This window comes from Sminthopsis crassicaudata, chromosome 1 (assembly GCF_048593235.1).
Source record: "Sminthopsis crassicaudata isolate SCR6 chromosome 1, ASM4859323v1, whole genome shotgun sequence".
Taxonomy (NCBI): Eukaryota; Metazoa; Chordata; class Mammalia; order Dasyuromorphia; family Dasyuridae; genus Sminthopsis; species Sminthopsis crassicaudata.
Genome location: NC_133617.1, coordinates 171,283,139 through 171,355,227, shown reverse-complemented (window position 1 = coordinate 171,355,227; position 72,089 = coordinate 171,283,139).

Genomic DNA, 72,089 nt, shown 5'->3' with positions numbered 1-72,089 from the left:
AGTATTCAACATGGTTTCTCTGGCAGACTTTAAGTTATGATAAGTTACCACAAATCCCAATTTACTATAAAACCCTATCCTTGAGAAAAGTTTACATAGAGGACTTTGGGAAATGAATTTTGGCTTCTGGCAAATCATAGGCAGCAGTACAGGGAACAAAGGTTCAGAGCTGTCTCTGCACAACTACAAGCAGGTAAGGGCTTATATTTTTCTCTATTAATAGGAGGATATAATATCAAAGAAGACATTCCTATATAGGGAATATTTTTACTCTAAGTGACAGGAGTATGAAACTGTGTTCCCTTTAATCTGTAAAATTAATCACTCTTAAAATGTGTCCCCTTTTGATCTGCAAAAGAAGAGAGATTGGGGTCTTCCAGACTCCAAAGAGTCTATGAGAGAGAGCATATCCTTCTGGCTGGGTTTTCTAAGGCAAATCACCCCATTGATCTTTTGGGGATGCAGACCATTTTTAGGAAATTCCAAATTCCAGGAACCTTCAAAGTTATTTCCATTCAATTGGAGATTTAGACCTGGGGGCTTTGACTTTCTTTTCAACCTTAAACCTGAGCCTCAAGATTGCCTATTAAAGGGAAATTTTAAACTCACTTTTTTTGCAGAATGTCCAAAGTAGTGTGCTTTGCTTCTTTGGCATAGCTGCCAGGACCCTGCCTGCTATGAAGACATCCTCTTCTCAGTGCCAGCCTCCATTTCCCTAATAGGACTTTGCCACTAGAAAGTCAGTCTCCTAGCAAAGCTGACTTCTCATCCAACAACAAACTTCCATTTTTGCAACTTAAAACTCTTCAGGTTTGTGAATTCTTTAATGAAGGACCTGCACTGACAAAAAGGGGATTCCCACAACTCTCTGACTGCCACTAGAACTCCATCACGAGGAGATGGAATAATCCATCAAGTGATCCTCCTTATTCTCTTTCCTTACCAATTATCATATATTAACTAAGTACTATGTTCCTTTTGGTTAGTGCCACAGAAGAAAACCTTACAAATTCTTATGGTCTGTAGCATTTTAATGCTTGAGATTAGCTGCAAAGGTAGCTGTTACTCTTGATGGAAGAAGCTACTAGGTGAATGATGGGAATTTTGAAAGGCACATTTAAAGAAACCACAAAGAAGTTTGCAAAGAATAAGGATGTAGCTGTGCAAATAGATTTTGATACCTGGGAGACTGTCATAAGTTAAAAAACTTTTTGATCATAGGTCCTCTTTACATTCTTAAGGAGCATTTGCCTCCCATACATACCCCAAAGAGTTTTTGTTTACATAGATAATACATACCAATATTTATCACATTAAAACATTTTAATATTATTTTGAAAATAGTTTTGACATCACATATCCTAGAACGTATTGGTTAGAATCCCTGTGGTCTTTAGAGAGAGAACTTTTATGACTATTGAATACATATTAATTGGGCAATAGCTATACATTAAACCTCTTAAAAGGATTTATTAATGCCTTTTGTTTTTAGATGATAGTCATTTCTGGATATATCTGTTCTCATTCTGCCCCTCCAGGCAGGTAACCTTTCCTTGTAACAAAGTAAAAAAAGCAATTGGAAAAACAAACAAAAAAACAGAAGTAGTATGTCTGACAGTGGGTGCTAGGTTTTTTCTTTTTTTAATTAATTAATTATTTTTGATTAAAGCTTTTTATTTACAATACATATGCATGGGTAATTTTTCAACACAGACCCTTAAAAAACCTTTTGTTCCAAATTTTCCCCTCCTTTCCCCCACCCCCTCCCCTAGATGACAGGTAGTCCAATACATGTTAGATATGTTAAAATATATGTTAAACCCAATATGTGTATACATATTAATACAGTTATCTTGATGCACAAGGAAAATCAGATCAAGAAGGTGTTATGCCACCATTTCTTTGATTGTTCTCCCTAAGTTTCCCTGAATTGTTCTGCCTCAATTTCCCTGGTTGCAATCCCACCACTCTTGATCATTAGGACTGATATAACTTAGGGCTGGCTACTCTAGGTCTTAAACTGTAAATGTTCAGTCTTAGATAAGGGGGAGGTCTTCTGTTTTAGATATCCTGGCTCCTGGCCTTCCAAATTTATCAGAATTTCCAGTGCTCAATCTGCCTCCCTCCCTTCTGCCTTTGTTTTCCCTTATCACTAAAGTGCTGTAAAGAATCTCTGGATTCCATTCCTGGAAATTCACATTCCATACTGGAAACTTTGAGACATGAGTCTGCTCCAGTCAATTAATAAATAAATACAATATTAAAAACTCTCTAATCTCTATCTTGCCTCACTTTAGTGATAAGGGAAAACAAAGGCAGAAGGGAGGGGGGCAGATTGAGCACTGGAAATTCTGATAAATTTTTTTCTGCATCTATTGAGATAATCATATGGTTTTTGTTAATTTGTTTATTGATGTAGTCAATTATGCTAATAGTTTTCCTAATATTGAACCAGCCTTGTATTCCTGGTATAAATCCTAGTTAGTTGTGGTGTTTTATCCTAGGGATGATTTTTTTTTGTAATCTCTTTGTTAATGTTTTAAGATTTTTGCATCAATATTCATTACAGAAATTGGTCTATAATTTTCTTCCTCTGTTTTCATGCTACCTGGCTTAAGTATCAATACCATGCTATATCGTAAAAGGAATTTGGTAGGAGTCCTTTATTCCCTATTTTTAAAAATAATTTATATAGTATTGGAGTAAATTGCTCTTTAAATGTTTGGTAGAATTCACATGTAAATCCATCTGGTCCTGGGAATTTTTTCTTAGGGAGTTGATTAATAGCTTGTTCCTTTTTTTTTTTTTTTTTTTTTTTTTTTAAATGGGACTATTTAACTAAGTTATTTCCTTTTCTGTTAATCTGGACAATCTATATTTTTTTTAGATATTCCTTCCTTTCACTTAGGTTGTCAAATTTAGTCCCATAAAGTTGGCCAAAATAACTGCTAATTATTGCTCAGATTTCCTTTTCATTGGTGAAAAGTTCTCCCTCTTTCCTTTTTCTAATCAAATTTACTAAAGTTTTATCTATTTTGTTGTTTTTTTTCATAAAATCAACTCTTAGTTTTATTTATTAATTCAATAGTTTTTTTTTTTTTTTTTACTTTCAATTTTATTGGTCTCCCCTTTTATTTTTAGAATTTCACATTTGTTTTTTGATTGGGGGGTTTAATTTGTTCTTTTTCTATGTTTCTTAGTTGCAAACCCAAGTCATTGATCTTCTCTTGATCTATTTTATATAAGTAAGCATCTAGAATTATACAATTTCCCCTTATTACCACTTTGGCTGCATCCCACAAATTTGGATATTATGTCTCATTGTTGTCATTCTCTTGGATGAAATTATTAATTGTGTTTATGATTTGCTATTTCACCCATTCATTCTTTAGGATCTGATTATTTAGTTTTCAATTACTTTTTGGTTTATTTACCCCTAGCTTTTTGTTTTTATTTCATCATGATCTGAAAAGAATGCATTTACCATTTCTGCCTTTCTGCATTTAATTATGAGGTCTTTATGTCATAATATATAGTCAGTTTTTGTATAGGTTCCATGAACTGTTGAGAAGAAAGTGTACTCCTTTTGTCTCCATTCATTTTTCTCCAAAGATTTATCATGCCTAAATATCCTAGCCTTCTATTTACCTCTTTAATTTCTTTATTTATTTTATGATTTGATTTATCTAGTTCTGAGAGTGCAAGGTTGAAATCTCCCACTATTATAGTTTTGCTGTCTTCTTGCAACACTCTTAACTTCTATTATAGGAATTTAGATGTTATGCCACTTGGTGCATCTATGCTTAATAGTGATATTGCTCCATTATCTATGGTACCCTGTAGCAAGATATAGTTTCTTCCTTTTCTCTTTCAATTAGATCAATTTTTGCTTTTGCTTGATCTGAGATCAAGCTTTTTTTTTTTTTTTTTACTTTACCTGAAGCATAATAGATTCTGCTCCAGCCTTTTACCTTTATTCTGTATGTATCACATTTGCTTTAAATGTGTTTCTTGTCAACAAGATATTGTAGGATTCTCGCTTTTAATCCAGTTTCTTATCTGCTTATGCTTTATGGGAGAGTTTACCCCATTCACATTTATGGTTAAAACTACTAATTCTGTATTACCTGCCTTCTTATTATACTTTTATCTTTTCTTTCCTCTTTCCCCCCTCCCCAGTATTTTACTTATGAGAACTATTTGCCTCTAGCAGCCCTTCCCCTTTATAATTCCTCCCTCTTTAGAGACCCTCCACTTTTCTTATACCTTCCCCATATTTCTATTTTCCTTTCTATTTAGCTTATACCTTCCCTTTTCCCCTTTCCCCTCCCCCTTTTCTATAAGGTGAGAGAAGTTCCTCAGTGAAACCAAATATGTCTAATATTTTTTCTTTGAGCCATATCTGATGAGAGTAAGATTCACACAATGTTCATCACCCTCCCTTTTTTCCCTCAGTTGTAATAGGTTTTCTTTGCTTCTTCCTGAGATATAATTTCCTTCATTTTACCTCCACTTTCCCCTTTTTTCCAGTACGTTTGGTGTTCTACCTCTAGGTCCTTTTTTATATTGTTACAGTAAAATCAGATTATACATGCACTCTCGATGTATACCTAGAACAGAATTACAGTTCTCAAAAGTTCTTTTTTTTTTTTTTTTACTTTTTTATGCTTCTCTTAATTTCTCTTTTTGGGGATCAATTTTTGTTGTTGTTGTTGTTGTTGTTGTTTAGCTCTAGTCTTTTCATCAGAAATAAATGGAAATCACCTGTTTCATTGAATGTTCAATCAATCTTCTTCCATGAAAGAAAATGCTCAGTTCAGCATAGTAATTTATTTGTGTCTTGTAAGAGCCCTTTAAATGGGCGCCACAGTGCATCGGGAGATTGAGTGGTCCGGAAGTAATTTCTATGGTTATTAGGACTGCCTTGTAGGTGGGATCCTGTCCATTTTGAGATAGCTTCATAATGGGTGAGTCTCTTGCTGATTGGCTGTGTGTGTGACCTCACAGGCCCTATGTAAGCCCACTGCAGGCAGCAGTCGCCCTCTTTAACCTGGCGCTCTTCACCCTGGCTCCCTAGCCTGGGTGGCCAAGCCAAGAAGGATAACCAAAAGAGGTAAGGGTTTTGGTAGTGAACACGTGGGTCTTCTGACCAGGTGTTCACTCGGGACCAACAACTCAGGGCATCAGTTAGGGCATTATGTGAGTAGGTATAATAAAGGCTTTTAAGATTACACATGGCTGTTCTTGAGTGCGCTACCGGTTATTAAGCTATAGATTCAAGAGATTGTGGCCAGAGACCTTTGAAGGCCTCAGAGGAGGCGAGCCAGGTAGAGTTCACACTGCAAAGGACAGTGGTCAAAGGTACTCTGGTGGGTCTAGGACAGACTAGTAATTGTAACTGCCAGGATAGCATGTTACAGTGTCTTCATTCCAAATTCCTTTGCCTTTCACAATATCAGATTCCAAGCCTTTTGATCCTTTAAAGTGGAAGCTGTTAGGTCCTGAGTAATCTTTGTTGTGACTTCTCGGTATTTTTATTGTTTCTTTTTGGATGCTTGTAATACATGTTCCTTGATCTGATAGTTCTGAAATTTAACCATGATATTCCTTTGAGTTTTAATTTTGGGATCTCTTTCAGGAGGCTGTCAGTGAATTCTTTCAATGGCTGTTTTACCTTCTGATTCTGTTATATCCAGGGAGTTCTCTTCGATGATTTCCTGAAAAGTAGTATCTAAATTCTTTTCTTCATCATAGTTTTCAGGAAGTCTGAAAATCCTTAGATTAGCTCTCCTATATCTATTTTCCAGGTCAGTTGTATTCCTAATTAGGTATATTACCTGTTTTTTTCCCTAATTTTTTTTTGTTTTGTTTGTTTTGCCTGACTGATTCTTGTTGTCTCACGAAATCATTCATTTCCTTTTGTTCAGTTCTCAATTTTAGTGAATGATTTTCTTCACTGACTTTTTTGAACTTCTTTTTATATTTGTCCAATTGAATTTCCACAAATTGTTTTTAAGGAGTTATTTTCTTTTTCTGTTACATAGATTCCATTTTTCTGGGAGTTGTTTTCTTTTTCCATTTTATCAAATCTATCTTTTAATGAGTTATATGCCTTTTCCTAACTCTTGCAAAGTTTTCATTTCCTTCACCATTTTTCTTCTAGCTCTCTTTTAAGATACTTTTAAATTTCTTCTAGGAGAGCTTGTGTGGGGACCAATTTGTATCACCCTTTGGGGCTTTATATGGAGACAATCTGCTTTTATCCTCTTCAGGGTTTGAAATCTGTTCTCTCTTATTGTAAAAACTGTCTATTGTCAGAGTTCTCTTTACTTTTTTTACTCATTTAAAAAAAATGTCAAGGTCTGCTTTTAGGGCAGGGGAGGTTTTCCAAGCTTCCTCTACAAATGGTGACTTTCTTTATAAGCAGCAGCGATTGTGCTGGGATAGTGCTAATTCACCCCCAGTGCTGTGTTGATGTGGCCAGGTCCCGTTGATATTATGGTGTTTCAGGAGGTTCACTATTTACCTTTTGTGTTTGTGTTGGATATTTTATAATTTCCTCTGCTGATCTACAGGCTTGAAACTAGGGCAGAGTAGTCAAGATGACTGCTATAGATTCCTCTACGTATTTCTCTGCCAGGCAAAGACTGCACTACCCCTGGGACTCTGCACTGTCTGCATTGGTGTCTGTGCTCAGCCTTGCTTGCATTTGTCCTACTTCTCTCCATTTCCAATCAAAACAGACCTTTTATGGCGATCTTTGAAATTATCTTCTGCTAGTAATTTGTTGCATTCCCGATATTCATTAATTCTGCCAGTCCAGAGCTAATTCAGAAGCTAGATTAGTCTGAGGGTTGTAGCAGGTCACAAAGAAATGTGTGTTCTCTCCACCATCTTGGTTTTGCCTGGGGTGCTACATTTTTCAACAATATTTCCCTAGATGAATAGATGTTTTTGATAAATAGAGAATAAACTGGTAAATTATAGCTAGTATTTATGTACTTTATGGATTGCAAAGTACTTTAAATAAATTAATTCATTTGATTCTCACAAGAACTTTGAGTAATAGGTGCTATTGTTATTCTCATTTTACTGATAACAACTAATGCAAGGAAAGCTTTCATGATTTTCCCAGGGCCAGTTGGATTTAGTACTTATAATTAGTAAATATCTCAGTCAAGATTTGAACTCAGTTACATCTTAAGGACTGGCCTTTATCCATGGTACAACCCACTTGCCTATAGACCCACTGAGGGTTTATATAGAATGCTAATTTCATTTAAAAGAAAATGAGTATAACTAAAATGTTTTCCAGGTTATAAGGAATTAAATAAAACCTAAAAGATCACCCACAATTAATGATATTTTTAAAAAAGTGAACATCTGTTACCATGCCTTACATAGCATGTCTCAGTAACATACCAAATTTTAACACAGTATGTTACAACAAAAGGACCATTTAAGATTCTCTCAATGTAATTTCAAATAAGAATAAGTATACATATTTTCTTATTCCTTTGACCATTACAGAGAAGTGTTGTGTGGTTTCAAATTTTTATTTTTTCATTTATGGAAGTGGATGTGAAATATCAGTGAAATTCAGGGAAATGGGTTTCATTTGCCAGCTGAATACAGGCTGACTTAATATTCTTCCAATACTCTGGCAGAGCAGTAGAGAACTATTTCTGAGTTTCATAGTAGCTTCTGGACTCATACTGATTTTGCAATGAACTGTGTGCACTCTGCTTTTCTTCATAACCCACAAATCAATTCCCGCTATATGTATTACACACCCCAGTGGCAGAGGCCATTTATTATTCTTTGATGGTCATACTCTTAATATATAACCAAGAAAGATCACAGATGTAGAGAAGAGCGGTTGGAATATGTTTGAGGATGTTTCACAAGGTGATGACATTTTAAAAAATGGTCTTTGGCTAGAGACAAGAAGAGGGAGACACAAGCTGCTCCAAAGGCTTGAGAGTAGAATGTGCAAACAGAGTTTTATTTTTTTTAACAAGATATATCAATAATAAATTACACTACAGAGAGAAAAACATAAATATAGTGTAAACCTACATTTCCATTTCATATGCAAATATTCCTACAGATAAAATGATAGGTATAAGAAATAATTCTACACATTTTTTTTATCATCCTGCTTTAAAAAAAAAGACAAAAACAAAACAAAAAAAAAAACTAGTACACTACCTTGTTATCCTTTTTTGAAAAGTATTGGCCTTTTGATTTTATTCATTTCCTTTGGCCCCTGTAAGATGAATAAATAATTTAATCTTTTTTAAAATCCCTAAAATACTTTGATCATTTTTTCTTTCTTTTTTAAATTCCAAAATCTTTCTGATGACTTGCCTCTTAGAAAAAATATTTTTTTCGTATTTGAACAATAAGAAAGAATTGAAGTGATTACATTGGTAAAATAAAGTTTTACATGGTTTCAAGACAAGCATGTACAAATATATCTGTGTACCATGTACTATGGTAGTGGTTGGGGTAGAGCAAACAGGAAATCAATATTTTCTGAAAAAAGGAGGCTTCAAAACCAGGAAGATATGGATTCAGTTCCCCCTCTGATACACATACAATCCCTAAATGTTTCTGAATCAGATTAAAAGCTAATTGATAAATATTTAATAAAATAAATAAAAATATAATGAAATGCAGATAATATTAAAATTTTAAATAAATCAATATGTGACCTGCTAAGATTCTTATGTATGGTGATCTAAATCAGTATTTTAAAATAGTAAATTGAAGAGAATATATTAATTTATTCTTGAGAAGTAAGCTTCCTTATTTGGAAAATTCTCATTTATCTGTGTCTAAACCTTTAAAATATTTTCTAGTATAGAAACTTATGATGGCAACATGACACAGTAATAGCTGCTAGACTTAAATATTTAAACTGCTTAGTCATTCAGGTCAATGGATAGGAGAAGAGAGATGGACAAATCAAAGGTTAAAGACGCTACTGTCTTTTCTGTTTTGGATCATCCATGATTTTCCAGTTTCTTTCAAACAACAACTTGCTAAGTCTGCATTTAATTTTCCTTGGCCTTTGAAGAGGGCTAGCAGTGCTGAAATAATTAACTGAAGAGAAGATCACACGTAGAATGGAATACTTCACTTCAGCAGTGTAAGAAGTTCTGGGTTTTATTTGACATGATGGTAAATGCTGTTAACTTTTTGGTGACTGTTGTATAAGAGATGTTAGACCTTTGAATGTATTAACATGTATAAACCAAAGCCTCATGAATGCCTGTTTCCAGTTTAACCAGTACTCATTTGTTTAATTGAAAAACATGTGGATAACAGCAATGGATTCTGACATACAGCAAGATACTGCTATACACCTTTGGGAAAGAATAGTTACAACCTAGATGGAGCCAATGATGGCATACCCTGCACCTAGTTCAGTTCTATCCAATCAGAATTGAGAGTGACTCACTGATTTTGACCAGTTTTGACTGATCTGTGTGCATGGTGGGTTTTTGTTGTTGTTGTCAGTCATTTATTTGTTTTTATTTCTTTTTTTTTTTTTTTTTTTGCTTATTTCCTTCTAGCGGGAAAATCTAAACAAGAACTGTTTTCAATTTGTCTTTGTATCTTCAACATCTAACGTGGTGCCTGAAATATAGGAAGTACTTAAAAATGCTTCTTTCCTGACTGGAAGTATGGGTGGACATGGCTGCTCATTTATACTGAAGGCTTTCAGTTACTGGGGCATCTTCCCCTTTCTGCACAGCAGTTACCATAGTTCATGATGTTTGGTGGTTTAAAGGAGTCAGGGGAAGAATAATCCTTTTGAGTTATTTGGCATCTTTTGATATATTTATAAATTATATCTAAATTATTTTGGTTCCTCTCAATGCAAGAGATCTAGTTTATTTATTGGTAAATCCCTTAATCCTTCTATGCATCAATTATCCCACTAGTAATATATTGGGCATAAAGCATTGCCCTTTTCATTTTTTAAAGGGGCTGTTTATTTGCTGTGATACATTAAGAAATATTTTATCTACATAAATAAAGAATATTATAAAAAATTAATTAAATAATGAAAGAGGATTTTAAATAATACATTAAATATATCTACAAATTAAATAATTACAATAATTTAACCAATATAATTTTCCAAAAATGTAGGGTACTATGAATGTTTAACATTTCATATTATATTCTGTGGATTTATTGCTGGCTTTGTGTAAAGTGCCTGACCCTCTATTTCTTTTAAAAAGTGGTTTATTAGATAGAGTAGAAGAAAGGGAAAAGGACACTGTGTCCAAATATTTCTATAGCTACTGTTGGTTCTATGTTGTGTACAGCAATTTACTGAAGTTGCTTCTTTGTACATTTTTCAGTTCCTCTTCTGTTTCCCAACTGACGCAAACCAGAATATTCTTCAAGCACACCCACTTTTTGAAAACAGTGATATTGACTGAGCTTCAAGTAACACAGTGGCAAACTCAAAGCTTCTGGTGTATTATTTTGCTGCTAGCTTTTATCTGGTTTATGAGGCTCTACTTGCATTACTGTAGCCAGCGGCTTTTTCTTCAGGTCATCTCAATTCCTGTTACAAAGTGAGTATTTTCTCCAAAAAGTCAAATGAGGTTATTTTTACATTATTAGGTAAAATGAATATATGTAAAGAACTCCTATCTTCCATTTGAGATAGAGCCCTAAAATATAAATATGACTTAAGACAAAAATATCTTTATGTAGCCACACATATTTCTTCTTATAGCTCTATCCCCATTTTATAGTCTTTTCTTTATGAAGACATATTTTGTATCTATTTTTTTTTTAATTTAGTGCTCTGAAGAAAATATGTTCTAATATTTAAGCAGGAACCCAAAAAGGAATTGAGCAACATTTTACCTTTTTATTTTTACAAGAGTGACTTAGGCATAATGATTTTACAAGTAATATAAGTCTGATTTATCACCTCTACTAAGAGGAGCAAAGATTGCTCCTTCTGAAAAGTGATTGAATTCAAAGAATTACCTAACCCATGCACAGACAGCTTTCTGGGCCATTATCCCTTTAAAAAAATATGACATTTTAAAGGTTATCTCTCCATAACAATGATTCTACAGACAGTGTAGATTGACAAAGAGATAGATATCAATACAAGCAAAAATTCATTTTCCCAAATGTAGATGGCATGGATAAAAATAAGGATGTGTTTAGATTTTCAATTAAGGAGACTCCAAACAACTTTAAGTTTTATATAAACAGAATGCCTTGTGTTATTGACATATTTTTCTTTATGGAAAATCATAAATCCTTACACAAAAAGTATTACATATTCTAATTTTAATTATAAAGCCTAATTGTATGTTAAAGTATATTTTATATGATGATTTTGAAAGAAAGACTGGACATCTAGAAGGAAAAAAAAAGACTATGAATAGATTTGTCATTAGTTACCTGGTTACATACCTGAACCTCTGCCTAGAGCAAATAAAATGACTTAGTGACTTAGGTTCAAGGGTAGTATTAAAAGATATTACGGGACAGCTAGGTGGTGCAATAGATAGAGCACCAGCCCTGAAATCAGGAGAACCTGAGTTCAAATTTGTCCTCAGACATTTAACACTTCCTATCTGTTGCCTCAGGGGAAAAAAAAAAAGATACTGAGTTCTATGTGAACTCAAGCAATGAGATTTTATCACAGAATTGCCAAACACATTGCTGACTCATGCATATTAATTTGTGGAAATAGGTTCATTACGATGATTTAGAACAAGGCAGTTGCTACCAGAAATTAAAGACATGATATTCTTATGAAGCCCAGACTTAATGAACAAGGTAAATTATTTAAAGAAATGGTAGAAACTCAGCAAAACATTATGTTATCCAAACATATTTAATATCTATCAAATATCTAGCAAAATATCTAATGTCTCCAATAACAAAACAGAAGCTTGATTCTTATATAACAGAGAGACCTTAAAATATCCATAAGAGACTACACAAATTACATAGAACTAAATCATTATCATATACAGTACTCTTATTTGCAATTGTTCTGACATAATCCATAAAAAATTAAAAAACACATTTTTAAAATAACTATTGCCATAACAAATACTCATAATTCCCTTATTTTAAAAATATAGATAACTTGAGAAATAAGTATATGGGATTAGTAAAGTACATATTTGCTATTCTGTGTCTTACTGAAGTTGTCAAAAAAAATTTAATCATCTTAAAGAAGCTGAGTTTACAGCTAAAACTTTTATTAAATTACAAAAAAAGAATCAGTTATTTAATCTACCTTACAATAGTCCATAGAACATTAAATACAAGAAAACAGTATCATGATAGCAACTTGTTGCATGAGTGTTTTTAGCTGAATCCCATGAAAAGAGAATTAAAAAGAATTAAATGAACAATAGTGATAATCTTTATTTTTAATATTTCCATGAAATTTTTGCTTTTTATATATTATCTTATTTGATCCTCTCTCAAAAGACACAATTCTAGATCTATCTTTTCTCAAAGCATTCAGGATAAAGATGTTTGGAAATAATATTTTAATTTCACAGCCTACTTGTATACCCTAGTGATACATGGAGAAATATGCTATAGTATATTTCAAATAGTACATAAATGTATAATGTTAGTTATGATAAAATATGGAGCTCAGAAATGGAATTTGGCATATGAATAATACCTAACTTATATGAATAAAATACTTGAATTATATGACATCATAATCATGAAACATTTATGGAGTACCTTTTGTATACTGGATACTTTGATGGAAATATGGTTACACAGAGCTCAAAGAGGTACAACAAAATAGATTCATTTCTTGAAGTACTTATGATCTTGATGAGAAAGAAAATTATAAAACAGATGGATAGATAAACAAATTGATATATATATACTCACACAAATAGAGATATATATCTGTGTCCACACACACATAAATTGTTGGATAAGCACTATACAAGATATTCTTTATGTAGTAGGTTTTTCTTGTGTGAATGTTTTAGATAATCTATGTTCATGATTATGGATATTGTTCAAAAAGTCACAATATTCCAAGACTAAGATGGAACAAGCGACTGAACTATTTCAAATATATATATAAAGGAAATTTATTTTGGAATCAGAATATATTAAGGGAATGAAAAAATCTTATCCATATTAATGTAAAAATATATTCACAGGAATATCAATAATTAATGATCTACTTTCTCATCTATATAAAATTAATTTTTGAAAACTACAGAAAGACAACTTGCAAATGTTCTCCTTATTAAGATACAAATATGTGTCATGCACATTTGTTCCTGCTTTCTAATTGACTATAATGTATATAATCCAGTTGGATAGTTAAGAAGAAAGAGGAGAGGATGAGAAACATAATTTCCAGTCAAAAATAATTTACTATATATTTATTATATGTCAAATGACATGATAGTATCTGGGAATACAAAGAAGAAAGAAGAAAATGGAAAAAAGAGAACCAATGAGCACATATTAACAGAGGCTAATACTCTCCAAACTAGAGTCACAAAATTTTAGAATCACAATACTTTAGTGCTAGAATGAATTGTAAAGGTAATCTTGATCCAACAACCTCATTTTAAAGCTGAGGAACATGAAGTTTCAGAGAATCAGAATAATTTACTCAAGGTTATATAAGTAATTATGGGGCAAAACTTAAAACAGCTGTGGGATGTGTAACTAATTAATTAATACAGACTAATTAATTAATTGATGTGGACTCATAATTCTACTTTCTTATACTTTCAGTCCTGAGTTACATAAAAAGAAATATTATTTAGAAAGAGAAAATATATGATAGGATTTTGTTTGTGATTTTGTACTCAGTGGGCACTTAATATATTTTTTGAATAACAAATGAATGTTACTATCAAAACCCTGAAGTTTGGTAGTCATGTTCATTGAAATATAACAATGAACCTAATGCATGGATTTTGAAATCTTGGTCTTGACTGGGTGGTAATGATGGATTAAGTAAACGTGTGTTAATTCTATCTGTTCCAAACTTGTTCCAATTTTAGATAATAGGTTAGTTTTCTAGGATATTAAAACCACCACAGAAAAGTCACAATTGCAAAACCTCTAGAGAAAAAAAAATTGTTTCAATGATCACTAAAAGTCATTTCCAGCAGCATTATGTTGATAGTGTGGGAACTCCAGGCATTCAATCTTTTATCTTTCATTTGAACACAAATATCAATATATTAATCAATCATTTAGCATTTCTCTTAAAATGAGATGTTTCTCATGCTGGTCCAGAGAGGGGGGATGGAATCTAACAGCAAAACACCAACAGTAAGATACTTTTATAGTTAATAACAATATCTTTTGGAAAAATCACCCTCCTCACTAAGGGAAGACAAAATAGCTAGCTTGTTAGAAGCAGAGACAGAGAGTAAAATGAAGACTCATTTAGTAGTTAGCTGACTGATTGAAGGAATATTAATGTACAGAAGCAGACTTATCCATGAAGTGGCATTACAAGGATGTGTGTTTCAGTTGGCAGAAATGGGGAGGAAGATATGTCATTTAGCTTGACCTGTCATGGCAAGAGTATTCTTATGTCTGGGGCAGTGGCTGTTTGAAATATTGGGCTTGATCCTGGTTTAGCACCAACACTGGTGTAATTTTAAGTTGTCCCTTTTAGATCAGCTAAGCAATATGAGATTATTTGTTGCTGGCATACATCCCAAAGTGTATTTAAAGGGAAATTTAGCTGGAGGACATATGTAAAAAAGGAGTCTATATATCCTAAAACTATCTAGGAAACAGTAAATTTCTTTCTGTTTCCCACCTCAAAAAGAATTGTTTGGGATTTTCTTTCTGTTTTTCTTTATTTTCTTTATTTGTGTTTGTTTGTTTTTCTTTTGCCATAAGATGGTCTAGTCAAAGACCTTTTTTCACACATAGAATATCCTGACTTTTATATGGAATAATTTTAAGTGCATGTCTCTGAACATTAGTGTTATCTTCAAGAGTATTTTATTTTAATAAGTTGTCTTCTTACCTGAATAACCAAGTTTCTAAGTAAGAAAATAATCTTATCATTGTTACACATCCTTATTTGTGATATAAAAAAAATTTTTTTTTGGATTTTTCTAAAATAAATGAGATAAAAGGAAGATGAGAAAATTTTTGCTATGAAATCTAATCCCTCAAATCTATCCATCTGATGGCTGAATAAATGTTCCTTGGTTAATACATAATTATTTGTGGATGTTAATATATGTACATACATATTTACACAGTACATACTTATATAATGCAATAAAGACATGTACATATATGTCATATAATGTCTATCCATATAAATACACATATACACACATGTGTGTATATTCCTTCATTTATTAGTCCTCTCAGGTAGTGAAGAAACTACTTGCTCCCAGCTTAATTAGTTTATGTGCTAGATGCCAGTCAGTCATCTTGTCAAACACTCAAAAACCTTTCTAGATTAGAATAATTCAGCAGGGTTTATTTTTACTAGAATATCCTTCAGGAGTCCATGATGCTCTTCAATCAGTTATGAGGCCTTGGTCCAGTGGAAGAGATGTTAGGCCTCAAATCGGAACTTGGGTTTGAATATTGACTGTGTGACCTTTGAGAAATCATTCCATTTCATTGATACGCTGCTAATCTGTAAAGTGAGTTGTTTTTTTTTTTTAATGACCCTTGAAGCACCTTTTACTTCTAGATCCATGACTCTAAGAAATATGATTTGAGAGGAATTGTTGTTAGGTCAGCAGCCATATTGCAATTCTTTCCATTGTTGTGCTTGTGATTACAAGAGGACATAAATCACAAAGAATCTAATTAATACTGGTAGCTTTTCTTAATCTGACTATCAGCACTTGTAGATTAGATAAAGTCTAAACTCCCTTCTAGGTCTACATTATCTCCTCATATACTATAGAATCTTATATTAAAAATATTGTTGTTAGGGTAGGATGATAAAAGGGAAAGAACAGAAGTAGTTTTCTCTTCTTCATTGCGCTCAAAATATTCCATGATCTGGTTATCTGAAAAGACATTTGAGTGAAGAGTCTACTCCTTCATAGTTCTCCTGGGTGAAATATATGTAGCATGTTATAATTAGAAGAAATTTCAGAGTGTTTAGTTAGAGGCTAACTGTCAAATTCAAGGTCATATTCTAATTAAAAAAAGAAAGAAAAAAAAAAACAATATTTTGGGGGGTGCTTTTCCCACAATACTGAACCATATAATACATTAGTTCTATAGAAAAGATTGACTTGCTGGCCAACATCTTCAGACTCTTTCTTTCCATTTATAATTCATCTATTTTGTTGTCCTGTCACATCACCAAGCAATAAACATATCTACTGGACTAACCTATCCTTTTCACCCTTTTCCTAAACTCCATATACTTGTCCAGTCATAAAATAATCAATTGCTATTCTCATAAAAGTGGCATTGTACCTTTACAACTTTACTATTAAGAACTAGGGCCTCCTCAACACCAAGATCGCAGTGCTACATGAATCATATCATGATAAAATGCTAGCATTGCCAGGGGGCTTTGGAAATCAATACTTTGGACAGAACAAAAACATGCATACAACCATTACCATTGCCATCACTACCCCACGTTAAAAAAAAAAAAAAAGTAAAGAGGAATCAATATTGATACTTCAGCATGCCTCTCAGTCCAACATTCCTCTAGCTATTCATAAAGTCTTTGTATATATAGAAAATTCTCTAAATGGGGACATCTAGTTAATACAGTGAATGGAGCACCTGAATGGGAATCAGGAAACCTGAGTTCTAAGGTAGCCTTATATATTAACTTTTGACCTTGGGCAAATACTTAACCCTGTTTGCCTCAGTTTCTGATCTATAAAATGAACTGGAGAAGGAAATGACAAGTCACTCAAGTATTTTTGCCAAAAAAACACCACAATGAATCATAAAGAGTTGGACGTTACTAGAAATGCCTAAACAACACAAAACTTTAGCTATATTCTCTCCCAATATTGCATTTCTTAATTCCTAACCTATTAGTATATTTTCTTCTTTCCCTGAACTTACACACTTATACTTTCCATTTTGACCTTACTTGATAAAAGGGTAAGACTTTAGAATCATAGTTTTACAAATCCTAAAAGGGTTTCCTAAAGGAGTTCTAAACATGGAGTCTATAGACATATATGAGAGGGTCTGTGATCGTGGTTGGTGAAAAAATTATCTTCTTTTTCACAATCTTTGGTTTTCTTTGTTGTCTTGTATATTTTGTGCACTTAAAATATTACTTTGAGGAGTCCATAGACTTCATTAGATTACAAAAAGGATGCATTATACAAGAATGATTAAGAACTCCAGGCATGGAAGATATCTTGTCAGTTTTCCAGAACAGAAAAGGATTTTGGTTGTGTAACCCTATCTGTAGCTAGAATGGTGGTTCTTAATTTTATATCCAAGATCTCTAGATAGATATGTAGGGAGGTAGGTAAATAGATAAGTAGACAGACAGGATAGAGAAAAAAAACAACAAAAACAAACTTTGAAAACTATTTAGTCATAATCCAGATCATCTAGTAACATTACAGAGGTGAATAGTGGTAATATTGAGGAGTACCAAGCTTCTTTTGAAAAATGTTTGAAGGCAACAAAGAAATCATTTCACAGACACATTAACAAACAAACAAACAAAACAAAAAAAAAAATTCACCTGGGATTCCTGCAAAGAGTTTATACAATGAGTGGTTAACAAGCATTATTAAGCACATGAGGCTTCAGAATATTTACTACATTTGACAATTGTTTATGTCTTCTATATTACATATGTGGTTGTTTTATTTATCTCTAGATTCCATTTTTATCTTCACACAGTTGAACTTTGTTACCCAAGTTCTTTACTTCGAACAGGAGAAGAATTGTCCATGGTTCTAGTGGGACCACTAGCCCTGAATGCTTTTATACTTCTTTTGGCTATCATCAGATGGGGCTGTCAGCAACTGTTTTCCTCATCCCCTGCTTTCCTGTCAAAGTTAATCATTGCTTTGGGACTGTGGACAATACTGGACCCCTTGGCAGTATTTGTAGTGGATGTTATCCTGGGGGTAAGTCACGTAAATAATTTGTATATGAGTCCTTGACATAGAAATAGACTTTATTCCATGATTTGGTTGATGATATGAAGTTTCACTCCTGATCAATTTGGTTGCTTAAGAAAAAAAAATTAAGTATTAAATCTTCCTCCAAAACAAACAGCAATATCATTTGATAAACTGAACTATTTTTCTACTTTTGATAAAATAGTGCTTATGAAATATAAAAATAGTCTTAAAACAAGGATTTTTATGTTTTTCAAATTACCATAATGATTTATTTAGTATTAGCATTTGTATTCCTTTACAACATAAAGGAATACAAATAAATATAAAATATAATGTATTTGTTCTCCATCAATGATACTTGGATGAAATAAATTACTAAATTATTACAAAAAAATTAAAGGAACATTTTTAAAAATGTCTATAATAGTCCTCTTGTTTTATGTTGTGTATTTAGACAAATTTAATAGAGAGATGGTCTCTGAGTAAGAAAAACCTGACAGAACAAGGCCCTCAACCACTCAGTGCCTTTGGATAGAGGAAATTTCCTAAATGGAAGTTCTCTACATCAATGAAATCACAGGTCAAGCATAAAAAAAAAAAAAAAAAAGCTTATTGATTGATTGATTTTTGAACATATCAGTTTGGAGGGCAAAGGATGAAGCATTAATCTCTTCTCAAAGCTTTCCTTTGGGGAGGGCTGGGCCTGGACTCTTTAGTTAGGCTCCTTGCTTTCTATCTGCAGCTTTGTTTGCAGAACTCTGAACAAATACACACAGTAACAAAATAATTTTTAAAAAAAATCAAACCTCAAAAACCTACCACTATGTTTTCTTTAACTTAGAGTTGTATGGGCACCCATAAAACAAGAAACAAAGCTATTGAATTTCATTTAGTAGAAGTGTTTTAACTTGCTTATTATACAATATTATACAATCTTCTGTTATATGTTCTACTTAAATAAGGCATTTGTAGAAATTCCACAGTAGAATGTTGAAAATTTACGCTAGACTATCCCAAAATAAATTAACTTTCTATATTGATACAAATATCAAAATCAATTTTATATCATTTTAGAGAATGAACATTTTTTTTACTATTTAATGTATGAAAATATAATTAAAGTCATAGATACATATTTACTCAATCAAAAATACTTTCAGTTTGAGAATAACACATTTTAAGGATGATTCTATCCTCTGCTTATTTTTTTTTCAATTCTATAAACATTTATAAAGCACTTACTATGTGTGATTTGTGCTAAGTGCTGTTGATGCAAATTAAATGAAGTCAGTAAATTTATAATCTAACAGTGGAAGACAACACCCTAAAGAAGACTTGAAAGGGTGGAGTACAAGGACATCCCTGAGGCTGCATGTTATTGGAGTTCATGCTAAGCAAAACTGCAGATAGAAAGAGAATCAAACAGAAAGTCCAGGTCCAGCCCTCTAGGAAGGAAAGCTTTGGGAGGTATTTAGTGTTTTACCCATAGAACTCCAATTGGGTCTTTTTTCAAAATCAATCAACAAGAATTTGATGATCATGTTTTAGGAGTGGTACCTGTAAGCCAAAAAAAGGGTGTTGTTATCCACATTTTATATTTGAAGATGCAGCAGAGAAGTTAAGAGAATTGCATACAAATTTGGAGCAAATCAAGGGTAGACAGGCTAGTAAACCACATCTCTCAGTATCTGATTTAGCTGTCATCAGTAATTTGATATTTGCCTGTAATCAGATTTCTATCCTTCCTTATTTTTCTTGATCTTTCTGCAACATTTAATGATGCCATTTACTTTTTTTCCCCCTAGATACCCTCTCCTGGCTTATTCTTATGATCCCCATTTTTTCTGGTCCTTTCTCAGTCTTCTTTCAATATAATCAAAGAACATATAATAAAAACAATATTATCTGAGATACTATGTACTAATAAGTGCTAGAAATAGGAAAGCAAAATAGTCCTTGTCCACCAGGAAATTATGTTCTAAATTCTCTTCACCAGGACATTGTCATGCTTCTCCAGGTAAAAAGTGTTGGTATTTTCTCACATTTCTATCCTGGGACTTCTCCTTTACATATTAAACTTTCTCACTGATCACATCACAAATACATGAATGAATCTATTGCAAAAGTATTCAGCATACTCATACTTTGAAATAAGCACATTCGGATATGATTGATCTGGGAATTTTCTTTTTTGGGTAATTATGTGTATTTATTACAAGGAGTTCTAATATCTCATTTTTGTCAGAAACAGAAAATAAATGCTTATCAATTGAATAATTAACTTAAAAAGAAATTCTTAAACAAATCCAGTGAAAGACATAGATAAAAAACAGATTGAAATACTTTTGATTTTTTTTGGGGGGGGGTAATTATTCTTTTTAATTGCTCTCTTATACTGCTATTCCTAATCACCTAAGAACACATGAAAATATTGAATACTGGCAATTTTTTTTGTTCTTTTGGAAGCATAAAGTTTCCCTTCCTTTTATGGGTGAATTTGGAGATAGCTGTTACTTGTACAACTAGTCCTTTTTAGTGCTCATGCTTCTTAGGCTTTTTAGTGGAAGATTATGTTTAGAATCAAAGCATTTCCAACTGCTATCTGTCAACCTGGCTGTGGTGAGACACTTGTTTTTCAGAATTCCACAGCAATATAGCAGTGTTTGAAGTTGTGTATAAGACTCATCCCACATCAGCAAAGTTAGGGCATACTTTAGGATTCACATGATATTCTAAGTAAATTCCTAAATTAACCGAATGTGATGTAACTTTTTTTTTTTCCTATATGAATTGGCCATTGGCCAATGTTGTGGTTTAAAATCCTCTCACTTCAATCAATGGATCAAATGATAATAGACTGAAAACTCAAAGGGGCCTTAGAAGCCATCAAGTCCATCTCCCTCAATTTACAAATGAGGAAACTGATATTAAGAGACATTGTGATTTGTTTGGGTCAAAGAACTTGTGTTTAAGATAGTATTTTAACCCAGTTTTTTCTTTCTTTCTGTCCCTACTGTAATAGTGCCCAAGTAATTCAAATATCATGCATATCAAGATTTATAAGGTAAAAAATCTTTTTTTTTTTTTTTGCCACTTTAAATGATTATTGTCCAAGCAAAATTCTAAGAAATTCGTATTAGTAGTAGAGAGACTATTTAAAAACAAAAATGAAAGGTGTGGTTATTGACACTCAATCAGGCATTTCTGCTAACTATATTATCTGGAAAGCTAAGGACTACCTCTGACTACTTCATTTTTGTGTATCCCATGTGCATGTGGAAAAAACAAAGCCCTTTTAGTACTAAGAATGGTTGTACACTTTCTTCAATCTCTAAGTTCTTAGACCCTGCCAATTAAACTCATTTTGATGATGTCTGGATTGAGCTTGAGCCAGCTGGATTCAGTCCATATTACTACCTCTCTCATACTCTATGCTAGCAGGGAGATTGTGTTGTCAAGGTTTGTTGAGCAGGAGATGTAGAGTGGAGTGCTGTCTGCTTTCTGGTAGAATCATGTCCCATGGCATCTCATGATTTCTCCCAGAGGCCCAATGCACATATTGAACAGGAGGGATGATGGTACTGAGCCCAGTGGTACTCCACATGTGAAGTCATTTGGGGAGGATGAGCAGCTGCCCATTGTAATCTTCTGAGATCTCTTCATAAAGGATGACTGCAAGCCATCCTGGAACTACTTCAGTTATTTCAATCCAGTCCTTTAGGCAGATTAATACTGTTCTAATAGTAAGTTGTATCAAAGGCAGATGAACAAAATGAATATTATGAATTATCTCTGGGTTTTATAATGATGCTAGGAATGGTTTGGATTTGAGTCAGTAAGATAAACTTCCAATTTGAAGATGATCTCTAGCATGCAAAGCAGGGTAACTGGGATAATGGTGTTATCCCAAACATTAATAAAGAGATTAGGAAGAAAGGAGAGTCTTTTGGGGGAAAATAATGATTTCAGTTTAGATATCCTGTGTAAATTATCTAATAGACTACTAGAGAAGTTAGGGCTGGATGAGTAGACTAGGATTCTAAAGATGATAATTAAATCCATGAGAGTTGATGAAATCACCAAATGAAATAACATATAGGAGGAGGAAAAGTGGTTCTAGGACTAACAGAAATGTTACCTGCATCTTTAGTAGGAAAGGCCTGGATGAAAATACAGAAAAGGAAATTGAGGAGAACCAGGAAAGAGTACTGTCATGAAAATGTAGAGGGAAAAATGTATGAAAGAGAAGAGAATGATTGAAAATGTCAAATGCAACCATGAGGCCAAGATGTATGAGATTTGACTTTTAAGGGATCATAAGTACCTCTGGACAAAGCAGTGTCATTTGAATGATAAGGTCAGAAGCTGGATTATAGAGAGTTCAGAGAATGAGAGGAAAGAAAATGGATGTACTCATTGCAGACATATTTCTCAAGGAAGTAAGTCACAAGAGTAAGGAGAGACATGATATAATACTTAGCAAGAAAAGATGAATCAAATGAAGGTTTTTTTTTCTTTAAGAATGGGAAAACTATGAACATATTATAAGAAGTAAAGAAGGAGCCTGTAAACAGTGAGGGCTTGAAGATAATGAGAGCAAAGATGACAGAGGGAGCAGTCTGTTGGAGAAGTAGTGATAAAATGGGATTATCTGTGTATGCCTTGGCAAAAAGAAGAGTTACCTCATTATGTGAAATAGGAATAATGGATGAGAGAGTGACAGAAGCCACATAGAGGATGTGAAATAAGGAAAAGGGAAGAAAGTGAACTTTATATGAATAGCTTTAATCTTTTAATTAAATTCAGTTGTTCATGGAAGCCCCAGGAGAGCTAGCTTCCCAGAAGAATCTCCTCTTCCTGGCATGCACTATAGACCCCCATTCACCCTAAATTATTGAGAATTCCTGGCATTGAATTTATTTCATTTCACTTCTTTTGATCTTCTTCACTAAATATACTAGATTAAATTTCAAATAAACAAAAAACCCAATCAACTTTTCACTTATATTATACTTTCCTAAATGATATAATAGATTGAGTGCTGGACTTGGAGTCAAGAGCTCAGTTCAGATTATGCTTCAGACACTTAAGAGTTCTGTGACCCTGGGCAAATCATTTAATCTGTAACCAAATTAATTTCCATGTCTCTAAAATAAGATAATAATAGCGATTACTTCAAAGAGTTGTAATGATCTAATGAAATAACATGTAAAATTAAAACTCCATGTAAACACCATAGAAAGTCAAAAATAATTGTTATTCATGCTTTTAAAAGGAATAATGAAGAATCATAATGCCCACTGGCTTATTAAGGTCCCATAGAAAGCTAGTGATAGAATCAGCAATAGGAGTCTGGAGATTTGCTCCTTTTGTGTTTTTAGGACCTGAAGTTTCTGATATTGCTTTGACTATAATAAGCTGTTATTGTTATATTAATCCAACTTGATTTTGAGTCTTTAAAACTCTAATGGCTAGATGGCCTTTTTAGGTGACTTAAAAAAAACATTTTATATTATACTGCCCATAATTGCAGTCATATCATGTCTTTCTTGAGAAGAAAATGAATCTTCCCAGTGCTGATATTTAATTTCTTCATACAATGTGTGCTCATTAAATTCAGAAGCTAATAGTACATAAATAAAACATGGATTTTACTTCATGAATTGCATGTATAGTGTACATCCCCTGATGCATGCTTTTAAATCATGAAGGGGAAAACAAAGAGTGGGAAAAACCTGAGTAAAGCAATGGAGCAGAAACCAACTTAGCTTTTCTTTTTTTTTTATTTAGCAGAAGAACCTAGGAGATTACAAATTTTGTTCTATAAAAATAAAATTTGACATCTTTATTATTTAAAGAAAATCCAAACTATTTGGATATACAGACTATTCAACTAGATGGTTTCCAATGGAATGTAAGGTCCTTGAGGGGAAGAATCATTTTATTTTTTACTTTTGCAGTCTGGAGTCTACCACACATGACTAAATTAATTCTCCAGAAAGATCCTCTTCATTTTTAATCATTTCTTTGGAACCTAGATCGTCTTCTTCCTGGATCGTAGCCACCTTTCCTATTCGAACTTCTCTATGTATTGTCTTTTCCTGATTGGAATTTCTGCTCTTTGTGAGTAAGGATTTTGTTTTTTAATACTTTTATGCTCCCTGTGTTTAATTTGGTATCTAGAATATATTGAATGCTTAATAAATATCCCATACAATTATCTCTCTTTCTCTTTTTTCCTCTCCTTCCTTCCTTCCTTCCATCATTTCATTCCTTATTTTTCTTTCTTTCTATCTACCCATTATTTTTCATCTTTTTATCATTCATCCATCTATCTATGTACCTATGTATCTTTATCTATGTATCTATGTATCTATCACAGTGACTGGAACAGAGCTACTTAATTCATTTGATAAATTGAATCATATTTAAGTCATACTTTTTCTTCTCTTTTTAAACATCAGCATTTTGCTTATGATGAGGAGACCCCAATTGCTGATGCTGCAAAATTATACTGGAACTTTGTAAGAACAAAGCAATCAGGAATTCCTGGAGCAGTAATCACAGTGTTAATTTACTTCCTCCTATTCATCATTTCCTGGGAAGTTTTCTATTTATATTGTCTCAGGTAAGATTATATCCATATAACATATATATTATATTCATATTATATATGTATATATATTGTGTGTGCATGTGTGTGCACATGTATGTGTATGTGTGTGTGTAGTGTGTGTATAGACAATTTATTCTTTAAATTGTTTAGGCTCAAATACTTGCATTCCATGGTTAAATTATATAGGATTTACTTAGGAAATGAAGTCAAGGACAAATTCTGTTGCAGAACCACTCCTTTGGTTTAACACTGTTGAGCTAAAAGAAACTTTTCTAGTAGGGGCTGTCACTGCAACTCAGACAGTTTCTTAGGGAACTATAACGTGCTCTCCTGACAGTTACAATTACTAGTCTGTCCTAGACCCAACAGAGTACCTTTGACCAGTGTGCTTAGCAGTGTGAACTCTACCCGGCTCGCCTCCTCTGAGGCCTTCAAAGGTCTCTGGCCACAATCTCTTGAATCTATAGCTTAATAACCAACCGGTAGCGCACTCAAGAACAGCCACATGTAATCTTAAAAGCCTTTATTATACCTACTCACATAATGCCCTGACTGATGCCCTGACTTGTTGGTTCCCTAGTGAACACCTGGTCAGAAGACCCACATGTTCACTACCAAACTCCTTACCTCTTTTGGCTATCCATCTCAGCTTGGCCACCCAGGCTAGGAAGCCAGGGTGAAGAACGCCAGGTTAAAGAGAGTGACTGCTGCCTGCAGTGGGCTTACATAGGGCCTGTGAGGTCACACACACAGCCAATCAGCGAGAGAGTCACCCATTATGAAGCTATCTCAAAATGGACAGGATCCCATCTACAAGGCAGTCCTAATATCCATAGAAATTACTTCTGGACCACTCAATCTCCCGATGCACTGTGGCGCCCATTTAAAGGGCTCTTACAGGGAACAAATTGCTGTATATGATGTTTTATGAGTTATACTCTGAATTTTTGAGTTTATTCAATACCACAAACAATAGAGAGGACTCATTGGAATCCATTTGTGTAGTCTCTACTACTGTTGTTTGGGGGATGATTGTCTAGGATTATCTTTTTATTCTTCCTCCTGTGATATGACCTGGTCTTATTGGTATGTGATGGGGGCATGTATGGGGAAAGGGTAATAGATATTCATCTTTATATTTATAGATAGTTTTCTATTTACACTGCCTTGGAGCCAGAACTTGAACAATAAATCATAAATCTTATGTCAGGGAAGTAGATAAGGTAGACATTTGGATTAGGAAAATGACATACTCATGGATTCAAAATGTAGCTGTTATATCAGTTTTACCAACAAACTAGAAGGTAGCAGTATGTCAAATATAAGGAAGAACTGCTTTGGGACAACCCCCCCCCCCCAGTTTTAATCATGCAATTGGCATTAGAAAGAACTTCAAAGATCATCTGAAAACCTTGCATTTTGTAAATGAAGAAAAAAAATTGTCTTTGTAAGTGGCAGAGTTAGAATTCCATCCATGCAAGAAACCTTTCAAAATGCAGGTGTGAAGAAAATAAGCTGAGGAACAGCATGTTAAAACCTTCTGTACAATGGATATATAACTCTAGAAATGAAGGAGACCTGTTTGTCAGTTTAAAGTAATAGATGGAGAAGCCCGATTTCACGAAAGGGCAGAGGCAGCTTTTATATCTGGCTAATCATTTTCTTTCTTTTTTATTTCTTATTCTCCCTTCCCTCCCTCCCTCTCTCTCTCCTTCTTCCCTTCCTTCCTTCCTTCTTTCTTTCCCTCATTTCTTTTATTTCTTTTTTCATTCTCTCTTTATTATTTTAAAGGAAAATTAAGCTAAACAAGAATCGGTCAAATTGAAGTGAGAGAATAAGAGAATTACCTCTAACTTGGCCAAGTGAATGAATAAAAAGGACCAAGATATTTCCTTAGCTAGTATAAAAAGAGACTAAAATCCAGAACTCACATGGAAAAGTTGTCATTGTCATCATTGTCATCACTATCATTATTCCAGGAGCCAAATGTGAAAACAAAAGATTTTTAGCCATTGAGAATGAGAATGCAAGGTACTTATAGAACAACTATAATGTCAAACAAGATCTTATTGGAATAAACGAGGAGTTTTAAGGTACATATAAATGGTTTTAGCAAGGCAGGCTTCCAAATCTGAAATTTTAAAAAAGAAATAAGGTTGGAGAAAGTTAAAAAAGAGATAGCTTTTTAAAATGTACCTTATTTAGAAACTTTGAAACGTGTTCAAACCTTTTAAACTTAAGCTATGCTGACTAATCTTGGATTCAAGAAATCAAGAAATGGAAAAAAAAGTGTTCTAACATGAGTAAGAAGTATATGAAAATATTAACACTCAGTTTCATATACATTTTCTTGAGGGACCAGTCCTCCTATATATTTCCCTAAAGTTATTAGTACATTTTTGTGCTCTATCTCTCTCTTGCTCTCACTCTCTCTATCTCTCTCTCTCAAAGAAGATAATATTTTACAAATAAAAGCTGGTTATCAAGTAATATAAAGAGATAACAATAGGAACATATAAACTTGAGAATTAAGTTTCTAATTTACTGAAACAAAGAGATCAGTTTGTATGATTAGCTGTTGCCTCTGTCAAACTGAAAATCATTAAAGATCTTCACTCCATAAGGCCATCTTCCATTGAATCCTGGGGCATCTCCAGTCATTTTATATCTATATTTTGTTACTGAACCTAGATGACTCATGAAGAGAAAGTGAGGCTTGTTATTTTGCACAATATTGCTTATATCCAATTCCCATCAATGTCATGGCATCACTTCCCCCATTTCATGGGATTCTTTGAAAATGAAGAACAAATAACAATTTATTAAGTATCTAGCCAATGAAGGCCCTGCTTAAGACCCTGAAATCAAGAAGAGGTTTGATGGTGGAAAGTGTGGAAATCTGAGGGAGTTCAAAGGGGGAAAGCATAATACTATACAAAAAAATTGACATAGATGGATGGCTTTTTTTTTGAATGCAGAACTATTTTAGATTACCTAAAAGTTGAATTTGCATAATGCTATTTTATGTAAAGTTATCATTGCCTGTATAGAACTAATATAAAGATAATTAATATAAAGTGGTTTGATACCCAGAACTTTGGAAGGAGACCAAGAAAGATTTCCTGTAAAAGGATGTGCTTAAGCTGCCTCTCATGAAAAGAGCAGGGTGCTATGTGGCAGAGGTGAAAGAAGAGTGAATTTAAGAGTTTATGGTCAGCCAATTCAAAGAAATAAAGAGGGGAAATATAGTAATATGTATGCAGAATAAAATGAAGATAAATTTAGATTGCAGACTGTTGGAGGAATATAATTTTTTCCCCTTTGGGGAAATGGTTACTTTATTTTTTTTTAAATTTTTATAATAATTTTTATTTAACAAATATATGCATGGGTAATTTTACAACATTGACAATTGCCAAACCTTTTGTTCTAATTTTTCCCCTCCTTCCCTGAGGGGAATAATTTATAACAAGATTAGAAAAATGGGTTGATTCATAGCTGTGAAGTGGTTTAAAACTAAAAGAGTTTGGGGCAGCTAAATGACACAGCACCAGTTCTGAAGTCAGGAGGACCTGAGTTCAAATCAGATTTCCGATACTTAACACTTGCTAGCTGTGTGACTTTAGGCAAGTCACTTTACCCTAATTACCTCAACAAAACAAACAAACAAAAACTAAAACTAAAAGAAGCTCATAATTTATTCTAGAGGCAATATAAGCCATTGGGATTGATTGAGTAGTAAATTGTCAGGATATGATAAAACAAATATCTACTAAGGATGCCCCCCAGTAGGCTTTAGGTGAGTTTTTGCCTTAAATGGAGACAGTTTGGATTTGACTGAATTGGGGATAAAACAAAGTTGAAGATGTTCCTCCTTGAACTCAGTTTTCAGGTAGTCTCTGGTCCTTTTAAAGTAGATTACTGGTCATCTAAGGATGTAAGCAATTTTAGCCAAATAGATATGGGAATTCAGACTTAGAGGATATCCCAAGACCACTCTGAGAGACAATGTATCCTTTCCAGTTCAGCAGAATCATTATTCATAAAGACAAGGGGGAACTGTTTCTTCCAGAGCTGAATGCTAGTATATTCTTATTGGCTTTTGTTTTTATGTTAGGACTAAGTAAACTGACTTTTATGAACCAATGATCTATGAGGTTTTCATTTTATCCAAACATTGAACTAAAACCAAAAGGATGAATGAATCATGCATATGACCAACACATAGAGAGATCTATATCAAAAAAAAATAACTTTGGAAGAATTTTGAGAATAAATTAGAGTTGGGGGAGATTTTAGTTAATAAGAAAAGTTAGGAGAAAATTTAAATAATGTATTCAAGAAGTGATAAAGACCTAAACAAGCTATTTTTTTTTTTGAGTAAAGAAAAAGGGCTAAATATGAGAAAACTTTTGAAGATAAAAATGGTAAAATTGGGCACATGATAAGACATTTGGGATGAGGAATAAGTAGAATTCAGGCATAGGTTTCATGACTCATAATAACAAACAAGGCATTATAATTTTCATAAGACTTATAGTACCAAATGCCCAGTATATAAATTTTTCTGTATTTGGCCCAGAATGTCAGAGATTTTGGCTTGCCAGTTGTTCAGAAGATTTGTAATTCTCTGGTGGAGCCTTTAGGACACGTCACATAGCTTTTGTCGAATTAATGAATTCTTTAGTGAACACATGCCACTTAGATACAGCCTTGGTTCACATTTTGACATGTCATAAAAGGTATAAGTCATCTTTCCATAATACTTTACTTCCCTGAGGATGGAAGATTTCCACTCTCCCTTCAGTTTTGATTACATCATTAACTTGCTGTTTAATTCTAGTCAGAGATGTTCATTTTATTGACTTTAAGCTTTCCACATGTGTAAAGTGGGGAAAATAACATGAGGAGATCTCAAAATTCTTTAGAAAAAAGGATCAAATTGACTCATTACAATATAGTTGATATTAATCATTCATACATAAGTTTCCTACAGTTTCCTACAGGGAAGTATGTAATAAAATGCTAAACCATGCAATTTAAATTTTATGATTAAGTCTATTTCAGAAAATAATATGAGAGAATGTTTTATGATTTTCCTTCCATATAGATTATTTTTTAAAAAAATAATTACTTGCCCCCATTAATTCCATCACCTATAGGCAGTTATTGCACGTAAATATTTTTTTAATCTAAACTATTGGAATGATGATGCGTTTTAAGCTACAGTAATGGGCACTTCCTCTTCTGTGAGATGATGTGAAATTAGCAACATATGGTAACTGAAAAGTGTCCAAATAATCTCTGAAGTAACAAAAATCTAGGCAGTCTAGTTTTTCTGCTAAGTAAACACTGTTCCCACCTGAACATTCTTGTTCCTTGAAACATAGTTTTTCTATGTTATAGCAATATGCTGAGTCCTGGCAATAATTGGCAAGTACCTATCATATTGAGCAAATGGCATATTTGATTTATTGTGGTGATTAATTTGGTTATTGTTCCTTAGAGACTGGATTGAGTATATTAATCAGAAAGTGTTTGAACACAATAAAATGTTGGTTTTTGAATTAGGACTCCCCACACCTGTGCTTGCATTTCAGGCTGACAGAATCTCTTCTTTCCAGGGTTGTTAATAAAGCATTCGACTCCTCTGCAAGATGCAGAGAATGACAAATCACAATCTAAATGCCTAACCAAATATTTCTAAGCTTTCACGTTCCTGGAAGCTGTATACAATTCAAATGTACTGGTAGTCTAGTTAATTAGCTTTGAGATGTTAATGCCTTCTTAATCATTGACTTAATGGTACAGAATAGCTTCATAAGTTTTAGCTGCCATCATTTATTACTTGGGAAAATTAATTTAGATTAAAACAATTCTAAGATAGGGTTTTATGAGAATATTATGAACATACTCATTGTCTAGGGAACAGGTGTAAAACCATCAAAGATTTTCTGTCTTCTGAATCAATCTCCTATTGTTTCTGAGAAAATGTAAAAAAAATCAAGATTTATGCTTGTATAAAAAAAAATATAGTCTATAGTAAAAGCATAGGTAGTATATAGAAAAGCAAATTGAGACCACTGGGAATCTCACAAATCTTGTGAACTCTCTAAGCCCTTTGTACAGGACAAAGATAAATTGCATATTCTGATTTACATGTTTTTGGTCTGCAAAAGAGAAAGACTGGTTTTGTTAGTCATGAGTGATGTCTTTTGGGGTTTCTTGGCAAGTCAATATGGCTGAAAATCCTTTTAGAATCTGCACACTTCAATACAAATGAATGCAAGTTGTAAATGCCAGACTTCATTAATTCAATCCATAGTTTTAAATAGAAATTTTAGTAGGTGTGACTAAGAGATTTCCTTTTCTGTCTTTACAGATTCTTAGAATTATATTTAAAATGGATCTTAGAGGCTGTAGAGTCAAAATTGTTGCTGAATTGGAATCTCTTCTACAATGTAACCAACAATTCAATTTGATTCATTAAAGTGTTAAAAAGCAAAATTGCATATTACAAGTATTACAAAAATACTATGAACAAATGCAATATGTTATATATTGGGGATATAAAGAAAAAAAACTGTTTCTCTTCTTTTGGAGCTTACACTGAATTTCTTTTTTTTAATTAATTTTATAATTATAACATTTTTTGACAGTACATATGCATAGGTAATTTTTTTACAACATTATCCCTTGTACTCCCTTCTTTTCCTCCACCCCCTCCCTTAGATGGCAGGCATTCCCATATATATTAAATATCTTATAGTATATCCTAGGTGCAATATATATGTGCAGAACCGAATGTTGTTGTTGTTGCTGTTGCAAAGGAAGAATTGTATTCAGAACGTAAAAATAATCTGGGGAGAAAAATAAAAAATGCTGAGTTTACACTCATTTCCCAGTGTTCCTTTTCTGGGTGTAGCTGATTCTGTCCATTATTGATCAATTGGAATTGACTTAGCTCTTCTCTATGTTGAAGATATCCACTTCCATCAGAATACATCCTCATACAGTATCATTGTTGAAGTGTATAATGATCTCCTACTTCTGCTCGTTTCACTCAGCATCAGTTGATGTAAGTCTCTCCAAACCTCTCTGTATTCCTCCTGTTGGTCATTTCTTATGGAACAATAATATTCCATAACATTCATATACCATAATTTACCCAACCATTCTCCAATTGATGGGCATCTGTTCATTTTCCAGTTTCTAGCCACTACAAAAAGGGCTGCCACAAACGTTTTGGGACATACAGGTCCCTTTCCCTTCTTTCGTATTTCCTTGGGATATAAGCCCAGTAGTAGCACTGCTGGATCAAAGGGTATGCACAGTATGATAATTTTTTGGGCATAATTCCAGATTGCTATCCAGAATGGTTGGATTCTTTCACAACTCCACCAACAATGCATCAGTGTCCCAGTTTTTCAACATCCCCTCCAACATTCATCATTATTTGTTCCTGTCATCTTAGCCAATCTGACAGGTGTGTAATGTATCTCAGAGTTGTCTTAATTTGCATTTCTCTGATCAATAGTGATTTGGAACACTTTCATATGAGTCGAAATAGTTTCTTTTTAATCATCTGAAAATTGTCTATTCATATCCTTTGAGCATTTATCAATTGGAGAATGGCTTGATTTCTTATAAATTAAAGTCAATTCTATGTATATTTTGGAGATGAGGGCTTTATCAGAACCGTTAACTGTAAAAATGTTTTCCCAATTTGTTATTCCCTTCTAATCTTGTTTGCATTATTTTTGTTTGTACAAAAGCTTTTTAATTTGATGTAATCAAAATTTTCTATTTTGTGATCAATAATGATCTCTAGTTCTCCTTTGGTCATAAATTCCTTCCTCCTCCACAAGTCTGAGAGGTAAACTATCGGATGTTCCTCTAATTTATTTATGATCTTGTTCTTTATTCCTATATCTTGGATCCATTTTGATCTTATCTTAATATGTGGTGTTAAATGTGGGTCCATGCCTAGTTTCTGCCATACTAATTTCCAATTTTCCCAGCAGTTTTTGTCAAATAATGAATTCTTATCCCAAAAGTTGGGATCTTTGAGTTTGTCAAACAATAGATTGCTATTTTTGTTCACTATCTTGCCCTGTGAACCTAACCTATTCCACTGATCAACTAGTCTATTTCTTAGCCAATACCAAATAGTTTTGGTGACTGCTGCTTTATAATAGAGTTCTAGATCAGGTATAGCTAGACCACTTTCATTTGATTTTTTTTTATTACTTCCCTTGAAATTCTCTACCTTTTTTTCTTCCATATGAATTTTGTTATTATTTTTTCTAGTCATTAAAATCATTTCTTGGGAGTCTGATTGGTATAGCACTAAATGAATAGATTAGTTTAGGGAGTATTGTCATCTTAATTATATTCACTCAGCCTATCCAAGAGCACTTAATGTCTTTCCAATTATTTAAATCTGACTTTATTTTTGTGGCAAATGCTTTGTAATTTTGCTCATATAATTCCTGACTTTCCTTTGGCAGATATATTCCCAAATATTTTATACTATCGACCGTTATTTTGGATGGAATTTCTCTTTGTATCCCTTGCTGTTGGATTGTGTTGGTAATGTATAAAAATGCTGAGGATTTTTGTGGATTTATTTTGTATTCTGCAATTTGCTAAAGTTTTGAATTATTTCTAATAGCTTTTTAGCAGAGTCTTTGGGTTTTTTTAAGTATACCATCATGCCATCTGCAAAGAGTGATAGTTTGATTTCCTCATTACCTACTCTAATTTCTTGAATCTCTTTCTCAGCTCTTATTGCCAAGGTTAGCATTTCTAGTACAATGTTGAATAGTAATGGTGATAGTGGGCAACCTTGTTTCACTCCTGATCTTACTGGGAAAGGTTCCAGTTTATCGCCATTACATATGATGTTTACTGATGGTTTTAAATATATGCTCCTTATTATTTTAAGGAATAGTCCATTTATTCCTATACTCTCAAGTGTTTTTAGTAGTAATGGATTTTGGATTTTATCAAATGCTTTTTTGCATCTATTGAGATGATCATATGGTTTTTGTTAATTTAGCTACTCATATAGTCAATTATACTAATAGTTTTCCTAATATAGAACCAGCCATGCATTCCTGGTATAAATCCTACTTGATCAGAGTGTATTATCCTGGGGATGATTTTCTGTAGTCTTTTTGCTAATATTTTATTTAAGATTTTAGCATCAATATTCATTAGGGAGATTGGTCTATAATTTTCTTTCTCTGTTTTCAGCCTACCTGGTGTAGGTATCAGTACCATGCCTGTGTTATAAGAGGAATTTGGTAGGACTCCTTCAATCCCTATTTTTTCAAATAGTTTATATAGCATTGGTATTAGTTTTTCTTTAAATGTTTGGTAAAATTCACATGTAAATCCATCTGGTCCTGAGGATTTTTTCTTAGAAAGTTGGTTAATAACTTGTTCTATTTCTTTTTATGAGATGACACTATTTAGACTACTTATTTCTTCCTCTCTTAATCTGGGCAAGCTATATTTTTGAAGGTATTCTTCCATTTCATTTATCAAATTTATTGGCATAAAGTTGAGGAAAGTAACTTCTAACTATTGTTCTAATTTCCTCTTCATTAGTGGTGAGTTCTCCCTTTTCATTTTCAAGACTAACAATTTGTTTTTCCTCTTTCCTTTTTTTAATCTGATTTACTATGGGTTTGTCTATTTTGTTGTTTTTTTCCATAGAACCAACTCTTAGTTTTATTAATTAACTCAATAGTTTTTTTTTTTTTTTTTACTTTCAATCTTATTAATCTCACCTTTTATTTTTAGAATTTCAAGTTTTGTGTTTGTCTAGGGGCTTTTAATTTGTTCCTTTTCTAGCATTTTTAGTTGTTACCCCAATTCGTTGATCTTTTCTTTTTCTATTTTAGGCAAGTAGGCCTGTAGAGATATAAAACTTCCCCTTATTACTGCTTTGGCTGTATCCCACATTTTGGTATGATGTCTCATTATTGTCATTTTCTTGGGTGAAGTTATTAATTATGTCTATGATTTGCTGTTTTACCCAATCATTCTTTAGTATAAGATTAGTTTCCAATTATTTTTTGGTCTATTTTCCCATGTCTTTTTATTAAATGTAATTTTTTTAAAATTTTTTTTATTATATATATATATTTTATAATATTATCCCTTGTATTCATTTTTCCAAATTACCCCCCCTCCCCCCAATGAGAAGCAATCCCATACATTTTACATGTGTTACAATATAGTCTAGGTACAATACATGTGTGTGAATATCATTTTCTTGTTGCACAATAAACATTAGAATCCGAAGGTACATGCAACCTGGACAGACAGATATTAGTGCTAACAATTTACATTCACTTCCCAGTGTTTCTTCTCTGGGTGTAGCTACCTCTGTCCATCATTGATCAACTGGAAGTGAGTTGGATCTTCTTTATGTTGAAGATTTCCACTTCCATCAGAATACATCCTCATACAGTATTGTTGTTGAAGTGTACAGTGATCTTCTGGTTCTGCTCATTTCACTCAGCATCAGTTGATTTAAGTCTCTCCAGGCCTCTCTGTATTCCTCCTGCTGGTCATTTCTTACAGAGCAAGAATATTCCATAACCTTCATATACCACAATTTACCCAACCATTCTCCAACTGATGGACATCCATTCATCTTCCAGTTTCTACCTACAACAAAAAGAGCTGCCACAAACACTTTGGCACATATATGTCTCTTTCCGCTCTTTAGTATTTCTTTGGGATATAATCCCAGTAGTAGTACTGCTGGGTCAAAGGGTATGCACAGTTTGATAACTTTTTGGGCATAATTCCAGATTGCTCTCCAGAATGGCCGGATTCTTTCGCAACTCCACCAGCAATGTATTAGTGTCCCAATTTCCCCACATCCCCTCCAACATTCATCATTATTTGTTCCTGTCATCTTAGCCAATCTGACAGGTGTGTAATGGTATCTCAGAGTTGTCTTAATTTGCATTTCTCTGATCAGTAGTGATTTGGAACACTCTTTCATGTGAGTGGATATAGTTTCAATTTCTTCCTCTGAGAATTGTCTGTTCATATCCTTTGACCATTTATCAATTGGAGAATGGTTCGGTTTCTTATAAATTATGGTCAGTTCTCTATATATTTTAGAAATGAGACCTTTGTCAGAACCTTTGTTTTTAAAAATATTTTCCCAATTTGTTACTTCCCTTCTAATCTTGTTTGCATTAGTATTATTTGTACAGAAACTTTTTAGTTTGATGTAATCAAAATCTTCTATTTTGTGATCAATAATGATCTCTAGTTCTCCTCTGGTCATAAATTCCTTCCTCCTCCACAAGTCTGAGAGGTAGATTATCCTCTGTTCCTCTAATCTATTTATTATCTCCCTCTTTATGCCTAAATCATGGATCCATTTTGATCTTATCTTGGTATATGGTGTTAAGTGTGGATCCATATCTAATTTCTGCCATACTAATTTCCAGTTTTCCCAACAGTTTTTTCCGAATAATGAATTTTTATCCCTAATGTTGGAATCTTTGGGTTTGTCAAAGATTAGATTGCTATAGATGTACCCTTTTTTGTCCTTTGTATCTAATCTGTTCCACTGATCTACCGGTCTATTTCTTAGCCAATACGAAATGGTTTTGGTGACTGCTGCTATATAATATAGCTTTAGATCAGGTACACTTAGACCACCTTCCTCTGAGTTTTTTTTCATTAGTTCCCTTGCAATTCTCGACCTTTTATTCTTCCATATGAATTTTGTTGTTATTTTTTCTAGGTCATTGAAATAGTTTCTTGGGAGTCTGATTGGTATAGCACTAAATAAATAGATTAGTTTGGGGAGTATTGTCATCTTTATTATATTCACTCGGCCTATCCAAGAGCATTGAATGTCTTTCCAATTATTTAAATCTGATTTTATTTTTGTGGCAAGTGTTTTGTAATTTTTCTCATATAATTCCTGACTTTTCTTTGGTAGATGGATTCCCAAATATTTTATACTCTCAACATTTGTTTGGAATGGAATTTCTCTTTGTATCTCTTGCTGTTGCATTTTGTTAGTGATATATAAGAATGCTGAGGATTTATGTGGATTTATTTTGTATCCTGCCACTTTGCTGAAATTTTGAATTATTTCTAGTAGCTTTTTAGCAGAGTCTTTGGGGTTCTCTAAGTATACCATCATGTCATCTGCAAAAAGTGATAGTTTAATTTCCTCATTTCCTACTCTAATTCCTTGAATCTCTTTCTCGGCTCTTATTGCCGAGGCTAGTGTTTCTAGTACTATATTGAATAGTAATGGTGATAGTGGGCAAACTTGTTTCACTCCTGATCTTACTGGGAAAGGTTGCAGTTTATTTCTATTGCATATTATGCTTACTGAAGGTCTTAAATATATGCTCCTGATTATTCTAAGGAATAGTCCATTTATTCCTATACTCTCAAGAGTTTTTAGTAGGAATGGATGTTTGATTTTGTCAAATGCTTTTTCTGCATCTATTGAGATGATCATATGGTTCTTATTAATTTGATTATTAATATGGTCAATTATATTAATAGTTTTCCTAATATTAAACCAGCCCTGCATTCCTGGAATAAATCCTACTTGATCATAGTGTATTATCTTGGAGATGATTTTCTGAAGTCTTTTTGCTAATATCTTATTTAAGATTTTAGCATCAATATTCATTAAGGAGATTGGTCTATAATTTTCTTTCTCAGTTTTCGATCTACCTGGTTTAGGTATCAGTACCATGTCTGTGTCATAAAAGGAGTTTGGTAGGACTCCTTCATCCCCTATTTTTTCAAATAATTTATATAACATTGGGGCTAATTGTTCTTTAAATGTTTGGTAGAATTCACATGTGAATCCATCTGGCCGTGGGGATTTTTTCCTGGGGAGTTGATTAATAGCTTGTTCTATTTCTTTTTCTGAAATGGGACTATTTAAGCAATTTATCTCCTCCTCTGTTAATCTAGGGAGCCTATATTTTTGGAGGAAGTCATCCATTTCACTTAAGTTATCAAATTTATTCGCATAAAGTTGGGCAAAGTAACTCCTTATTATTTCTCTAATTTCCTCTTCATTGGTGGAAAGATCCCCCTTTTCATTTGTAAGACTATCAATTTGATTTTCCTCTTTCTTTTTTTTTGATCAAATTTACCAAAGGTTTATCTATTTTATTAGCTTTTTCATAAAACCAACTCTTGGTTTCATTTATTAATTCAATAGTTTTTTTTACTTTCAATTTTATTGATTTCTCCTTTTAATTTTTGTATTTCAAGTTTAATTTTTGGTTGGGGGTTTATAATTTGGTCTTTTTCTAGCCTTTTAAGTTGTAAGCCCAATTCGTTAATCTTCTCTTTCTCAATTTTCTTCAAATAAGCCTCTAAAGATATAAAATTTCCCCTTATTACTGCTTTAGCTGCATTCCAAAGATTTTGATATGATGTCTCATCATTGTCATTATCTTGGGTGAAATTGTTAATTTTTTTCTATAATTTGCTCTTTCACCCAGTCATTCTTTAAGATGAGATTATTCAGTTTCCAATTAGTTTTTCTATTTATCCCTAATTTTTTACTGAATGTAGCTTTTATTGCATTGTGATCTGAGAAGAAGGCATTTATTATTTCTGCCTTCCTACATTTAATTTTGAGATCTTTATGTCCTAATATATGGTCAATTTTTGTATAGGATCCATGAACTGCCGAGAAGAAAGTATATTCCTTTCTATTGCCATTCAGTTTTCTCCAAAGGTCTATCATACCTAGTTTTTCTAATATTCTATTTACTTTTTTAATTTCTTTCTTGTTTGTTTTGTGGTTTGATTTGTCTAAATCTGAGAGTGCAAGGTTGAGATCTCCCACTATTATAGTTTTACTGTCTATTTCTTCTTGCAGTTCTCTTAACTTTTCCTTTAGAAAGTTAGATGCTATACCACTTGGTGCATATATGTTTAGTATTGATATGGCTTCATTATTTATGCTACCTTTCAGCAGGATATAGTTTCCTTCCTTATCTTTTTTAACGAGATCTACTTCTGCTTTTGCTTGATCTGAGATAAGGATAGCTACCCCTGCTTTTTTGGCTTTACCTGAAGCATAATAGGCTCTGTTCCAACCTTTTACCTTTATTCTGTATGTATCTCCCTGCTTTAAGTGTGTTTCCTGTAGACAACATATTGTAGGGTTCTGCTTTTTGATCCAATCTGCTATCCGTCTCCGTTTGATGGGATCGTTCATCCCATTTACATTTACAGTTAAAATTACTAATTATGTATTTCCTGCCATCGTATTATCCCCAGATTATGCTTTTTTCCCTTGACCCCCTGATCCCCCTCCCCGATATTTAATTTACAGACACCCCTTGTGACCCGCAACCCTCCCTCTTTTTTTTTTTTTTTTTTGTTTTTTTTTTTTTTAGGATCCCTCCCCCCTCCCTCCAAGTCCCTTCACTTATTCTCCTTTTCCTTTTCCCTTTTCCTCTCCCCCCTTTTAATGAGGTGAGAGAAAATTCTCTGAAAAACAAATATGTTAATTATTTACTCTTTGAGCCTCTCCTGATGAGAGTGAGATTCACACAATGATTCTCCCCCTCACTAAGTTCCCTCAGATATGGTGTATTTTCTATTCCTCTTCCTGGGATGTAGTTTCCCTCTTTTTATCACTCCTTCCCCTTTTTCTGAACCGACCTCCTTCCCTTTACTACACCCCCCTTTTTTTCTTTTATATCAGTAAAATCAAATTATCCTTGAGTATTTTTTATATACCCACAACAGAGTTACAGTTCTCAAGGGTTCTGTGTACCTTTTTCTGTTTCTCTTCAGTCTTGTGGATGTAGATCAAATTTTTTGTTTAAGTCTGGTTTTTTTCTTAGAAACATATAGAATTCCTCTGTTTCATTGAATGACCATCTTCTTCCATTGAAAAAGATGCTAAACTTAGCTGGGTAGTTCATTCTTGGTTGCAGTCCTTGATCTTTTGCCTTACGGAATATCAGGTCCCAGGCCCTTCTATCTTTTAATGTGGAGGCAGCCAGATCTTGGGTGACCCTTATTGTGGCACCTTGGTATTTAAATTATTTTTTTCTAGCTGCTTGCAGGATTTTCTCCTTTGTGTGGTAATTCTGCAGCTTAGCCACTATATTCCATGGTGTTCTTTTTTTAGGGTCTATTTCAGAAGGAGTTCGATGAATTCTTTCCACATCTACTTTCCCTTCTGTTTCTATTATCTCTGGACAGTTCTCTTTGATAATTTCCTGTAAAATAGAATCTAGGCTCTTTTTTTGGTCATAGTTTTCTGGAAGTCCAATGATCCGCAGATTATCTCTCCTAGATCTATTTTCCAGGTCTATAGATTTTCCCAGTAAGTATTTGTCGTTGTTCTCCAGCTTCTCATTTTTTTTTTTTTTGTTTGTTTTGTTTGACTGATTCTTGGGTTCTCTGTGAATCATTCATTTCTATTTGTTCCATCCTGACTTTTAAGGAGTTATTTTCTTCTTTCACAGTTTTTAGTTCTTTTTGTAAATGCCCAATTTCGTTTTTAAATGAATTATTTTGCTCTATTGATTTTTTTTCCATTTCCCTAATTTTTTTTTTTGAGAATTATTTTCTTTTTCCAATTCAGAAATTCTATTTTCTTGAGACTTTTTTATCTTTTCCAATTCAGAAATCCTACTTTCCTGTGTTTTTTTAGCCTTTATAAATTTTGTTTCCCTGCATCTCCTGTGAATTCTTTATTTTTTCCAACTCCAATTTCAGGACGTTGTTATTCTCTATCATAGCTTCCCTTTCCTTTCCCCATTTTTCTTCAATCTCCCTTAATTTTTTAAAAGTTTCTTCTAGGAGAGAGTTATGTGATGGGGGGCAGGAATCGTTCCCCTTTAGGTTGTTATCTGCTGACTCTCTGCTGTTAACTTCCTCAGGGTTGGATACCCGCTCTTTCTCTGTATAGAAGGAATCTATGGTTTTTCTTGGCTTTTTGCTCATACTTAAAAAATCTTTTGGGGTCTGTCCCTGGGGTAGGAAATTATTTACTTCTTTACCAGCTTCCTCCCAGACCGGATGGATGCAGCGGCTCCTGCGCCTGAGCTAAGATAGAGCTCTGGGAGAGAGTTCCCCACCCCCTCCCTGGAAGTGCCTCAGAGGTGATTAGCACTACTGTGCTTCGAGGGCGTAGAATAGTAAAGACAGCACAAAGCCCAGTCTATGCATCCCGGTGGGGAGTGGATGTCTGCAGCAGGTGACGTGAAAAGCCCCTGTGCTCAAACTGGAAGTGTCTGCCAGAAACCGTGGTCCCTAGTTCAAAGGTTCTGCTTCTCTGGGACTTCCTGGAGCTGAGTTCCACTCCCTCCAGCTAAGCTAGGCAGTGTGTGTTGCCTTGGGCCGTATCCACCCACTTGTCAATCTCTTAACTATTCTCAGGAGGTAGCTGAGGCCACACCCCCTGGTGCCAAGATCGGCTGAGTCACCTCCAGGGTCAGGGGAAAATCTAATCTGAGTTTTAAAATATTTTGGCTTTCTCTTCTGAACTGCTAAATAATTAGCAGAGAAGAGCTAACAGCCTGTGCCAGATTCCTTTACCTCAGTGGCTTCTCTGATCCCAGAGCCCTTCCCAGCGCAATGGGCGCAGTATGCGAGCACCCAACCGTCTGTGCTGGTCTCTCTTCTTCCTCCCCTGGGAACTGACCTTTCCTGTTGAAACTCCAGATTCTCTTCAGCTGGTAAGTCGTGCTTCCAGTCCTTATGGTATCTATCAGTCCTGAGCTAATTCTGAGACTTAATTTATCTAATTGGTTGTGAGGGAGTGAGGACGTTCACAGAGACGTGTGTTTCTTCTCCGCCATCTTGGCTCTGCCCCCTAAATGTAATTTTTGATTGCATTGTGGTCTGAAAAGGATGCATTTACTATTTCTGCCTTACTGCATTTGATTTTGAGGTTTTTATGCCTTAGTATATGATCAATTTTTGTATAAGTTCAATGAACTGCTGAGAAGAAAGTGTACTCCTTTCTGTCTCCATTTAGCTTTCATCAAAGATCTATCATATCAAACTTTTCTAGTATTCTATTTACCTCTTTAACTTCTTTCTTATTTATTTTGCGGTTTGATTTATCTAATTCTGAGAGTGCAAAGTTGAGATCTCCCACTATTATAGTTTTACTATCTATTTCTTTTTGCAGCTCTCTTAATTTCTCTTTTAAGAATTTAGATGCTGCACCACTTGGTGCATATATGTTTAATATTGATACTGCTTCATTATCTATGCTACACTTTAGCAGGATATAATGCCCTTCCTTATCTTTTTTAATTAAATCAATTTTTGTTTTTGCTTGATCTGAGATGAGGATGGCTACCCCTGCTTTTTTGGCTTCACCTGAAGCATAGTAGATTCTGCTCCACCCTTTTACTTTTAGTTTGAATGTATCACCCTGTTTCAGGTGTGTTTCCTGTAAACAACATATATTAGGATTCTGGCTTTTAATCTAGTCTGTTAACTGCTTCCTCTTTATGAGGGAGTTTACCCCATTTACATTTATGGTTAGAATGACTAATTCTATATTGCTTGCCATCCTGTTAACCCCTGCTTATTCTTTTCCCCTTTGCTTCCCTCTTACCCCCCTACCCAGTATTAAACTTGTGAACACCACTTGCTTTTCAAAGCCCTCCCTTTTTAGTATCCCTCCCCCAACTTAAAGTTCCTCTTCCTATTTTACCCCTTTTCTCTTACTTTTTGTATTCCCTTCCCCTTAGCTTTCTCTTTCCCTCTCACTTTTCAATGAAGTGGAACAAGTTTCATGATAAATCAACTATGTCTATTGATACACAATATGTTCATCCCCCTCCTTTCTTTCTCTCAGATATAATAGGTTACCTTTGCCTCCCTTTGTCTCTTCATGAGATGTATTACACCACTTTACCTTTTTTTTTTGTTGTTGTTGTTATAATTCCTTTTCTACCTCTAATTTCTAGGACAAATTATACATGTGTTCTTTACATATCTCTGGCTTGCTGCCAAGATGGAGTATCCACACTGGGGTAAAAGTCTTTTTACAGAAATAGAAGAGATCACACCCCTCCCTCCTCTAGTCTGATCTGTGAGAGCTGCCTGTGTTGCATGTGCTGCCTGCCCTCAGTCTGTGTCCAGTCTGTTTGACCTTCCCCAGAGCAAACACAGACCTTCTCTGGCGAATTTCAAGGATGTCTTCTGTCGGTGATTATTTGTGGGTTTCTTTTCCGGTCAAGCATTAATTCCAAGGCTTGTCATGAAGTAAGTCCTGAGAGAAAACTTGGAGCTCAAGCTGCCGTCTGCCTCCAAGCTGCCATCTTGGCCAGAAGTCCCATTGAATTTCTTTTAATGTCACTTTCTATAGAATTTTAAGACTTTATATAAAGCATTCCTCACTGCCGCACATAAAAAGAGAGCGTTCCTCCCACCAGAATAAAACAAAAGTGAAAATCATGATATCTTGCTAATTTAAGTATTCACAAGGAAATGTTGACTCTTAATCCTCTATATAATGTTATGAATTCTTTCTGTGGATCAGTGTATGACTACTTATTGGTGTCTGATTTCAGTACTTCCTAGATTAGTTAAACATTTATCCATACTATTCTTCATATAACTCACTTTTTATTGATCTTCTTTTGTCCAATGTTTCTTATCTTACTCATCTATAACCCCTGGCCTGTCATCAGAGAGGAGAAACTTTAGTTTACTGCTAGATTGAACAGGGCTCAACTCAGTTCTTACAATGGAATCATAAAATAGATGAGTTATTTGCATGGTGTGGCTTATGAAGAGATATTAGAAGTGATTGTGAGGTACTAATAGTAGGCAGAAGGATTAGCCTTCCTACTCACCTAGTCAGAAAGATAGTTGTTTAATTATAAGTATATAATCAGTCATGGGTAGTTAGTGCCATGAATAAAAAAATATGCTCACAGAAATTAACAGAGTTGTATATTTAGACAGACAAAATTAGAGTCATGCACACATACTCTTTTTCTCTGCGTTTATGCACTTTCTCTGTCTACAAATTATATCTAGAATGAAGGAAAAAATAAATCTGAGCATATCGAACAGAAGAGATCAAAATCCTTTACTCATCATAATCAGGTCCTGAAAATTGCTTTTTAATATATGTTATTTTCTTTAGGTTTTTATAATTTTTCAAAAGAGAAGTCTATAAGCAAAACTATTTTAAAAGAAGATGCTGGAAATTGTTCCTTTTAACAACCCATTTCATAGAATAGTCACTTAATCTGACATATTTCCTAGCTATGTACTTCTCTATGCAACAGTAGAAATTCACCAAAGATATCACAATCACTTACAATAGCAAATGATATATAAAATAAACAACCCCCAAAAGAATCCAATTTGAATATTTTAACTGCTATGTCCAGGGTAAAAACAGGTTCCTACTACATTTTCTTGTATTCCTCAAAGAAGAGTAATACAAATGAATTTCAATAGTATAAAAAATTGTGATGTATAAACAATTGATATTCCAGATAGAATAAAACATAAATTTTCTCTTTGGCATGTTTCAATTGATATTGTTCATTAATATCATAATGAGAGAGTAAAAAAAATAACAGGTAAAAATATGAAGTGTCAAGTATTTACTATAGACAATGCCATTCCCATAACATTACAAAGTGTATATACAAAGTTCTCTTCTGTGTAATCGTGAAAATTATTAAATGTTTAGAGATGTTTATTTTCCTATGAAACTATTTTAGTGACACATTGACTTTCCTTCCTTTGTTGTAATATTTTCTTTCCCATTCCAAGGGTCCCAAGCATACTGAATGAGGTTTTTTTTTTTTTTTTGGTACATTAACTGTCTTTTTCTTCTTCATCAGAGTATTTTTAATCCTTTTACATAGAAGTCCAGCAGCTTAGCAATTGCATTTCTTGAATTTGTTTTTGATTGTACTCTATGATTTTAGATAATTATGTTTTATCATTTAATTACAATATTTCTTGGCAGTTTTCTATCATAATATCTTAAAATATTATATTTTTCCTTTGTTCATAAGCATCATTCATAAGCAACATTAATTATAATTATATCTTATTTATTTTCATTATTTCTCAATTACACATAAAAATTTAATTTACATTTTAAAATTAGCTTTAAATTTTATCCCTTCTTCCTTCAACTTTCTGTATCATTGAAGAAACAAAAAAAATTATGTTAATTGTACATTTAAACTCATTGGAATATATTTTATATTGGCTACATTGCAAAAGAAAACTGGGGAAAAACTAACAAAAACATAAATTCAAAGCAAAACACATATTCTTCAATCTGTATTAAGAATTCATCAGTTGTCTCTGGAGGTGGGTCTTTTGGAATTCTCTTGGATCATTGTCTTTATCAGAGAAGCAAAATATTTTACAATTGATCATCCTTAAATATTATTGTTGCTACAATGTTCTTCTCAATTCATTTTGCATAAATTCATTTAAATCTCCCAACGTTTCTTCATAAAACTTACTCTTTGTCATTTCTTATAGAACAATAGTATTCCAAGACAATCATATACTACAACTTGGTCAATCATTCCTCAATATATGAGAATTCCTTCTATTCCAATTCTTTAATAATAGAAAAAAGAACTGCTATATTTTTGTACAAATATATTATTTTCCCCCTTTTTATCTTTTGGGGATGTAGACCTATTAGTAGTATTGCTGAGAGAAAGGATATGCAGTTATATAGTTCTTTGGCTCTAGTTCCAATTTGTTCTACAGAGCAATTGGAATAGTTCACAACTTCATCAACAATTCTTTAGTGTCCTACTTTTTTCCATATCCCCTATAATATATTTCATTTTTCTTTTCTGTCATGTTAGCTAATATGATAGAGATGAGGCAATATCTCAGAAGTGTTTTAATCTGTAGTTCCAATCACTAAAATTTAGAGCATCTTGCCCTGGATATTTTTTCCATAGGAAATTCATTGATGGCTTGTTCAATTTCTTTCTCTAAGATGGTTTATTTAAGTGTTCCATTTGCTCATTTGTTAATCTGGGTAGTTTTTATAAATATTCATCCATTTCACTTAGATTTTCATATTTATTGGCATATAATTTGGCAAAATAGCTCCTTATAATTGCTTTAATTTTCTTTTCATTGGTGATGACCTTTTTATTTTTTATACTGGTAATTTAGATTTCTTCTTTCAATCAAAGAAATCAAAAATTTATTTTATTATTTTTTTTTTCATGAAACCAGCTCCTAATTTTATACATTAATTTCAATGGCTATTTTTTAAAATTTTATTACTTTCACTTTAGATTTTTAGGATTTCCAATTTGTTGTTTAATTAGAAATTTTTAATTTTTTCAAATTTTTCTATTTAAATGTCAAATAAATTTATTTATTCTTACTCCCTTTTCTTGCTACATGCATTAAATTTTCCTCTAAGTTAAATTTTGATATGTTATCTTATTTTCATTATATTTAATAAAATTATCATTTGTTCTTTGACCTACTCATTTCTTTAGGATTAGGTTGTTGTTTTCAATTAATTAAAATCTATGTTTCCACGGCCCATTATGAAGTTTAATTTTTATTACATTATTTGCTAAAAAAGAGAAAAGGTATACTTTTTTCTTTCTATTCAGTTTTCTTTACTTGACTATCATCTTTAAGTTTTCTAAAATTCTAATCATCTTCTTGATTTCTTTCTTATTTATTTTGTGGAGATTAATTTTGCACTGAGAAAAGTTAAAGTCCTTTATTTCTCTAATTTTACTGTCTGTTTCCTCGAGTAATTTATTTAACTTTTCATTTAAGAATTTTAATATCATTTGGTGCTTATATATTTTGTATCTGTGTTTCTTTATAGCTTTTAGCAAGATGTGATTTTTGTACTTATCCCTTTCAATTAGGTCTCATTTTGCTTTTGCTTGGTGTGGGATCATTATTTTTACCCCTGTTTTGTTTACTTCAATTGAAAGCATATTCTCATAGATTCCACTCTAGTATCTTATTTAAACTATGTAGCTCTCTTTCAAATGTGTTTCTTATAAACAACCTTGTCTTGGATTCTGGTTTCTAATCCATTTTGTTTCCACTTCCATTTTATCGGTTCATTCTTCCCATTCACATTCATAGTTGTGATTTCTATCTATGTATTTCTACCTCAAGCTGTAGGTTTCTTTCCATTGCTATTTTCAGAAATAGTTCTGGAGGTATGGAAATTTTCAATGCTGTCAATATAATAGGATATAGAGAGAGGTGTGGTCATTGCTCCTCTGGACTATGCACTGGCTGCTGATCCCTTCTGATTACAATCAACATTGTTCCTAAAGGAACAATGCTCCTCAATCTCTTGGAAGATTCAGAAGTGGGTATGTACAACGGAATTGCCAAATAGTTCCTGTCCGTGAGTCCAGGATGAGATGTCTTTATAATCTCTTGTCTTGAGAACTTTTGAAGCTGTTGCTGCTATTTCTGCTGTCACCACCTTGCTCTACCACTGATATTTTATCCATGTGTGGGCTGGGTTATCCTCAGCTCTTATGTCATAGATCTGTCTTTCCAACCTCCTAACTTGATTTGAGCTGACAGAATGTCTCACTCTTAATATTTGTTGGCTCTGAAACTCAAAAATTAGGTATAAGACATTCAAAAAAAATTGTTTGGAGGGAAATGTTGAAGGCTTTCTCTATCATCTTGGCTGCACAAGAATAAGTGATCTTTGCTGTAACTTTTCAGAATCTTTTATAATAAGCTATATTCCTTCTGAAATTTTCATTAAAATGTCCTAATTTCTTTTGTAATCCTCCTTTAAATTATTTTAAGGCTTTTCATGAACTTGAGGAATTCTTGTAATCATTTTATGGGTTTCTAGTTGTAACTTGCAGAGTAAAATGTTGGTATTATGGCCTTTTGTACAAGATCTTTTTTTTTTTTTTCATAATTGTTATATTTGTAAACTTTGTCATATCCCTTATGTTTTTTGAGAATAGAATTGAGTTTAGATTTAGCCATTATTCCACCACTTTTCTCCTTTTCCACATTTATTTTTTTCAGGTTTCTTTCTTGACAAAAGGGGAAAAAAAATCCCTTCATTCTACACATAAGGTTTCTCTGTATTCTACAAGTCTTGGATACATTTTGTTTATTATTTATTCATTGATTATATTATTTTCTAATTCATTTTTTACTTCCTTTTCCTATGTGCACTTTTACTTTTGAGGTTACTATCTATTAAAGTGTAAAGAGATCATGGATGTGATACCTAGAAAAAAATAAACATTGTAACTTTCACAAGTCAGGTAATTTATTACTCATAGGAATGCCAGCATAAGGCTCCCTAACCTTAGTCAGATAAACATATTATGCTGCTTCTGGTGTATAGTACAATATATTGTTTGGTTTTCTTCTAATATCTTATTGTTGTTTCTGTTGAGATTCATAAGAACTGAGTGAGAAAGAAACTTTAGAAACTATATATATGTAACCCCTCCCCTCCTCAACTTTAAGGTTATTATGATTAGGAATGCTTATTAACCTTAACCTGGCTTAGATGAAGTTTGTTAAAATAATAATGGTGATGACAATAAATTAATATTTATATAATATTTAATATGCCAAGCACTGTGCCAAGTATATTACAATTATTATCTATTTTAATCCTAATAACAACCATAGGAGGTAAATGCTATTTTTAGTTCCACTTTATAGATGAAAAAGCAAATGTAAATAGATATTAAGTGACTTGCCCATTGTCTGACTCCATGACCAGTTCTATATCAGAAACTAGCTAGCTGTCCAATAATCAGGCTACATATATACATACTTACATTCATGAATATATTTATACATGTATGTGTGTATATATGTGTATATATATGTGTATATATATATATATATATATATATATATATATATATGTACAAGAGAGATTTGCAATCATTAAATCTTTTGTAATCATTGCCTAAATGAAGCTGACTAAATCAATATTGGGAACACACATAGGTCGCTGGTCTAACATGGAATTATTGCTGTCAATTAAGGCTTAACAATAGGCAAATCTTTATATCATGTGTGTTTTAACCTGATTTAGTAGATATTTTCATATATTTAGTAAAATATGTTTTATTATTTATTTTCAACATATATTAATGCATTATCAGCATTTATTTATTTTTAATAATGAATACTGCAAAATGAAAAAAAATGCCATGAAATGATGCTTATTATTTTATTTGATGTCAAAGTGAAACCAGCTTTGCCATCCACTTTTCATCCTTACCTGAGAAACCCTCTAAGCCACTTTTGTTAGGCAATTTATTTATGTTTTATGGTTTCTTTTATACTAGTAATATGGGGTTCAGGAACAAGAAAAGCAATCAATGGAAGGCTTTTAATTTCTCCCCTTGCCTTTAGACCATAAGGAACAGGTCACTGAGGGAAAGTGGGAGGTACTTCCTATTAGCTAAAAATTAATGTCCTTTCTAGTATCACAAAATAATCCTATAAAAGAGAGAGATAAGATAGCATCTTGTTATTACAAACTCTGTTGTTTTATTCTGGTTGAGTATGTTTAGGTAAGATTGATCCCTTCAGGAAAACAGCTTTCACAAATTCATTCCATTCTCCTAAATACTAAATACTATGAAAATGGAGTGTATAGTGTCCTGAATATAGCAGGTATATGGTGCAAAGTGGGATTAGCAGGTGCAATTAATTTATTTGAAATCATGAAAATAGATTATAGGATATACTAGAAATAGAAAAAAAGAGAAAATTTTAAAAACTAAAATCATTGAAATGAAAATAATAGATGTGAAATATAATATTTTCATATGACTTATCTGAGATGGAGAGGGAAAATAAGCAATATAGAGTGGATGTGAAGTGTACATACACTTGCACATACAAGAAACAAGACAGTGTGATTTGATAATGTGATAAGGAGAAATTCAGATCTTATGTCCTTAGCTACTGATGCCTTGTATCAACACTATCATAATGCTTTCTTCTTGGCAACCTCCCTGTTACGAGTGATTTCTCTGATGCTTTCTACCAAGCATGAGGTTTCTGCTATAGCTTTCAATTTATCTTATCTCTTTTATTTTCTGCTAATCATCACTTCTGAAATTCATCCAGTCTTCAGAATGTCTAAATGGTCATTATATTTACCACCAAATAAGGGTGTTGTGTGTTAAAGAAGCCTCTTTTCTGCATTGAAGAACTGGAGAGTTTTGTAGTCAGTTTTCTCAGCCAAAGATTCTGAAACTTCTCTTCAGAAAGTCAATGACTATGAAGTTATCACACCTACTCTTTGAACTCTCTTTTATATTTTTTGTTTGCTAGAAGAAAGTAAAGAAACCCCATCTCTCTGGGGTCAAATTTCTTCTGATTTATGGTCAGAAGCTAATTTTTATTCTTAGTTCTTATCATATTCTTCTGTCTGAAGCAAATAATACCTGAATATTACTTTGTCAAATGGAAAAAAGATCTGAGCAAAAATGTGGCAAAGAACCTGATTGTAATCTTTCCCAATCCATTTCCTCTGTTCTAGGAAAATTACAAGGGTAAAACTGATCACAGAAAACTGAAAAGGCCATAGACCTTTGACTTTCCTCAGCACCAAATTATCACCAGGTATCTCTAAAAGTATGAGTATAGGCTCTTCCAGTAAGTGTGTGGTGTGTGCATGTGTGTGTGTGTGTGTGTGTGTGTGTGTGTAGTATAGTGTAGATGTACTTGAGTGTGTGTGTATGCTTGTGATCAAAGTTCTACTTTGGTTTTCTTTGTCTATCTACCTTTCCCTTCTCTTCCCTTTTTACTCCCTTTCACTCTCTTTTCCTCCCCCATTCCCAGTTAGACAGGAATGCCATACCAAATTTTTCCCATCACATTTATTATTATCATTTTATTATTATTATTATTATTATTATTATTATTATTATTATTATTATTTCTCTTACACTACTATTTCTTCTATAATTGTTGGGGAGACTGGGACAGGTTAAACTTTGAATATGAGAGCATGATTTTAGGTTAAATTCAGGTTCTATACAATCCAATTTTACTGTACCTGTGTATATTTGTTTGTATGGGTGTTACAGAGAGGGTGTGGCTTCTATTTTGTGACTTATTTTGCATTATTTAAAGATAGGATATCTGTATTTCTATCCATAATATAAAGAAAGCTTTAGAAATAGGGAAAAGGGATATTGCAAACATCAGCAGCATCAATGATATATTTTTTTCTTTAAAGCATGAAAATAACCCTCCAAATGTGTGAATATTTCAAGTTTAGAAAGTAACATTCCTTTCAGCTAATGATTGCTGACCTCTCTACTGACAAATCAGCCATTTATATGCATCATCCCTGTATAACTGACAGTTGAAATGATGGTCCTGTTATCACATGGACAAATTCAGATTTTTATTGACTTGTAGAATCTTAAAGGCCCGAAGGTTCTTACAGATATAGTTCAGCCTCTTTTCTTTATAGGAGAGAAAATAGAGGCTCATAGGAGTGAATCTAGGATTACATAGTAAATAGGAGAGTTAGAATTCAAAATTCACACCCTCTTACTTCAAATCCAGCATGCTTTCCCTTATTCCTTATGTCTGGGGCATACCTTACCAGGAGATTGAACAAAGCAATCAGCTGTCTTTTTAAACTGTATAGCCCATCCCCCAAGCCCTAAAAGCCATATTAACTAAATGTTCACACTTGTCCTTTTTAGCTTTAAAATAAACCATCCAGGCTGGGTTTCTGTAAGTGACCCACATTCAGATATGAACCAAACATAATAGCTTCTGCCACTCACAAAGCAAGGAATTGTTACAAATGTAGGACACAGGGCTGAGGACTTTGTAAATTTCTTGGTTTCATTGGCCATCTTCAGAACCTGTGACTTAATATGTGACCTATTTCTAAACAATAATGCCTGGGGCCATAAGGACAGGTGGAATGAAATTGCTCTCTTTTAATTACATTTTGGTGCCTTTTATAGGTATAATTTCCTACCAGCAGAAAATTTGTACATATAAAGTGAGGTTTATTTTCTTTACTGGCATTCAAATACATAGTGAAGCAGGGCCATGCTGTGCATTTAAACTAGATGATCAATAAATCAAATCTTTATAAAATGAATTTAATTTGAAAATTAAAAATTTGATAGTTTATTTAGTAAATGAATTTAATATTGTACCTAAGTAGAAAGAGCTGTAATTTCATTTTTTCCTCTTCCTTACTAATAATTCCTCAGTTAAGAAGGAGTTTACTATGGAGTATTATTATAAAACCTGTCCTAAAATTGTTGTTATTTTAAACAGAATACAAAATGAAATGGCAACATGACAACTTTTGAATTAATTCTTTTAATGTAGGTAGCCATCATAGGTAATTTGAAGTATGGGTAGAGGAAACTAATTCCTTTGGGACTACTTAAAATATCCTCTTTATCAAAAGAATTAAGGAGTTGTCAAAGATCCATAAAATTTTTGTACTATGGAAGTAGAGAGAGGCTATTTTCGGACATGTTATGTAAAAATTGTGGGTGGGAGCCTAATTAATTAATAACCAATCTTAAGGCTTTTACTTGTAAAACTCCCCTCAAGATGGCAGAGACAAATGTTTGGAAACCAAGCTAAAAACAAGGTGAGAAAAGGGGAAGCTGTTTATTTATCCAGATGCTATTTCCCACATCCCTCCCTGCCAGTTTATCCTCTGCCAAAACATTTGCTTGCTATGCTGTAGATCCATGCTTGAATGTTTACATAATTATTTTTCACATGCAGAATGAAGGCAATGTAAAAAGGCAGGGATTTTTTTTTCTGGGCAAAAGAAACAGAAGCCAGCAGAAACAGGCTTTGTGATTTCTAATTAATTCAAAGTTAATTATATTGTTGATAATCCTGCTCTTAAAATCTTCATATAGAAAATGTTTATGGCAGTGAGTTGACAGTAATTTAACTACATTAAAATTTACCACCATTAAAAGAAAAGGAAAAAAAAGATGAATGTTACATTAAATGAGCTTAAGAAGATGGTAAAGACTAGTTCTTGTTTAACAAAACAACTAGTAAATCATTTAGATGGTTGACCTGGAATTTTAAAGCACATTTAAGTATAGTAGTAACATTTCAGGATGCAGCTAAGCCATATGGCTCATCTTCGTCCATCTATTTAACTAGGCAATGTACTTGTTATTGTTTTCCCCCCTCATTCCACGTAATATCTATTAAACAAACAAACAAAAGAATGTAACCCCTGTTTCAGAGGCTCCAGGTACATTTTGAAGACTTTTTTTTCTAATCTACTTTTCCCCCCTTTGGAGTGAATTTTTGTGTATAACACTACCACAGTGGTAACAATGATATCCTCTTATAATCTTGCCAGGATCACACTGATGAAAAACACAATTGTTTTATTTATGAAGGAAATGACTCAGATGGGATTCACTTATCACCCCACATATAATCCAGAATGTTATTATCCTTATTCTTCCCAGTTGCTTCTACTATTCTTTTAACTACCCTGAGTGAACCCCTACAAAGAGTCTTCAGAGGAGAGGAACATTTAAGATGTAGAGAGGACCTTAAAGATATTTTAAGTCAATCTTCTCATTCTATCAATGAGGTAATTGAAGCCTTGTAACATTAAATCATTTGTCTAGAGATAAATAAGCAGTAAAATCCAAACGCAAGAATTCAACCCCGTTCTTATGATTCTAAGTACAGTTGCTTTCCTAGGAGAAGTTTGTGTTAATTCTACTATGTCAATATTCCCTGCTTCCTCGATTTTTTGGTCACAATTCTCCTCTCATTTTTGCTACTATTCCTTATATTTTTAATAAGGGCTGAATCTGTTCTTTTGATTTGTTTGTTGTTTTGTACAATTACTCCTTATTATCTACTATTCAATTCTTCTCCAGCAGGGGGTGTGACTCTTGAGCTGACAGATTGTCCAAGGATTATACTGAGCTCTCTAATGAGGATGTATTTAGTTCTTCTTTGACTTTTAGCTATTGAGTGGGCCTATTGACATCTTTTGTCTTTTTCCAATTCTTTTTCATATAAAAAATGCTGATACATACATACAAGCATTTATTTGCACATGGATCTTTTTTCTCTTTCTTTTATCTCTTTTAGTAGTATAGTACTCACAATGATATGACTTAATCAAAGGGCACACACAGTATAGAAACTTTAGATTAGTTGAAAATGCTTTCCAGATTGGCTCAATAAGCTCATAGCTCCACCAACAGTGTGTTAATATACAATTTTCCCATAGCTCTTTCAGCATTTGTCATTTTGTCAAATTTGCTAACATGATGAGTGTGTGGTAGTATTTAAAGTTGTTTTAATCCACATTTCTATAATTATTAGTTATTTAATCATTCTTAATATGAAAAATATTAGTTTTGAAATGTTCCTCTGAAAACTGACTGCATATATATCCCTTGACTGCATATCAATTGAGAAATAGCACTTTTTGAATAGCACAATTTTTAATCCATTGTTTATTTATCTTAAAAATAAGACCTTTATTAAAAAAAAATTACTCCAAACATTTTCCCCCATTTGCATTCCTTTTATAATTTTAGTATTTATTTTGTTTATATAAAAAATTCCAAATTTTATTATGATAAAAACTTCTTATTTTACTTTCTATTATCCTTTTTATTCCTTGTTTAGTCATAAACTCTTCTCCCATATGTAAATATGATGTTTTTCCCCAATACCCTAATTTCCTTATTTATATGTATAAATTATGTATCCATTTGGAGTTTCTATGTAGTATAAGAAGTTGGTTTATACCTACTTTCTGTCAATTTGCTTTCTAGTTTTCTCAGACATTTTTATCAAAAGCAAGTTTTTACTTCAGTATCTGAGTTATAGGTTTATCAAAGCACTAAAACAGTATTCTGTTTTGTTTCTCTATATTGTGTAGCTAATTTATTTATCTGGTAAATCTTATTTCTATGATTTTTCTAAGAAAATCATCATTTTTTTTCAACAAATGAGGGATAATTTTATATTTTCTTTAAATTATATGTTTGCTAAGGTCTAATCATAATGTCTGGTATATAATAGGAATTCAATAGATTTGTGTTTCCTTCCTTCCTTTTTGCCCATCTTCATAGCTATAATTTATTTCTTTTATATTATTCATATTTTTAGTATTGAAAGACCTATATCAAATAATTATTAAGAGAATAGGGATCCAAGCTTGTTTCATTCCAATATTTTTTTGGAAATGAGTCTAATGAATTCCATTGCATATAATACTGAATTTGATTTTTTGAATAGCATAAATGAATGTCATAATTTGTCAAGAGCTTCCCTCCTCTACATCTACACATATAATTAGCTTCTTTCCATGATGGAGCATTGTCTTTTCCACTATTCTCAGTCCTAGTTTCATAAGTTTTCTAGAGTGACAAGGCTGGTCACAAATGAATATTTTCCTATTTTACTTCAAGTTTGGTTTAGCCTAACAGATATGCATGATGGAACATTACTCTAGCTTTTCCCCTTCTTCAGTTTTCTGGATGAGTGCTTCCCCCCAGGCAGAGAACATTCCTATTTTTCTATACTCTCCTTTTTTTTTCCTGAAAGTTGACAGGCAGAGTTGGGTCTGATGTTAGTTGCTACAGGATGGTAAAATGAAAGGGGGGGGTCATGATGTGCAAGGAAGGATAGAAAACCCAGAAGAAGGAATTTCTTAATTGAATTTCACAGTATAAGGCAGTAGGATTTGTTCTATAGTCTGTCAGAGCAGGATGACTCAGTGGATGGGTGCTAACTGAACAAATTGTGGATTAGCATTCATGACTGTTAATGCCCTCATTGGGTTTTTTGTTACCTTAGCTGGGGAAACAACTATAATTGCTTTATTTGTGGTGCATATTTCCTACTTTGAGGAAGTTTTGGCAAATAAGAAAGGACTAGGGAAAATGTCTGGCCGTTCATATTATTTGTCATGTGTACTGGAGTTCCTACCCTATATTCATTTGAAACCTCTTCTTAGAGTTCTATAACTAGACATTGTACATTTATGAGAAGTAAACTATTTGAAAGCTGTGACTTGTTAGTATGTTTCCAAAAAAAAGAAAAAATAAAGAAAACATTAGACTTACAAGGTTTTGGACTAAATAAAATCTTGTGAAATGTTCATTTTTGAGGAAAAATATTTCTTTTGGTTCTTCTACTTCTACTTCCAATAGGAGTGATATATTCATTAATACATACATATTGTGTGTGTGTGTGTGTTTGTGTGTATATATATATACACATGTATGTATATACAGTATATATGTCTTTGTGTATATGTGTGTGTGTATGTGTACACTTGCTGAATTGAGTTGAATTTTAGAAATTATCTAAGCCTATCTCTCAAATACAATTTAAAAAGGGGAAAAATTTAAAAATTGGATAGAAAAAATAAAGAGAAAACTTGTATAACAATATAAAAAAAATTGATTATACTTTCAGATTGCACAATGATTCTTTGGTATTAGATACTTTTCAGCGTATCCACAGTGGTGAAGATGTGTTCTTCATTCCATATGATCTGGAAATTTCAAATCAGGAGCTAAGCTATATAGTGAAAAAGGCTGAACAATGGAGAGGAATACATAATGAAAGAAGGAAGGTAAGTAACTATAACATTTGCATTTTTTCTTCCTATTATTATAAATAAAAGGCACTATTAATATGCATGCAAAATTGTTGGCTAACTCACTTCCACATATCTTCTCTTATGGGTTATAGTACTAATGGTGCTAGGATTGCCTAGTTAGTTACAATGTATCAGAGATCCTGGCCACAGTTCCAGAGCCAAGAATAATGCTGCTGTTTGTAGCTACAGCAGAGCAAGGGACCTGGGTATAGGTCCAGGACCAAGAAAAGCAGTTAGTAACTTGTAGTTACATGGGAATAGGGACCCTTCATGAGCAAAGAAAGGAATGTACACCAAGAGAACAGTTATCACATCTCTCCCAGGATAACATTACTGAAAATTTGCAGAACCCAATAACTACCTCTTAAAACAGTAACATGAAAAGCCTGAAGGTTGTTATATTGCCTCCCCATTCCAAAGGAAGCAGATTTCAAGTATTAGCATGAAATTCAAAGAAATAATCTGGGGAAGTGAGCAAATGTTAAAAAAAAAAAAAAAAAGAACTAAAGCATTAAAAAGATATTGTGGTATAAAGGACAACTAGGACATATACATATACATATATATATATATATATATATATATATATATATATATATATATATATATTAACAAAAATACAATGTAAAAACAGATACAAGCAAAGCCTTAGATAAAAATGTGAAGTTCACCCCACATCAACAAGAATTAATGGAACTACTAAGTGATAAGAAAAGAAAAAGATAACCATAATTGAAAGAGAAGTTAGGAAAATAAATGAAAATGATACAAGAAAAATGGGGAAATGGCTAAAAGCTTGGTAGAAGAGATACAAAAATACTGAAGAAAATTTCACCTAAAATCCCCCAATAGAAGTCACCAAATAGTAGAAATTCACTGGAGAAAAAATTCTTTAAAAGTGAATGGAAAAGAAAGTGCAATAATCCACTGAAAAAAAATATGGCTTTAAAAGCAGAATAAGTCAAATAGGGGAAAAAGGTCCAAAATATGACCAGAGAAAATAATTTCTTAAAATTAGAAGTGAGGAAATGGAAGTTAATAATGGCATGAGATATCAAGAAAGCATAAAATAGCATTAAAAGGATGAAAAAAAGAGAAAGAAATGTGAAATATCTCATTGGAGAGACAACTGGTCTAGAAAAAAAGATTGGGAAATAATTTAAAAATTGGACTACCTGGATTATTAATATTAAACTACCTGAAAGCCATGACCCATAAAAAAATCCTAGACATAATATTTCAAGATATTTTAGAAGAAAATATGTTTTATAATTTAGATCCATAGGTAGAATAAAGTAGAAATTGAAAGAATTCATCAACTACTTTCTGAAAGAGATATTCAAATGAAAAATCTTAGGAATTTAAAAATCTTAGATCAAAGAGCTCCTAGATCAAAGAGAAAATATTGTAAGAAGTCATAAAGAAAAAAAAATTCAAATATCATGGAGCCAGAATCAGAATCAAACAATATTTAGCAAGATTCACATCAAAATAGCAGAGGGATTGGAATATGTTATTCCAGAAGGCAAAGGTGCTAGGATTACAAAAAAGAATAAGTTACTCAGCAAAACTGAATAAAACTCTTTGGGGGGAAAATGGATATTTAATAAAATTGAGGATTTTCAAGACTTCTTGATAAAAAAAAAAAAGACCAAAGCTGAATAGAAAATATAACATTGGAGCAAAACAATTAAGGGAAGCATTAAAAGATAAATATGAAAGAATGATTATTAAAAAAAACTCAGTAAATTTAAACTATTTTCAATACTGTATTGGAAGATAATACATGTAATTCCTAAGTATTTTATCATTATTAGTGTAGTTAGAAGAAATCTGGGGTTTATGGGATGTTCAGAGAAGACTAGCATTTTTTGTGTGAAGATTTGTCAAATTATTTTCAGAAATACTCACTTCTCTTTGGTGTCCATCTTTGATGGGTGCAAGAAGCTGTAGCATGTGCAGTGGCAATATCTTAAAACTATTTCAGTAGACAGGCTATTGCAGGTTGAAGCTGATAGACTGGCTTCAACTCAGTAGTGAAGTTAGGGGACTGTTTACCAAAATCATATGAAGACTTCCCCCACAGGAATGGATGGATTAGAACAATTTGTTTCAATAGTCATTAAGATTGCTGAAGTAGGCCCTGTGCAGTGCTTAGAACTTTATGAGACATCAAAGATGCCAAAATTATCTGCTGCATTCTGGGTCATCATCAGTCATATTGACTTTTGACTTTGCACTGGTCTTCAATGTCTCTGGAAGAGACAATGAGATTGACTACAAAAGTGTTTCACTTAAATCCAAATTGTACATAAGGCATAGCACCACTGTGATTTGCTTGGTCCTCTTCCAAACTGAAGGACAAACAAAAGCAACAACAGCAACATAAACAGAAGACATATATGTAAATTGGTTATGTTGGGATAATCTCCAAAAATATATATAGGAGTAAGAGAAAAGGATGCAATAGAAGAAGGGAAGAGAGAGATACACACTGGGAAATGTTTTCTCTCATAAAAAAGAAATAAAAGGAAGAACTTTTATATTGGAAGGGGAAATGGCAGGATGGGGTGGCTGGCAATATTTGAACCTTACCTTCACATAAAGTAGTTCAAAGCTTTTTTATTGTTTGCTCATTTTCCCAGACTAATTTTTTTCACTTTGAATTTCGTGTTAATACTTGTAGTAGATCTACTTACCTGGAGCTGGAGAGAAACAGAGTCAATCCTCAGACTTTTGTGTTGTGTTTGGAGCTAGTTCTTGAGTTCTTCAATTTTTCAATGTTTTGTTTTGTCTCCACAGTTTTATGATATCACTAGCTAGAGGTAGATAGATAGATGCATAGATATATTTGGATGTTTGCGCACACACACACACACACACACACACACACACACACACACACACATATATATATATATATATACACATACTCAATTGGGTACAGAAATCTATCTTACTCAGTAGGGAAATAAAAGAGGAAGAAAATAAGAGATATGGGGAGGAAAAGGTTAAAAAGATAAAAGGAAAGGAGGAGATTAAGAGGTAGTGACCAGAAGTAAAACAGACTTTTGAGAAGAAATAGGACAAAAAGATAAAGAAAAGGAAAAACATTTAAAAAAGGAAATACACAATTAATGATCATAAATGTGAATATGAAGTGGATGAATTAAACCATAAAATGGAAGTATGTAAGAGAATGTATTAGAAATCAGAATCCAACAATATTTTGTGTATCATATGAATCCAGCCATTTTCTTTCTTATTTTTCTTTTCATACTTCATAATAGTATAAAAAGTAACTTATCTGTACATAGATAAATTCACTATTTCCCTTAAATATATTTATCAAGTCCTCATTATACAAATTATAATCACTGCCTATTATAATAATTTACATAAAATAATCTCAGCCTGTAGGTAGTTTATGAGCCAGTGCAAAGACAGAGAAATCCTGCCATTGAAGCTTAATTCTTTGAGACCTTGGATGTGTCACTTAACTTTCTTGGGATTCATTTTTTTCTTTGTAAAATGTCATAGTAGAAATTAGAAAGCTAAAATCTATTCCAGCTCTAGGTCTCTGAATCCATGAACCTAATAACAAAGGCAATCTGTTTGTAGCTCTAAATAGAGCTCTAACCTACAAATACTTAACATTTATTTAGACATTAAGATTCACAAAGCACTCTTTATATTATCTTACTTGATAATCACAAAAACTCTGTGAGATCTGCCTTTTATATTTTAAACTATTCTTAAAACAAACAAATAAATAAATAATAGATGGAAAAATGTCAAGTGGAGAAAGAAACATTTTCATTTCAAGTAAGATAAGGTGATAGAAGTCTTGTCTCTTACTTCTATAATGTAAGAAGAATCTCATTAACTTTAAGAGACCTTCAAAGTTAATATGATTAGAGGCTTAGAAATGGGGGAATCAAAATCACTTAAGATTTGCAGCATTAGGAGCATAGAATAATTAGAAATGTTTAATTTAATAAAGAGAAGAATAACTGTCCTTCCATAGAGCATTACAGTTAACAATACAATCTGTTTGATATAATCAAAGGGAATTTAAAATATTGCTTATGAAAAAAGTAGATGACATTAAAGGTTAAGCACTGGATTTGAAAATCAAGTGAGGGGATGAAGAATTTTATGAATAATACACACTCCTATTCATTTGAAATGGTGAAGCAAGGAACATCACTCAAAGGGAGAGCATAGCTTAAATACTCCAACCTGAATAAACATTTTTTTAAAATTTGAGGAATTTTATTTCAGTAGACAGGTAGTTAAGGTTATTCAAGCCTTAAAATAGAATATTTTTCGTTTGCATCATTCTTTGGTTTGTGACAAATATGAAAAAAAATCACTAATTCTCTCCTTAACTTTGTGTTGTACTGAAAGTCTTAGTAGTCAATAGAATTTTGCAAATTTTCCAAAGTTATTATCTTAATAACTAAAAAAATAATTATCTCATTTTTTATTTTTATCTTTAATTATTGATTTGCTTATATGATAGACCCCTTTCCTATAAAAAGCTCCTTTTGATTTTCACTTGAGTTTCATTCATAGCATTTCTCAGATTGAAAGGAAAAGTTTTGATCCTTTGATGAAGAATATATCACTATTAATTCATATCATATGATAATTTTAAGACAAAATGCTAGTTTAATTATGAGCAATTGATTAAACTATAAAATACCAAATTCTGAATTGTCATTTTTAAGTGAAAGTATTTCAGGTAAGTATTCTATAAAATCATGTACTTTAAAAATTGATCTGGGCTCTTGTAGTCAGGCTGTTTTTTTTTTTTTTTTTAATCACGTGCCTCTCATTTTTATTCTCTGGATTAAAAATTACCCCATAAATGGACACTTTATAATATGCTTAATTTCCTTTTATTAAATTGATAAATGCAGCAGCACAGAACACATTTGCAGTATGATGAGAATTTAGGGTTATTGCATTTTATAATTTTTATATTGTTCATACATATAATTTATCATTTGTGCAAAGACAGCCAGGCTATAATTTCAGATCATTTTAGCCATTCTTTTGATAGGAAAAAGGTCACTTTCACTAGTCAGAAAAGACATCGCTCTATTAAACTAATTTGCCTACATGCAAATTTTGTCATTTTTACCTCATTAACTATTTATCATAGAGTTAAAAAATATATTCATGAAGGGGCAGCTCGAAGCCTGATGGAGCTGGAACTAATATTTTGCAACTCTAATGATTTTTTGCATCCTTAATTAGATAGCATAAGGTTGATATGATTAGGTCAGGATGTAGTGTTTTTCATTAAAATACATTTTAGAAGCTGTATTCATAATCTGCCCTTGCAATTAAATAATGAGCCTATGAATTTAATATTATCGACCCAATTATTATCCCATGCAAACGTATACCTTTAATAAATTTGTGCCGTAGGACCTTCATTAGTAACAAAAAGAATTATATTTCTAGGTACATAGATTGTATGGCTACAGTTAAACTTACATAATGGTTTAGAGCATATCAGAAAGCAAAATGTCTATACTCAGGCATTTAATTCAGAAATGTGCCTTATTATTTTTGAAGACTAATTTGCATTGTAATTATTTTCTTAAAGAAACTACCATTTTAAATTGGACTATTGTAGAAAGTAGCTGTTATCAAGAAATGTAGGAGATAGGAAAAAAAGAACATCAATTTAGGGTCAAATTAATAGTAAAAAGAGTATGAAACTACATTTACCATTTCTATTTGATATAAATGGTATTCAATACAACTCTATGCAAATTATGGTATCTTTTCGCTATCATTTATAAACTTAATTTGTTAACAGTTTGGCTTAAAACTATCCGGTGAGTAAGTAGTTCCTGTGTTAATTATTGAAGGTAACATAGAACAGCATAGGCAGCATCCAAAAGGGTTTTGGCAGGCTAAATCATTAGACCAAATTTAACAAAATATAATTTAATGGGGATAAATGAAAACTCTTGAACTTGGGTTAAAAAAAATCAGTCTCAAACCTAGAATGTGAAATGAGATGTATTGTAATAGAATGTGTGTGTGTGTGTGTGTGTGTGTGTGTGTGTGTGTGTGTGAACATAATGAAATGTGGATGTATGAACAAACATGTTATACCCGGTTCTTTAAATTTCCCCATGGTGAGGCAAACATGGTAAAGTGAAACCCCTAACTTGGAATCCTGGTAGTTGTAGTCTCCATAATATTTTGACTAGGGGTATTGATACAGTTCTAGCTTTCTTTACTTGATGGTTTAACTATTGAAAGCAACTCCATGAAAAATGTGACTCAATTATTTCTCCCCAGAATTTTCTTCAAATTGATGATATCCCATTCTCTTTTCCCTTTTCTCAGTCTTGCTGTCTCTTTCTGTCTCTCTCTGTCTTTGTCTCCAACACTACCTGACATTAATCTCCACCTATGAAATTGAGAATTTTACCTCTAATATATTTTATTTGGTTTTTTTATAGCTTTTATTTTAACTTGTGTCTTGGAAGTGCTTTCACTTTTCACTAAAACCTTAATCAAATACGATCTGTTCCTTCCTTCTTTACTTTCCCCTTTCTTCTAGCTCTATATATGCCTTCCTTTTCCATCCACCCATGTTTTTTTTTTCCAAAAAATCAACAAACCTTTTTTTCCAACATGAATAGTAAGCAGAAAAAATGTTCTCATTAGATGCATCTGAAATTTTAAAGCCCATAACTTCTCTGTCAAGAATTTGATTAATGCTGGCTTAGATTCCATGAAAAGTGACATTAGGGTCATAATAGTCCCTCTATGCTCTTCCTGGTCAAACTATAATTGAAGTATTGTGATCAACCATAGGTACCATATTTTAGGAAAAATTAAGATGAAGAACTTCCAGACAAAGTTGCTAAGGAAGCTGATGGGGATCTTTTAGAAGTGATTGAAAGGAGTAGAGATGTTAGTCCTGAAGAATTATCCTGAAGACTTAGGATGACATAATAACTGTTCAACAAAAGAGTAGTTCTTCTACTTTGCCCTAGACAGATGACCAATGAGAAGTGATTGGTTATAATTCTCAAAGAGCAAATTTAAGTTTGATGTCAAAGAGAAAAAACATAGCAAATAGAAATTGACTAAAGAAAAATCAGCACATCAGTAAGAAAAATGAACATTTACTAAAGGGCTTACTATATGCCAGATCCCATGCTAAGTCTCAAAGATACAAAGAAAGATAAAAGGCTTCTTCCTTTTCAAAAAGCTCAAAATTTTGACGGAGACAATATACAATTGTAATCTATATACAATCAAGTTATATACTTGATATTGGAAATATCTTCTTTTGTCAGGAAAGAGTGAGTTTCCTATAACTAGGAGCTTAAAAATGGCTATGTCTTTTGAGGCAAATTATACAAGGAAAATCTCTATCATATAGGATATGTATTAGATGGTCTTTGGATGTTTCTCTGAATCTGTGATTCTGTAACATTACAGAATGTTAGAAATGGAAGTAATTATTTAATCTAGTCTTTTCAGGTTACAGATGACTCCTGGATCACAGTCCTTACTTTTCTTTATTCTTCTATGAGCAATGGTAATTCATTAGTCTTTTTAGAACTTAGTTTCTTTATCTAATAAAGTAAATTATTTGGTTTAGATGACCAATCTGAAAATGTCTTCCTATCTACTTAGGTCACTTTTTCTATGCAAGTCATCCTTAAAGATCCACTGCAGTCTAATTATAACAACTATGAAACACTCTAAAAATCTTGGCAACTCAAAATTTTTCAGAAATTGTGGTATTACCAAGATTCACAACCATATAACATCATTTAGAGTACATTATTGCAAAAAAAAAAAAAAAAAAAAAAGCTGGGCTTTTGTGCCAAAGAACAGCTTGGGATCATTAGCACTGCACCATTTTTTTATACATGCAATCTGGCCAATTCAATTCTTCCTAATTTACTTTTGATTTTGTGTCTGATTCATTATCCATCTGCAGTATCTATCCCATGTCTATGTCCCATACTAAACACATATATACTTGATTTATATGTAGTACATGTGTTTATCTGCATGAGTATATATAGAAGGAAAGAAGGAAGATTAAAAAAAAAAAGTACCCACTATGAGCCAGGTTCTGTGGTTAGTATTTTACAAATACATTTTAATTTGATCTTCAAAAGTCCTGGGAGGTAGGTACTATTTTTATCCCCATTTTATAGTTGCAGAAACTGAGATAGGCAGATGTTAAGTGACTTTTCAGGAACACCTAGTAAATATCTGAAGCCAAAGGTTAATTTGGGTTTTCCTGATTCCAAGACTGGAACTTTGTTCCATTTATTTGCATCTATCTGATAAATAAAAACTATTTTTAAAAAATAAAATAATTAAAATAAAACAAATTTTAAAAAATCTGTGGGTCAGCACACAACATTTCCCCCTCATCAAAAAAAATTATATATATATATATATATATATATATATATATATATATATATATATATATATATATATATATATAAATAGGTGTAAATGAAATATTCACCATAATAGTCATGATCAACTTAAAAGGAGAAACGGAAGCTCTCAGAACAGGTTTCCAAGGTCATAGCCTTTTTGAATGTCTTGAAACCATAATCATTAAGGCCCAAAAAATACATGTTTCTGCATGAATGTACAATTATATATACAATACAAATATTTACACCATAAATATATATATACATATATGTATATGTATATATATATATATATATATATATATATATTAATCATACATGTGTACACATTTGTGTGTATATATATATATGTCTCTCTATATATGTATATTTCTAATATAATATGGTATATATGATATGGTACATGCATGTTATGGAACTGCCATGGTACATTTATTATATAATATATAATATCATAATATACACATCTATTCATACATATATATTTGGATAGGGCACACACACACACACACACATACACATACAAATGTGTGTGTATGTGCGTGTGAATTCAGACAGAAACTGTGGGGTTTATTATTATAGGTCTATAGGGAGGTTCCCAAAAGAGAATATACCCTTTACCAATACAAATCAGTACTCTGTCTGCATGTTATATTCTTATTGTTATATTTGTTATTAAGTCATTTTCAGTTTTATTTGACTCTTCATGGACCTATATGAAATTTTCTTGTAAAAATATTGAATTAATTTGCCATTTATTTCCGTAGCTAATTTTACAGATGAAGGATCTAAGGTATACAAAATTAAGTGATTTTCCCAGTGTCTGAGACCAGATTTGAAATCAGGAAGAACTGTCCTGATTCTAAGTCCAATGCTCTATTCATTCTGCCACCTAGCTTCTCTTTAATGCTCTTTAGCACACTGATAAATTCATATGTCAGTTCTTGTCAGAGGAGGTATATGTACACAGATCTATCTCTATATCCAACTTTATCTCCTCTCTCATATGTCATATAATATATAGATGTGTATGAACTTATATGTATATGTATGTACATATGTGAGTATGTAATTTCAAAACTTAAACATTTTACAATAGAGCAAACTAGATTCCTACAAGAAGTCTGTCATAAACATGTTAAGATTGTATGAGATTCTTTGATTAATGAAATTACAGATATAATTCTATTCAGCTACCTTCTGACATGTTATTATGAATGAGAGAGAGAAATTATATCCTATGCAAACTCCAAATAGAAAAATATATTTTTTTAACTTTTTGTAAGTTCCTGTCTGTTGGTAACATTGTATGGGATGCTTCATGTCCCCAAATATTATAGGATGTTCTTAATAAAAACTAAGATTACTTAAAAGATTACTGACACCCCATATAGGGAAAAATCATTGATGGAAATTGATTTTGTTCAGACTATAACATATATTTGGAAGGCCAGTCAATTGACAGTATATTTTAGCACATATTTATATCTGGCATAAGTTGAATTATTTTGCAAAGTACAAAAGACAATTATAATTTTTCGATAGGGAATTCTCAATAAAATAGATACAAGGAGGTAGATTGTTTTAACTGGTGTTCCACTTCCTAATTGGCGTCATGTGTTTTCATACACTAGAATATGTCCTAGTGCTAGAAGGAGTTACTGCACCTTCCGAAAATTCTCAGCTTCAATGAAAACAGTCTCTATATAACTAATAAAATTCAAAGGACAACTTTTTTTTTCTTATATTGAAAAACTCATCATGACTACAAAATCAGAAATATAGATTTAATGTGAAGATTTTCACATGTGGCATTATACTATAACTCAATAGTGTAACTCACAATTCTTATTTGTGATAGAATAACATTTGTCATGATTAGTTTGCAAATAGGAATATTCACATAATCCTGAAGTTAAACAAAGTATCACTTTTAAAGTCATTCAATTGGTAAATGTTTTGTGTGTACGTGTGTGTTTTTTGTTTTTTTTTTTAATTGTGCCCTTGGCTAAGGGGATTGGATGTCCTATTATGGTATGGTCATTAGGACCTTTTCCCCCCAAGTCACAGGACATTTTGTTTTTAAGTATTTCATGTTAAAGTTTTAAAAAGTTTTTCAGTATTTATCAGTTAATCTCTTTTGTAAAATTAAATAGGAGACAGACTGAAAAAAATAGATTCAACTTCCCTTAAGACACTAAATTTGTTTGGGTTTTAAGATTGACAAAGTCTTATTAACTTTTGCTAAGTATCTTCACTTTTAATATTGAAATCATTTCTATTTGAAGTGAAGTTGAATCCATATGTTTTTGATTCATTAACACTCAATTCATTAGCATCCTCTTTCTAGAGTGCTATTTAGCAGCCTTTTCATCTTTTTTATATGCTATTTTCCTCATACACAGGAAATCAGTTTTTTTTTTTTCCTAAGAGTAAACAAACTGAATCTCCAAAAGATCTGGGAGAGTTTTGTTTGCAACTTACTTAGAATGCTTTTTGCCAAGACTACTCCTGTCTTCTCTGCTTTCGTATGTGCAGTTTTAAAACCTCAATTCTATTTATAATTAACAAAAACACAATACATAGTTCTTTATTATTTACATAATTTATACTATCTTACCCTTATTTCTTTCCATTTTCTAAGAGCTAACTACTAGCATATTAATGAGCAGTCATTAATGATAGTTAATTAATTGCCATCTAATTATTTATTTTTATTAATAATGCAGGAGCTACTTATCATTTAATCATTACATAGTGGGAAATGAAATTTAATGTAAAGCATTAAGCAATGTCCTTCTTCTTTTTTAAGGATAATGTACTTTAATAAAAGGGATGAAAGTCAAACACTTTTAAATTTCTTGCTGCTGTATTTAATAGTTATGTCCCCTTTTGGAGTTCGAATTATTTGTATTTTATCTAAATGAAAATTTATCTTTATCTAATTATAAGGCTTTATAACAATACTGATTTATCAGTAAGATTTTTTCTCCTTTAATTTTTTTGATTATGGATAGTGCTTTTATATAATATATAGAGAGATGTATTTACATATGGATAATTTTCAATTATGTGTAAAACTCTTTTTTAATATTTGTTTTTAAAATTTTGAGTTGCAAATTTTCTTCCTTTCTTCCTTCCCAACCCAATGCACATGTGAAGTCATACAAAACATTTCCATAACAGTCATGTTGTGAAGGAAAACATAGATCTCCCCAGCTCTCAACCCACCAAAAAACTAGAAAGATCAAGTAAAAAAATATAAATATGCTTTAATCTATATTCAGACAAATCAGCTCTTTCTCTGGGTATGGATTTTTGCTGTTTTTTAAATGGTTACAATGATGACAAAAGATGTATTAATCAAATACATATTAAAAGAAAATATTTCACTGACTTTTTTTCATTTGAATTCCTCCTAAGTAGATAAGAAATGGAGACTATATAGGGATGAGTTGTATGAAGAATGTGAAATTTGGAAGATCAAAATGGTATTTGACAAAGGAAAAGAAGGTTTGGGACTCAATAAATAAATGGACATGTGGAAAAAGACAAATGAAGTTAAGAACAGAATAGGAATAGAATAACTGGATATTCTTAGTCTCTCAATATTTTAAATAGCTCATTTCTAACTTTCCTAAATCTCTTTTATTCACCAATATCCCAGTTTGTCTTTATGAGTCCCCTTCATAAGGTCCTAAGGAATGCCTAATCCTTTGGAATCCCAAGTCCATTTAGGTTTGAAAAATCTACCTAAATCCTTATTTCTTGTTCCTTTTCCTAATACAGTACAATCCAACCCAATAAACACTTACTAAGCAAACACTAGATACAAGCCATTAGATTAACCAAAAAGTTGCAAAAAACATAACAAAAGCAAACTTTCTGTACCCTCAAGAAGGGGAGAAAGGCAATAATAGAATAAAACACACTGGTGCATGAGTAATACCAATAAAGGGAATCAGGAAAGAAGTGAGATCAGAAGTAGTGCATGACTTAAATCTTAAAAAAAAAAGACTAAGGACTTAAGAAGTTATAAGATATTAGTTGTGCAAAGGCTGAAGTTGGAGAATATATTTTTGTATGCAGAAGATGGTAAATAGGCAAAAAGGGACATAGTGTGGAATAAGTCTTTTAATTAAAGCTTTTTTATTTTCAAAACATCTGCAGAGATACTTTTCAAAATCTTGCAAAACCTTGTATTCAAATATTTTTTCTCCTTCTCTTCCCCTCCAACCTCTCTCTTAGATGGCAAATAATCCAATATATGTTAAATATATTCTAGAGAAAGAGAGCCCCATGTGCAAAGATGTTTGTGGCAATCCTTTTTGTAATGGCAAGAAACTGGAAACTGAGTGGATGGCATTCAGTTGGGGAATGGCTGAGTAAGTTGTGGTATATGAATGTTATGGAATATTATTGTACTGAAAGAAATGACCAGCAAGATGATTTCAGAGAGGCCTAGAAAGACTTACATGAGCTGATGCTAAGTAAAATGAGCAGAAACAAGAGATCATTATATAGGGCAACAACAATATTATATGATGATCATTTCTGATGGATGTGGCTCTCTTCAATAATGAGATCATTTAAACAAGTTCCAATTGTTCAGTGATGAAGAAAGGCATCTATATCCAGAGAGTAGACTGTGGGAACTGAATGTGGTTTACAAAATAGCATTTTCACTCTTTTTGTTGCAAGCTTGAATTTTATTTTGCTTCTTTTTTTATTTTTTACTGGTTTGATTTTATTTTTCTTGTGTAGCACAATAATTGTATAAGTATGTATGCATACATTAGTTTTAACATATTTCTACCATGTTTAACATATATTGGACTACTTGCCATCTAGGGGAGGATGTGGGGGAAGGGAGGAAAAATCGGAACACAAGGTTTTGCAAGGTCTAATGTTGAAAAATTGTCCACGCATATGTTTTGAAAAATAAAAAGCTTTAATTAAAAAAAATAAATAAATAACTGGAAATTTTCAATGATGCCAGTGAATCCTTTTAACAAGTGAAAGTGTATTTGATTTATTCAATATTCAGTTTTCTGTATTTAAGAAGAGATGAAAATAAATCTTTAATGAACTTTTAGCAATATAGAGTAACCTCTCGTATTTTAACAGGCATCATGGTATTATTGCCTGACCTTTGTTTTCAAAGAGGACCAATGGCATCACAATATGATGTCTTGACTCGTGAGTGAATTGGATTTAAGTGAGACAAAGTGGCACAAAATCATCAGCCTTATTCTCTCTTCTAGTGGCAAGACTAGTGATGGCCCAGGATGCTGTAGATGGTCATGGCATCTTCTATGACTTACCAAACTCTATGTTCTCCATGGTGCCTACATGAGCTGCCTTTATAGCCATTGGAACAAACTGTTCTCATGTCATGATAATGTATGATGAACTGGATTTGGAATTGGAAAGACCTTAGATTCTGCTTCATATACTTAGTTATGATCAAAGACAAGTCACTTAATCTCTCATATTCCTTTTCTTCATCTGAAAAAAGAGAAAAGTGAACTCTGTGGAACCTAAGGTTCTAAATTCTAAATCTATGATTCTATAACTCTGATATTCAAATGTCTTCTAACCATGGAAAAATTTAATTCTTCTTTGACTTTTCTAATACAAGGGCTATAACATTGATGTTCTCCTTAGTAATTATTTGCTTCTGAAGGTTATTACTCGTAGATATTATTGCCTGATGAGCATTAAGTGACTTAATGTTACAAGTTCATTTATATTTCCTGCTGGTTTTTAATGGAAATGTGTTGATTATATTGAAGTGGGTAAATGAATATTTAAATTGCCAAAAAAAAGATATGCTCTTCTTCTATACATATTTCCATAATTGTCATACTGCACAAGAAAAATCAGATCAAAAGGGAAAATTTGAGAAAGAAAACAAAATTCAAGCAAAACAACAAAAAGTTAAAATATTATGTTGTGATCCACACTTGGCCATCACAGTCCTCTTTCTGAGGGTACATGGCCCTCTTCATCACAAGTTTATTGGAACTGGCTTGAATTACCCCATTGTTGAAAAGAGCCACAATTGATCATTGAATAATCTTGTTATTGTCATGTACAAAGCTTTTCTTGTTCTACTCATTTCACTCAGTATCAGTTCATGTAACTCTCTCCAAGCCTCTCTGAAATCATCCTGCTGATCATTTTTTTCTTTTCTTTTTTAGTTTTGAAATAAGTATATTAATTGGGGTGAAACAGCAAAAACACTTAATATAAAAGTTTTCCCCCACCTTAGTCTTTGACATATTCTCCTACAAATATATATATAGAAGAGAGAATATGTAGCAAAGGGTAACTCATGGCTCTTGGTTAATGGAAATCTCTTTCTCTCATTTGTGGAATATGAAGAAATTCCCCATAGTCATGGTACGATTTTTTTTTTTGTGGGAATCCTAGTGAAAACATGTGCAATAACATCCATTTTCCTTTGAATCTTGTAAGGTCTTCTTTAGACAAAAAGAGTGAGGGGTAATGGTAAGATTGAAACCAAGACTGATTTCCTGATTCTGCTCACTTCACTTGGCAAAACTATAATAGTGGGAGATCTCAACCTTGCACTCTCAGATTTAGATAAATCAAACCACAAAATAAATAAGAAAGAAGTCAAAGAGGTAAATAGAATACTAGAAAAGTTTGATATGATAGATCTTTGGAGAAAACTAAATGGAGACAGAAAGGAGTACACTTTCTTCTCAGCAGGTCATGAAAACTATACAAAAATTGACCATATGTTAGAACATAAAAATCTCAAATCCAAATGCAATAAGGCATCCTTTTCAGACCACAATGCAATTAAAAGTACATTCAATAAAAAGCCAGGGGAAAATAAACCAAAAAATAATTGGAAATTAAATAATCTCATACTAAAGAATAATTGGATGAAACAGCAAATCATAGACATAATTAATAACTTCACCCAAGAAAATGACAATAATGAGACATCATACCAAAATGTGTGGGATGAAGTCAAAGCAGTAATAAGGGGAAATTTTATATCACTAGAGATCTACTTGAATAAAATAAAGAAAGAGAAGGTCAATGAATTGGACTTATAACTAAAATTGGTAGAAAAGGAACAAAATAAATACCCCCAGAAAAACACGAAACTTGAAATTTTAAAAATAAAAGGAGAGATTAATAAAATTGAAAGTAAAAAAAAAACTATTGAATTAATTAATAAAACTAATAGTTGG